The 72,089-nt window shown below is 33.7% G+C and overlaps 5 protein-coding genes and 1 long non-coding RNA gene across 7 annotated transcripts; 1 reads left to right on the top strand and 5 right to left on the bottom strand.

Moving 5' to 3' along the window:
* Positions 1 to 8,500: 8,500 nt before the first annotated feature.
* LOC147407927 (zinc finger protein CO3-like) lies at positions 8,501 to 13,209 on the bottom strand. Of its 2 annotated transcripts, none has more exons than XM_086436722.1 (4): positions 12,958 to 13,209; positions 10,192 to 10,692; positions 8,918 to 9,070; positions 8,501 to 8,828 (listed from the first exon to the last, which is right to left on the bottom strand). In XM_086436722.1, the coding sequence occupies exons 1-4, from the start codon at positions 13,060 to 13,062 to the stop codon at positions 8,739 to 8,741; spliced, it is 849 nt and encodes a 282-aa protein (XP_086292848.1). In that variant the 5' UTR covers positions 13,063 to 13,209; the 3' UTR covers positions 8,501 to 8,738. The 2 variants fall into 2 exon arrangements, with proteins under 2 accessions (XP_086292848.1, XP_086292849.1); XM_086436723.1 differs by lacking the exon at positions 12,958 to 13,209 and adding an exon at positions 12,283 to 12,877.
* Positions 10,717 to 12,276, bottom strand: LOC147407928 (uncharacterized). The gene is made up of 2 exons (XR_015176931.1): positions 11,774 to 12,276; positions 10,717 to 11,667 (listed from the first exon to the last, which is right to left on the bottom strand). It is a non-coding gene; the product is annotated as an uncharacterized LOC147407928 (long non-coding RNA).
* Positions 13,210 to 39,851: 26,642 nt separating the features above from the next.
* Positions 39,852 to 40,732, bottom strand: LOC147407926 (protein DMP9-like). The gene has a single exon (XM_086432866.1). It carries the CDS (start codon positions 40,659 to 40,661, stop codon positions 40,017 to 40,019), a length of 645 nt encoding a protein of 214 aa, XP_086288992.1. The 5' UTR covers positions 40,662 to 40,732; the 3' UTR covers positions 39,852 to 40,016.
* Positions 40,733 to 47,676: 6,944 nt separating this feature from the next.
* LOC147407925 (cytochrome b561 and DOMON domain-containing protein At3g61750-like) lies at positions 47,677 to 55,077 on the bottom strand. The gene is made up of 5 exons (XM_086436720.1): positions 54,633 to 55,077; positions 51,785 to 52,181; positions 50,336 to 50,622; positions 49,277 to 49,573; positions 47,677 to 48,027 (listed from the first exon to the last, which is right to left on the bottom strand). Exons 1-4 carry the CDS (start codon positions 54,882 to 54,884, stop codon positions 49,298 to 49,300), a joined length of 1,212 nt encoding a protein of 403 aa, XP_086292846.1. The 5' UTR covers positions 54,885 to 55,077; the 3' UTR covers positions 47,677 to 48,027; positions 49,277 to 49,297.
* Positions 55,078 to 57,159: 2,082 nt separating this feature from the next.
* Positions 57,160 to 62,254, bottom strand: BOB1 (HSP20-like chaperones superfamily protein). The gene is made up of 6 exons (XM_086436719.1): positions 61,702 to 62,254; positions 58,406 to 58,578; positions 58,232 to 58,280; positions 57,783 to 57,949; positions 57,478 to 57,561; positions 57,160 to 57,401 (listed from the first exon to the last, which is right to left on the bottom strand). The coding sequence occupies exons 1-6, from the start codon at positions 62,150 to 62,152 to the stop codon at positions 57,363 to 57,365; spliced, it is 963 nt and encodes a 320-aa protein (XP_086292845.1). The 5' UTR covers positions 62,153 to 62,254; the 3' UTR covers positions 57,160 to 57,362.
* A 2,972-nt stretch (positions 62,255 to 65,226) lies between these two features.
* On the top strand, positions 65,227 to 70,371 carry LOC147407923 (UDP-glucose 4-epimerase GEPI48). The gene is made up of 9 exons (XM_086436718.1): positions 65,227 to 65,572; positions 65,994 to 66,043; positions 66,568 to 66,703; positions 66,874 to 66,975; positions 67,114 to 67,341; positions 68,005 to 68,083; positions 69,313 to 69,395; positions 69,644 to 69,735; positions 70,088 to 70,371. The coding sequence occupies exons 1-9, from the start codon at positions 65,390 to 65,392 to the stop codon at positions 70,179 to 70,181; spliced, it is 1,047 nt and encodes a 348-aa protein (XP_086292844.1). The 5' UTR covers positions 65,227 to 65,389; the 3' UTR covers positions 70,182 to 70,371.
* Positions 70,372 to 72,089: the final 1,718 nt, after the last annotated feature.

Genomic DNA, 72,089 nt, shown 5'->3' with positions numbered 1-72,089 from the left:
AACACTTTTGTCAAAATAGCGTGTTTGTTTATTCTATATTTTCAACGTTTATTGCTCAAAATAAGTGAAAATAATTCAGCACTATTTTGATGCTGAAAAAAAGTGCTGAAACGATAAGCATTTCCCTTTTTTCAACACGGACAAGTATGCCCTTTGTTTTTTTGAGCATGGACAAGTATGTCATTATTCTTAAAAGGATATTCCATGGATAAGTATATAAACACCCCACAAATTAATAAACCCACACCATAGCTAAATTATTTTGTCTTATAATTGGAATGAGTTGATTTTGGTGAGGATGATCTCTACAATGAGGAGATCATCCTTACAAAAAATCAACACATCTTGAAACTTCTAACCCTATCAAAACAAGTTCAAGAACCGTAAATTGTCCCCTTTTTTTTTTTTGAAAACTATTTTTGACGAGTTAGAAATTTTAAAATAAACTAATTTTTTGTGAGGATGATCTCTAGATCATATAGACCATCCTCACTAAAAATTTGCTTATTCCAAAAATTTTAACCCATATAAAACAAAACAAAACAAAAAATGACTATAGTGTGGGTTGCCCTTATTAATTCATAGGGTGCTTTTATAATTACACATCCTTCATTTTCATCGAAATTATTCATCCAAAATTAAGTTCTTTTAAAGTTGATTTGTGATGACTTGTATGACATTATTATTTTTAATTTGAAATTTGTGGACTTTTATAAATAGAAATTATTATTTATAAATTAAAGATTTGAATATTATTTATTATTTAAAAATAAATTGTATTTTAATTTTATCAGAAATAATATATTTTATTGTGTTTGATAATAAATAAACATTTGAAACATGCAAACAATGTATAATATGATTGTAAGGATAACAAAGATAATTTATCAGTTTCAACAATGTGTAACAAACATGATTCAGCATCTAAACAAACTTTTTCAACTTTTAAATTTAGCGCTTATTAGTTTCAACACTTATTTTTTTCAGTTTAACAAAAGACCAATTCCAACCCAAATATGCATACTGGCTAGGCATTTTATTATAGAGAGTCATTTGCCTGTTCAAGAGCTTTGCAGTCCAACCATACTCGTCAAAGTGACCCTCCACAATTTCAGCTAAGTAAAATATTCCACATCTGCCATTGTTTTTTACCGCGAACAAGGGGAGAGAGAGAGAGAGAGAGAGAGAGAGAGAGAATCTGAGTAGGCGTTTGGATAGAGCTTCTTCACGGCTTTTGCTCTTGCAGGGAAGTAGAAGTTGCCCAGCCGCAGTTTGGACAAAACGTCTCCGCCCAAATTTACTCAAGAGCAAAAATTGCCCCGTGATGAGAAGCTCGAATAAATGCTCCTTGCGAATCTCTGTTGCGCGAAGTGATTTTCGACTTTAAAACATCGAGTGAATTTCTAAATTGCCCCTCACTAGTTACATATTTCATGAGGATATCCCACATATCGTTGAACCCTAAACCCAATCGAACCTTTCTCTGCGAAAAATATTTGGGAAGAAAACTCTAGGTGTCTCTGTCGATTTTGGGAAGAAAACCCTCAGATCTCACGCGATTTTGGGAAGAAACCCATCACATCCGCAGACTTTGAGAGTTACAAACATAGAAATTGCTGTAAACATCGGACCCATGAATAATTGAACGTGAAGGTAAAGAAGAAAAGAAGAAATAGAGAAGATGCCAGATGGAGAACCCTTAATTATAAATTAGTGTTCAAAATCTGTCTTCTTCTCTGTTTTCTTGGAAGAATTTAGAACGTAGGTTATGGGTTTTAAAGAGGAAGAAAAGCTGAGTAAGGGCTGAAAGACATAGTTTGCAGATAGGTCTTTAAGAAAAGAGTACAACTAGCATTAGTAAGGATTTCACCCTACCATGGGTCCTTAGGCCCAATCTGTGGCCAACAAAAACATGATCCGATGCTTTAGAGTTGTAGAGGAAAAAATTCTATGAACTTGCAAGAATAAAAAAATATCATTTTTCATCATTAAATTTTCCTTTTCATTGTGGGAGTTAAGTGGTGGTTCGATAGCCGACTCTTTTTAAAACCTTGGATTAAGTCCCAAAGAATATATGTTTGTTTATATATATAAGGTAACGTTTAAGGGCAAACTTTTTGGCAAAATATTTTTCAAAACATGGGTTAGAGGTTTTGGAATGGGCTGATTTTTGGTGAGAATGATCTCTACGGCGAGGAGATCATTCTCACAAAAAATCAGCCCATTCCAAAACTTCTAACCCTTGTTTACAAGTTGAAAAATCGTGGACTATCCATTTTTTGTAAATTATTTTTGATGGGGTTAGAAGTTTTGGAATGGGCTGATTTTTGGTGAGGATGATCTCCTCACCATGGAGATCATCCTCACCAAAAATCAGCCCATTCCAAAACCTCTAACTCATGTTTTGAAAAATGTTTTGCCAAAAAGTTGGCCATTGAACGCCCCCCATATATATATATATATATATATAGGGTTGCGTTATTACGACCCCCATTACGACCCCCTTTGCGACACACCTTTTTGTCTTATATGGGCAAAAATGTTTGGAATGGGCTGATTTTTTGTGAGGATGACCTCTATGGTGAGGAGATCATCCTGGCAAAAAATCATCCCATTCCAAAACTTCTAGACTGTCCGATTTTTGTTGAAAAATTATAGACCGTCCAATTTTTGTAAATCAATTTTGATGGGGTTAGAAGTTTTGGAATGGGATGATTTTTTGCTAGGATGATCCCCTCATCACAGAGATCATCCTCACAAAAAATCAGCCCATTCCAAACATTTTTGCCCATATAAGACAAAAAGGTGTGTCGCAAAGGGGGTCGTAATGGGGGTCATAATAACGCGACCCATATATATATATATATATATATATAGGGTCCCGTTCAACAACAAACATTTTGGCAAAACATGGGTTAGAGGTTTTGGAATGGGCTGATTTTTGGTGAGGATGATCTCTACGGTGAGGAGATCATCCTCACCAAAAATCAGCCCATTCCAAAACTTCTAGCCCTAGTTTACAAGTTGAAAAATCGTGGATCGTCCATTTTTTATAGACTATTTTTGATGGGGTTAGAAGTTTTGGAATGAGCTGATTTTTGGTGATAATGATCTCCTCACCGTAGAGATCATCCTCACAAAAAATCAGCCCATTCCAAAACCTCTAACCCATGTTTTGAAAAATGTTTGTCAAAATGTTTGTTGCTGAACATTTCCCATATATATATATGGGGGTCGTTCGCTGGCTAATTTTTTGGCGAACGGATTGGCAAACATCTTCAGGCTGTTGGATAAGACGCCAACGGACGTCGTAGATTGAAGGAGAGCCGAATGTGCGCTTAAGTTATAAAGTAATGCATATGTTACAGCGTCATCCTTAAATAAATTGATATTTATTATTACCTCCCTAACTAATTAAAATCCCAAAAGAACATTACAGAGACGTGTTTCTCTGTCTTCTTCACCTTCGAACAAATCGACCCTCTCTCTTTCTCTCGTCTTCTTCTCTCATTTGCTCTCGCTCGTCTGCAACTACCTCTTGACCCTCTCTCTCACTCTCTCTCGCTCGCGACTGCAACTCTCGTTCGCGTGTGCTGCAACGCCCTCTTGACGAAGACAGGTACACTTGATTTGAAGTGAAAAAACATATGTAAAAACTTTCGTTTTTAATAAAATTTTAAAATATGGGTTAGAAATTTTGGATTGAGCTGATTTTTTGTGAGGATGATCTCTATGATGGGAAGATCATCAAAAAAAAAAAAAAAATCAGCCCAATCTGAAACTTCTAATCCCATTAAAAGTGATTTAGAATGTGGACCGTCGATTTTTTATCAATTTTTATCACTAATTTGTAAATCACTTTTGATGGATTTAGAAGTTTCTGATTGAGCTGATTTTTTGCGAGGATGATCTTTTCATCATAATGACCATCCTTGCAAAAATGAAAGTTTTTTCATATATTTTCTCATATGGCCCTTGAACCGCCCCCCATATATATATATATATGGGGGGCGTTCAAGGGCCAACTTTTTAGCAAACTTTTTGGCAAAACATTTTTCAAAACATGGGTTAGAGGTTTTGGAATGGGCTGATTTTTGGTGAGGATGATCTTTACGGTGAGGAGATCATCATCACCAAAAATCAGCCCATTCCAAAACTTCTAACCCCATCAAAAATAGTTTATAAAAAATGGACGGTCCACGATTTTTCAACTTGTAAACATGGGTTAGAAGTTTTGGAATGGGCTGATTTTTGGTGAGGATGATCTCCTCACCGTAGAGATCATCCTCACCAAAAATCAGCCCATTCCAAAACCTCTAACCCATGTTTTGAAAAATGTTTTGCCAAAAAGTTTGCTAAAAAGTTGGCCCTTGAACGCCACCCTATATATATATATATGGGAAATGTTCAGTAACAAACATTTTGGCAAAACATTTTTCAAAACATAGGTTAGAGGTTTTGAAATGGGCTGATTTTTGGTGAGGATGATCTCTATGGTGAGGAGATCATCATCACCAAAAATCAGCCCATTCCAAAACTTCTAACCCCATCAAAAATGATTTACAAAAAATGGACGGTTCAAAAGTTTTCAACTTGTAAACTGGGGCTAGAAGTTTTGGAATGGGCTGATTTTTGGTGAGGATGATCTCCTCACCATAGAGATCATCCTCACCAAAAATCAGCCCATTTCAAAACCTCTAACCCATGTTTTGAAAAATGTTTTGCCAAAATGTTTGTTGCTGAACGGGACCCTATATATATATATATATATAAATTTTCCTGTGATCTTGGATTGCTAATATGGTAATCCTTTTCAGCAAAACAAACCTTGGTAATGCTCATAATCTTAGAATGTTAGTAAGGAAAATGTTTTCTAAATGAAAATGTAAAATTATATAACATCATTGGTGCATCTTTCATTTGCAAGGAAAATGCCGAATTTATGATCTCTAGCAATGATTTGATTATGTCTTCTCATAGGTCAAGTCTATGGTAAAAGTCCATTGAATATAAAGGGAACAGATCAAGGGACATATGAAAGAACATATGTAAAAACAATGTAATATTAATAAATTTTCAAAATATGGGTTAGAAGTTTTGGATTGAGCTGATTTTTTGTGAGGATGATCTTTATGATGGGAAAATCATCTGGAAAAAAAAAACCAGTATAATCTAAAACTTCTAACCCCATTAAAAGTGATTTAGAATGTGGATCACCGATTTTTTATCAATAATTTGTAAATCACTTTTGATGGATTTAAAAGTTTCAGATTGAGCTGATTTTTTGTGAGGATGATCTTCTCATCATAGTGACCATCATCGCAAAAAATCAACTCAATCCAAAACCTCTAACCCATATTTTGAAAAACCATTGTTTTTACATATGTCCCATGAACCCCCGAATATAAATCTTCTATGAGACTTCTTTGGATGTGTAGAACCATTAGAGGAACATTCTAGTAGGGATCTCTAGTTCTTTCTCAAGTAATGGAATAAATGTAGGTTATGGGAGGGAAGACTTCACTTGTAAAGGAGGTGTTATCAATTTTATTTATTTATTTATTTTTTAATTTTGAGTATATTATCTCAAAACACTGATTTATATGCATTTTTCCCAGACACTTATCATGGTTTAAGCCTAATTTTACCATTATTAGTGATTATCATGTTTATGTCTCATATCCTTGCATGATTTATTATATTAATTAGGTATAATTGCACGAAATTGTATGTTTGTCGGAAAATTGATGATGTGGATGTTCAAATGTTCCGGGTCAAAGATTAGAAATACAAAATTGAACTCTCAAATCATCAAAACGATTTTGCTTTGCAAATAAGAAAAGAACCCCAACCAAAATCCAAGCATTTCCAGGCTAACTTCATTGCACCACAATGAGCTTTGCTTGCGGCACAGTAAAAATGAAAAAGGTGGCCCTAAAATTGTGCGAAGCATTTATGTATGTATGAAGCAATCAATTCGTGATGGTGTCTCAAAAAGAATCCTTCTAGAACCTGACTTGTTTATATAAATAGGACCCTTGCTTATTGTAGAAAGAGCCCACGCTCTCATGCCTTGAGCCTTGGAGTTCCTTTATCTTCTTCTCCAATTAGAATATGTTTATTTTCTATAGTTTTTGTAATTAGTGAGAGTGAGAGAAGAGGGTGTAACCTTATTTCTACATGAATACAAATGTTTTCTTCTATCTTCTTTTTCATGCTATGACCTTAGGTTAAATTTTCCTCCATTAGAGAGTGAAGAAACTTAGAGAAAGTTTTACTTTGTTGTTATTTAGTTTCATATCCTCTTAATTTATTTAATATTTAAGGAGTTCTCTCCATGGTTTGTCCAACTCCAATGGATTAAGGCTAAAGATGAACCCTTGCACCATTTATGCTAGAATTTGATGAATCAATCTTAAGATAAGTTCTAGTTGTTTCATGCTTGTTTTATATATTGGGCAGTAAGGACTTCATATATTAGTGAGTGGAGGAGCCTTAGCTTTAAGTCCCTAATCCAAGCTCTTTGGATCAAGATAAAAAGATGATAGAAACTAGATTAGGTTAGGTAGATGGCTCTCTATGGGTCCCATTCTCTAATGGCTTTAGTTTCATACATCCTACTTTCTGGATGAGTTACTGTGCCACACACCTGGGATTAAAACTCCACCTTCACACTTAGACCTATATCCTATCCAAAAAATAAAAATATATATAAATCCAACATTTTAAGTGTAAAAACCACTATAGCTTAAAAAGAAAAAAATATAGTGCTACTTTAAGACCAGATACAGAAGTGGAAAACGTCATAAAGAGAAATAAAGAAATAGAAAAAAGAATGGAAGATGAAGGAAAAAAGAGCCATGGATTGCTGAAGTTGCTAATCAACCATGGCTAGTGGAGATTAAGGCTGAAACAGAAGACGTAATACATATGGTTAAGGGTCTTATGTAAATAAAATGTTATAAGAGGGATAAATTAGTTAAAAAAAGAACCAAAAAAAAATAATAAAACAACAAATACAATGCATGCTTGCAAGTCGTAGGGCTTGGTTAAAAGGCATGCACGCCTCCCTTTGAATAATGCATCAGGCTTTGAGGGAAAATGGTCTTTCCCCAACGCCTTTGAGAGCTTCTCCCTGAACACATTTCGAAACATAGGTTCATGCCACCCTCTACTCATGATCATTATCAATGCTTATGGGATTTGTTATGTTCAACAGCAACAACAGGCAAAAGTGGTGCCTAAGCAGAGGCCTCAGACTTTGGATTCCCTCTTAGGGAGCAAAGGAAGAGGGTGCACGACTTGGCAGAGGTGGTGGTACCCAGCAGCAGCTGTTGGGCTGGTTGATTTTAGCCAATCAGAGTCTTGGCTTAATTTTATGTACAAATCATCTAAGTATATTAGGTATTTTTTGTGTGTCATATTGCAGCCTTTCACACCGTGCCATTATGGAATCTTCAGAGAACTCAGAATCTGTTCCTTCAATTTTTCCATCGTAATTTTTACATCCATTTTGATTTCACATAATCTACAAGAGAATTCAGATTATCCAACAATATGCTGAAGTTCAACATTATGAATGTTTTTTTTTATTTTCATGGGACAAAAGAACTTAATTTCAATTATTTTCTTACACCCCGTTCTCATCACAAGAAACTTGATTTGTCTTGCTAATTTCTTATTTTCAAGAGCATATCGGTTATATTTCATCTACCTAGGAACGGGTGCGGTAATTGTAGAACCATAAAACATTAAGACTTACCATCCTGATGAGAGGAAATCATTTTCTTGAGGTTCGGTCATTAAAATGTTTTCATACACCGTCAATTGCATTTTCTCATAAATTATTTTGCCACGCGATAACATACTATGTTTACTTGAATTCTGGGAAGTGGGAACCTGAATCACTAGAAAATGTGACTTTCCTGTGAAATTGTGACAAAAATTATTGATCCATGGGGAGTGACACGTGACAAAATTTGAGATTGAAACATTGACTGTGGCCCAATCAATATAATTTTCCCTTCAGAATTCAATTTTCCATGTGCTACAAAAACACACTAAAGATTTTCCCAGCAAACAAACAGATCCCAATTCCATTAGTGTTATACTGCTTATGCACCATGTTTCAGCCAAATGTAGAAACATAAACAATGGCCAGAGAAATCGAAGATGTGCGATTGACTTATAACAGATAAATAGTCCAACCTCTTAAGAAACAACTGGTTTAAGAGGAATTCAATAGCTGGTGTTGGTCAACTCAGACCAGAATCTCTCATGACCCATTGAAATTGGGTGGCCCTAATGCCAGGCATTCTTACTATACAAAGCGTATGATGCCCATCAGCGTGACAAATCAACAATGAAATAGCTGATTACTTGTTTAGGAGAATTATGATCGAAACAAGAGCAGTTTTTTAATCTTCCTCATCTCTCCCTTAAATGGAGATAAAAGGATAGGGAAGGAATCAAATCTGGATTTGCCGAGGCAAAGAAACCATTTCATGAACATACCTTGCATCAAGCAGAATTATTAAGATAGATCGGAAATCTACAACCTCATTTTACATGTAACGAAGGAACAACTAGCATATCTGAGCTCCCCTTTATTTCAGATGCTTATATACAACATTACTGGATGGACAACGTATATTATTACAGCCAAAGAGATCAACTAGTTCTGCAGAACTTCATTAGAGCTACTTATACCTATCTTCTTACTGAAATTGTAGCATAATCTACTTCTTGGAAACCTCACATTCTTCGGTCTTAGCAAACCTTCCTCGGACCCTTGGTTGATTATCTGCCAAAGCTTTCCTGCAGGCATACTGAAAGAAGCCACCGTTAAATGCATTATGAATCCGACCAATATATCCATGTTTTTATTTTAATGAAAAGCTCTTAAATGGTAATTTACCTTAACTTTCTGGCCAAAGTTCCTCTTAGTCTTCTTTTTCCTGTATCGGGAAAGCTTTTCTTTGCGTTCTTCGATGGTGTAGATGCCAATTGTTAACGGTCTTTCACAGGGAGAAGGAATGAGGTTGGTATTACCATTGCCATTGCTAAGAGTCTGTCAGGAAAACTCAAAATCAATGACCCACCCCCACATCCTGTGGAAATGGCAAGACACATCTAAACACCTCTCAGTATGTATACTGTTGATGCAAACGTATTAAATGCTTAAAGGTCATCATCATCACTAATATAAATTCATTGAAATCAGCAGTGTTACCTTGATAGGAGGCATGAGTCTTAGTGTCAAGGTGCCCAGATAAAACCCCTCTAGAAGTTCTATTTCGGCACAACAGATCTTCATGATGGTACTATTGTAACTTGTGGCACATGAAAGAAACTTGCAGATGGATAGCCACCCAATTTACTATGGTAAAGGAACCACACTCTTAATGTTAATTCATTTGAGAAAAAAAAATAGTGAAAACTGATTCTACCACATGTATGGCTCAGTGTTTAGGTCTCATAAAGTTTCATGTCATGTCGGAAAAGCTAATAAAGCCAAAAAAAAAACTTTAAGTGGCAAGATAAGGTCATATATATATATATATATGCATTTGGGATGGTAAGCTGGTCTTGAACCAAATGAACTCAAAGTTGTATTGCAATATGTCAACCAACTAAGCTAAGCTATGAGTCCAAGTCCTGTGCCAAGAGAACACTGGAAATCATGTCGCATACCACTGAATGTTCAGAAAGGCAGCATTGACTTCTCTTACACTTAAAACCTTGGTTCCTTCAAATGACGATGTCCCCTAATATTACCAGAAAGAGGATGCTCCATTTCCCCAACAAAAATAGGAATGAAGAGACACGTCTACGTAACCTTCACATGGACAAGATGGCCGGTTTACTAGAACATTCAATTGGTCAAACCTAAAGCAAATTTTCAACCCAACTATACAGTTCTGAATATTGATCAGACTTTAAGAAAGAATTACTTTGTCTCCATTAGATCACATGCAGGGGAAGAGTTAGGGCAGTCCTATGCAATGGCTATTTGGTATTTCCTTCATTTCTTTACGTAAGTGATGAGTGCAAGAAAAATAATTCTCTAGTGAAAAAACAGATTTTCTTCATTCTATGATTTTCATTCTATGATTTCCTGGAAAACCAGGGGTCATAGATTGGAAATAAAACAAAAAGAAAATAAGAAGCATGACACTACATAATTCTGACCTGTATGTCACTGTCACTGAATGCTCTCCGCAGCCCATTAGCATCTTCAAAGTCCACACCCTGAAAATCAAGAAAGTTTGGTCTTGCTGCACCCCCATGTATCCACTCCATTGAGCTCAAGCACTCAGAACTAACACTTTTCTGGATTGAACCCTCAAAAATCAACCCATCTTTCTCTGCAATTGTGTTCTCCATATATAAATCAGGAACCTTGACATCTTGGATCTCAGAAAATAGTTCTTCTATGGCAGAGTCTTCTAAGAGATCCTTCTCACATTCATAGAAGACCTCTCTAAGCAGTTGCCCATTTTGAATCGAGTCGATGTCAGCAACCTTCATTGTTTGGGGTGATATGACATCTTCTCCACAAGAAATCATAGAAATGGCGGCTGCCAAGGGATCAAGGCCCATCATTGGTTCTTCAATGATGGGCTCTGGAGCGTTGAATAGATCTCCTCCCATGTCGTACTCGGATATGGTGAAGGTCTGAACAAAGTTGCTCTAGATAGGAAGAAAACCAATATCTTCAAATAAGATCTATGGTATCAAAACAGAAGATATTTCTCATGCACACGCACACGCACATACACGTGATAGCAACACAAAATGCATAATTCGTGAAAAGAAACAAGATACAACTTGTTACCAAATAGAAATGAACCCATCAGTGAACTGGAAAGATAGATACAGTTATCAAAGCTTGTGTTGCTGAACATATAATAAACTATATAACCCTATTCTTCCATTCAACTTGAGCTCAAAGACCTTAAAGGGGTGTGACTCTAAGTCTCTAACTGGACACATGTCACCATCTATATTAATGGTACAAAACAAAGTTATAAGAGGAAGTAAAAGGCCTAGGTGCAGATTGTTAGGGATGCGGATGCCATAGACTTGGCCATTGACCATGAAGTGGGAACTGCTAGATGGATTGGAGAGATCTGGAGAAATGCAATATTTGGAATGCCTAACCACCTGATCAAGACCCTTCTTCTGACAGCCAAAAAGGATATGGGCAGCAATCTGAAATTGGAGTGATGAAAACAAATTGATTTGATTTTGGAACTTAGAATCATGAAATTAAGGTGGCAAAATCACCTGATTGTGCTCGATATGAGGGCTGAGCTAACATTCAGATGGTCCAGGTTGGGATCACATGGGCAAACATGTAAGTATAACACATCTTCATCAATAAATATACCCCATCATTTGATGACAAAATTTCCTCTATCATAAGATAAGGAAATACATTCTAGACAAACGGAAATATAAGAAAATATAAATAAATGGCATACAAGTAACAGGAGCAACCTAGGGAAAAGGTGATATTAAGTTTTCTTAATAATTTTATCTTTGAGTAGCAAACATGTGGACTTGGCTTAGGACTGAGTGAAATGGAGGAACAAGATTCGTTTAGCTGACCCCAAATCTTTGGAATAAGGTTTTGTTGTTTGCTATACGTGCCCTTGGAGGTTCCTTGTTCCATAAGACAAAAGATTTATCATTAGTAAGCACTGAGAAATAACAAAGTCAATCATAATCAGGCAACAACAATTTCATTGAGTTCAGGTTAATAATTTACCTGTTTAACATTCAAGCTCAAGTAATCAAGGACTGAACTCAGGAGATTGAACCCATAACTGGTTAGTTCGATGCACACAATTTAAAAATTACAAATCACAAAATTCTTAATTGAACCCATCTTTGAGAATTAGGCATAAGTAAATCAAGGAGAAAAATGGGAGTTGAATGGCAGAAAGCATTAACTAACAAGTTGCATGAAGAATACATCAACTTTACTATAACTACTGAGTAAAAAATAAGGATAGAAATCTTCAATTTCGGGTTTGATAATTCTTTGAACATATAGCATTTAGCTTCTTATTTGGAACGAAATAACAATGAAGAAAAATAAAATATGAAAGCTGCAAAATTCTGAAAACTACTTGGGTTTATTTATTTATTTTTCATTTAACATCAAAGGCATCCCCACAGAAAAAAAAAAAAAAAAAACCCATCATCTTGCAATTTACAAAGATCTCCCAAGCTAGACAATACTACTAAATTATTCCAATTTTGTTCAAAATATACCTAAATTCCAGTAATGGAAGAAACGTGTCTCTTGTGAAGGTCAATCAATACTCATGACTTTTGCAAGCAAAGACCGACAGATTTCCTCTTTCACCGCAGCTTAGGGTTTTTTTCTTTCTTTCCCAAAATGAGCTCTCAGATCGAACAAAGGATAAAAAATAAATAAATAAAAAGTTTAAAAAAGGAACTTTTTTTTATTCTTTGATCTCTTTAAGTGCGGAGAAAAACGAATCATCGAAGACGAGTTCACATCAGAAATTCGACGCTAATTTTTCTGTCAATTAAGCCTTTCTGGATCCCGTTAAAGAAAACGGAGGAGAAACAAAATATCCGTTAATCCTTCTCTTTTTCGGGATTTTTTTTTATAATTTAGATCCAGTAATTAAAACTTAAAAAAGCTTGAATTAAAGGAGATTCCCATCTACAGGCTGTAAATTCGAATTAAGCCACAACATATAATTGGATTTTTTTTTTTTTGAAAGACCGGGATTTGCATCTGAGACACGGCAGAAAAACAGAGGAAGCAGCATCAGTGAAGGAAAAAATAAAATTAAAACAGAAACCCTAACACTAATGCGCAAAAAGAAAAAACTGAAAAAGAGTCAAATTGAGATAACATTTGAAATGCAGATCAATCGAAGAAACATAAAAGAGAGAGAGAGATAAAGAATTTACATTCGAAACATTGGTTTTCTGGTATCGAGAAAACTCCTCAATTTGTTGAAACTCTTGTGAGAAACTCTGAAAATAAGGGAACAGAAGACCTGTCTCTGCATACATTTCTCTATCCCTCTCCGCGTCTCTCTCCCTCTCACACACACACAACAGAGTTTAAATAGAGATTTAATGGAGGTCACTCTCTCTCTCTCTCTCTTTTGCTGTCGTTATTATACACACAGGAGAGCAGAGAAAACGAAGTAGCAGAGCATCTCTCATCAGTTTGGTTGGTTTGTTTTTCTCTCAGTCTCTGTACCCGTCGCTGTTGGTTTCTAGAAAAAGAGTTTATATTAAAGCTAATAAAGCTTTTGTGTATTTCTAAAGTCTTAGTAAGGACAAAAGTAACAATCATGGTTCCTGATATGTGTGTGGATGTCCTCATGTCTACTGGTCTCGTATCTCTTCCATCTTTTCGTACTTTTTTTTCATATTTTAATTTTATAATTTATAGATACATTCGTTCGTATGAGATACTCAATCACTATACACCCATGTATGTAATGAGCATATTTTAAGTCATTTTCAATCTCGCATCTTATCTTGTTCACGAACAATACCAAAATGACTTGTATGTGAGATTAAAAGAATCTTACTTTTCAACTGATCCATAAACCAGAAAGAAATAAGAAGAAGAGACGATATTGATGATTATGTTAACGATGTTTCATAAGTGATAAAAGGATGACTAAGGTGGGTCATCTTAATTGAAGACAATTTTTTCAAATTATGATACCCAAGCCTCTCAATTGTATATAATTTTTTTTTTAAATGTTGAAATAACATTAAAATTAATATCATTTCACACATTATTGATGTGGATGCATGTACGGAATCATAAATACTTTTCATCAAGATATGCATGAGAAGCCTCTATGATCTTATGCATACCAATGCATGAGACAATGTCAATTTCAATGTTACTCTAACATGATATTTTTCAAATCATTATATTTTATAAATGAAACCTATCTCATTGAAAAAGTTAAAGCACATTGTAAGTGAAGTGATCTTACCATAATTTTAAAACTTTCAAAGGTAATCAAGTGAAGGAGTTCAAGTAAATTGTACATCACATTATCCTATTTGGATTTGAGATAACTCACAAGATATTTTGATACAAAATAACTAATTTTTAATAATTTAAATATTATATTTAATATAGAATAAAATTTTGTGATTGAATATCTATTGGTCCACTTACAACAGTTAAAGAAAGTAATTATCTCAGTGGGTATAGATAAAAGACAATAAATTCATTTTGAAAACCATGGTTTTTGTCCACATTGATAAAGATTGTCTGCCATATATCTAAGACTTATGATAAATCGACGCGGTAAATAAAACGTGACTGACATGGTAATGATAAGGAGCTGAAAATCTTTTTTCCTTATGCATCCCCAAGAAAAAAGATCTATGGTTCCGTGCTCTTGCCATGTCGGCCGCATACTGATCACGTATTATTTATTGTGTCGATTTATCATGTCTCTATATCTAAACATACACATTTTCAATATAAGTCAGAATAGAAATGATTCGACACCAAAATTTAAGTGGCAACCCCAAGATTGCCTTGCAACATGTCAAACCAACCGAGCTATACGTATTTCTCTCTCTCTCTCTCTCTCTATATATATATATATATGATAAGGAGTGAGTGACAAAAGTCTCTGAATGGATTAATATGTTGTATGTGAGGTGAGATAAGAAAGGTTGGACTCAATTTTTTTTTTTTTTTTTTTGTTTGGGCAAATATTGCAATCCATCGATAAAGCAACAAAATTGTGTATGCATTTACATTAATTAGTTGGTTGGCAGTCCTTAATACTTCAGATGCTGATGAGATGGTACATATTGTGGTATAATAGCCATGAAATGTAATTTTTATAATTTAACATAGAAAGATGTTTTAATAGTAATTAGTAATACAAGAAAAACGTGTCAAGGTGTGGTTCGGCGGTAAGACGTAGTGACAACAGTTTGCTCCCCTTGGTCATGGGTTCGAAACTGAACATAGCCTTTGGATTAAATTACAACACAGGATTACGGGTTCAACATGGGCCTCTAGGGAGACTTAGTCTCACCAATGTCGGGATACTCATTATCATCCACAAGGCCAACAATTTGGTGTCGGCTAAACAATATTTTTCCTGTGATCCTTTCAGTCCAGTGACACGTCGTTTATTATTGAATGTCTGTTCAAACTCTTTTTCACTATATCAGATCTTTCTATCACTCCTAGTTTTGTGATTGCATGGGACATATTTTTCAATTTAGATCCCCAATCAAGGGAATTGGGACAAAATTTTAATTTTATACTCAATTATATATGTGTCACCTTAGGATAAGTAAATTTATAATATAGAAACCACTTGTTGTAGTTGGGATAATTTTTTAAAATCTTAAGTTGCAAATATAGAAATACATGAAAGAAACCCTGTTAAGCACATATGGACAATGGACAATGGACAATGGGCCCATTTATTGAATATTGGCTTGATGGAATGATATTTAATCTTTCTCACTTGCCATAGTTTTCTTGACTATATGAGGTAGACACCTGGAAATAGCAAATAATTATAATTTTATAGGTAGAGATATGTAGCAATCAACAATTGTAGAATTAATTGTGCTAAGGAGGTATAAACAAAATTAAATATTAACATTGTTAAAGATAATGATGGATGTGGAAAGCTAATGCAATAGCTCAACCGTACACTACGGTGACTCTAAAAGTCACATTTTCCTCGATCATATTTGCATGAAGCTATCTATCTTACGTTAATTAGTAGGTCATCGATATCATCTATGCCTTACCTCAAGCATTGGAGTCAGCAACATAAATGATTTTTTATTTTATTTTATGGTAAGGGCACGTATGGAAAAAAAGTTGATTACCAAGTCCGATTTTCTCATGTTCAAAAATGCAATCCACTTTGTCACCTTAGCCTTGTCGAGAAAAAAAAATTTGAAATTGAAAAATCTGAATTGTTCATCAAAATTTTATCTAAATAAGCTTTGTTATATAGTAGTATGGATTGATTTGATTATAATGACTAACATGTTGAGTATGCTTTTTTACATTGTAGGTGGTTGGTCTAATATTATACCAATAAGGAGTAAGTATAGACCACATCTTTAATCATTGTTGCTAATTAGTTTTGGTAGACGATCATAACTAGTTAATTGAACTACTTATATTGATATCTAGATGGTTTATAAGCGCAAATGATCATCCAACAATATTTGCCCATATTTTATAGAGTGGCTATTGGCACTCCAACTTTCACTTATTACATTCCAATTAAAAATAACTTTTTGAGGGCTCGATTCAAAGTTTTGAAATTGGATGGCTATTAACTCCTAAAATTTAAATTTAACCGGTGAAAAGTAACATTTTTATTTTAAGTTCATAGAATTTTAACTTTTACATCCCTATCTCATCTAATCATGTGTTTAGATGTTACAAGATGATCTCAACAAAATTAGTGAGATTTAAAATCTTACTAAATTACTAAGCCTAGACAACTAGACTTATACTTGGGTTCTTATGAGAAAATAAAATCACTCAGAAAACTACCTCTTTCCTTCTCCCTGTTTTTTAGGAATTAGTTATAATGAGGTAGAATGATAACACGGTTAACTCTCATAATTTATCTTGTTAACCTCAAGTTAATTAAAACCATGTGTCATGTTTTCATTCATTCGGTCCAGGCCTTACTAGGCCTTTTGGATTATGCAATTTTTTTCATATATATATGATAGCGTTTCGTATACAATATACTAGACAATATTTTGTCTTATATGACAAAAAAGTTTCGAAATGGGTTGTTTTTTTTGTGATGATGATCTCTATGATGAGAAGATCATCCTCACAAAAAATCAGTCGATTATAAAACTTCTAACCCTATCAAAAGTGATTACAAACTAACAATAAAAATGAAAGATTCACGATTATTCAATTAGTAAATTGGGCCTATAACTACTCCCTATTCTGCTCTGTGATTATACACCCACATTCTACCATAGATGAAACAAAATCTATGATTTGAGTAATAGATGACGTGGCATGCTAAAATTGCTATTTTTTTAAAGTTCACTTGAAGCTTTTGAGAAATATTTTTTGTTCTTCACCATTAATAAAAGGACCACACAAAAAGGAAATAATATTAAGTTGGTGGGGATGACAATAGTGTAATAATTTAGTTTGGTTTGGCTCGACTTGAACCAAGCCTACTCAAAATAACTATGATAGCATGACATCTTCTTTGAAAAATGATTCCTATGTTTTTTTGGGTAAAAAAATAAATAAATAAGGATTTATTGTTAATTGATAGTTTCAAATCTCGTTGATGGATGCGACCGAGTTACCATGGACAAAATAAATCATTTAACTAGGTTGACAATTATTTATTAAAATGTATTTAATATAAATAATTATCAAGTTTTATTATTATAAAATAAGGTAAATTATATGATCATAAGTCATAGGATCATTTTTATTTAAATAGTAAATATTTATCATAAAAATTATAATTTTAATAATATATATATATAATCCTAATGGATTTCATCAAGATTTTTAAAATATCGTCCGAATCATCTCGTTTGCTCGTGAGATGGTGTGAAACCTATGACGCAGTGTGAATCCATTCCGTTATTGTCTAATTGCATTTCTTAAATGTCACCTATAAAAAATTATTTACAAATATATCATCAAATAATGATCACAAAAAAATTATTAATATTATTATTTTTATTACAAGACAAAACATGAAATTGATAATTGTGGGTGATACTGATGTCCCTGACATAAATAAAAAATGATTATTAATTCAAGTTGAATTGTAGAATACTTCCTTGGTGACCAAGGAAGTATTCGACTTTAACTTGTGTCTTAAGCGCACACGTTAAGAGGATGACGACAATTAACTAAAGTAACCACTTGTGTTTATTAATTATAATTTTTAACAAAACAAATATATAAAATCGTAACACAATATTGAGTCCTGATAATATGATGGCCCCATCCCAGAAACATTCCCATCACATGATCGTAGATCATTTACCTCGAGATACATAAGAACAAGATTTATAGTTATGTGCGAGACAAATGATCAACAGTCCTATGATGGGGGCATGTGATAGAGGGGTGAGTTATGACATCATTACGCTACAATAATTGTGATTTTCTGATGGGTCCAAAAAAAAAAAAAGGCATATGGATCCTTATTTCATTACATAGACAAAAGCACTAATAATAAAGTAATTAAATTTTAAAAAAGAATTATTAAAAAAATATTAATCACACATTAATTTTGACATACAGATAAATAACAACACACACACACATGTGTATAACATGATTTGTCCTACATGGATTAAAAGTTTCAGAATGGACTGATTTTTGAAACTTCTAATCCTATTAAAAGTGAGTTACAAAAATAGACAGTCCACGATTCTTCAACTCATAAATGTGGAGTTAGAAGTTTCGAAATGGGCTGATTTTTAGTGAGGATGATCAACTCACCATAGAAGTCATCTTCATAAAAAATATCAGTCCAGTCTAAAACTTCTAATATGTAGGACAAAATGTGTTGGTCAAAACATTGGCAAAATAGTTGGCACACTGTATATATTTAAATATGAATTGTGAATGTGCAAGAAATAAAGATAAAAGAAAATAATTTTAAATTATAATTGTATTAGGTTCAGGTTCGGACAAATTGGATTGCCTTAAGCTTATGCCTGAATTCAACTCAATTTGGTTATTTTTCTCTAAACTTGAGACCAAATCGAAGCTAGCTATGTTAGACCTGACCCAAGATCAGGGTTCAACTTAGTGGGTTAGTGGGTTTGCGTTTGAGCCGCCAAGATTACCAAAACATGGAAGAATATATCCAAATCAACCTGAAATATTAAAAGCACATTTTTTTAAGAACTGCCATTGGCACCCCAACTTTTACTTACTACACCTCAATTTCTTAAATCATTTATTACTCCCCAACTAAATATTAAAACACACTCTTCAAACATTAGAAAGATTTGGCTCAAATTATAATTTCAACATTACCAGATATTATAACACTCATTCAAATAATTTTAATTGTTGTTTACTACAAAGATTAGGTTCATAAAGTCCTCAACCCAAAAATTATAAATCTAGTAAAAAAACAAAAACAAAAACAAAAGAGAGCTTCATGGAAATACCAAATAATTATAATTTTATAGGTAGAGATATGTAGCAATCAACAATCGTAGAATTAATCGTGCTAAGGAGGTATAAACAAAATTAAATACTAACATTGTTAATGATACTGATGGATGTGGATAGCAAATGGAATAGCTCAACCGTACAATACGGTGACTCTAAAAGTCACATTTTTCTTGATCATATTCGCATGAAGCTATGTATCTGACATTAATTAGTAGGTCATCGATATCATCTATGGCTTACCTCAAGCATTGAAGTTGCAACATAGATGATTTTTTATTTTATTTTATGGTAAGGGCACGTATGAAAGAAAAAAAAAAGTTGATTATTGAGTCCAATTTTCTCACGTTTAGACAATGCACTTAATAGGTTACACAATTTAAGAATACACTTATTTCCTATTTTCAAAAATTCAATCCACTTTGTCATCTTTGCCTTGTTGAAAAAGAAAAAAAATAATGAAATTGAAAAATCTGAATTGTTCATCAAAATTTTATTTAAATAAGCTTTGTTATATAGTAGTATGGATTGATTTGATTATAATGACTAACATGTTAATATTATACCAATAAGGAGTAAGTATAGACCACATCTATAATCATTGTTGCTAATTAGTTATGGTACACGATCATATCTAGTTAATTGAACTACTTATATTGATATCTAAATCGTTTATAAGCACAAATGATCATCCAACAATATTTGCCCTTATTTTAGAGAGTGGGTATTGGCACCCCAACTTTCACTTATTACACTCCAATTAAAAATAATTTTGAAGGCTCGATTCAAAGTTTTTACATTAGATAACTACTAACTCCTAAAATTTAAATTTAAACTGTGAAAAGTAACTTTTTTATTTTTAGTTCATAGAATTTTAACTTCTACATCCTTATTGCATCTGATCATGTTTTTAGATGTTACAAAGTGATCTTAATGGAATTAGTAAGATTTAAAATCTTACTAAATTAGTAAGTCTAGCCAACTAGACTTATATGACAACGTTTCGTAACCAATATTCTAGACAATGTTTTGTTCTACATGGCAAACAAGTTTTGGAATGAGCTAATTTTTTGTGATGATGATCTTTATGGGAGGAGATAATCCTCACAAAAAATCAGCTGATTTTAAAACTTCTAATCCTATGAAGAGTGATTATAACCTAACAATAAAAATAAACGATTCACAATTCTTCAACTTGTAAATTAGGGTTATAATTACTTCCTATCGTACTCCCTAATTATACACCCACATTCCACCATTGATGAAATAAAATCTACGATTTAAGTAAATCGATGATGTGGCATGTTAGAATTGCTATTTTTTATTTCACATGGAGCTTTTGAGAAATATTTTTTGTTCTTCACCATTAATGACATAGAGAAGAAGGACCACACAAAAAAGAAATAAAAATAAGTTTGTTGGGATGACAGTGGTGTAATAATTTAGTTTGGTTTGGCTCGACTTGAACCAAACCTACCGAAAATAACTATAATAACATGACATCATCTTTAAAATATGATTCCTATTTTATCTTGGTAAAAAAATAAATAAATAAGGATTTATTGTTAATTCATGGTTTCAAATCTCGTTCATGGATGAGACCAAGTTATCGTGGACGAAATAAATCATTTAACTCAGTTGACAATTATTTATTAAAATGTATATAATATAAATAATTATCAAGTTTTTTATATTATAAAATAAGGTAAATTATATGATCAGTAGTCATAAGATCATTTTTATTTAAATAGTAAATATTTAAATCATGAAAATCATAATTTTAATTTTAAAAAAAATACAAAATCCAAGTGGACTCACCGAGATTTTTAAAATATCGTCTAAATTATCTCGTTTGCTAGTGAGATGGTAAGGTGTGAATCCATTCCGTTAGTGAACAAGGCTAAGATGACTCAATGAGATTTGAAATCATGATTTTTATTGTCTAATTGCATTTCTTAAATGTCACCTATAAAAATATATTTACAAATATATCATCAAAATAATGATCACAAAAAAAATTATTAATATTATTATTTTTATTACAAGACAAAACATGAAACTGATAATTGTGGGTGATACCATGAAATGAAAAAATTGATTATTAATTCGAGTTGAATTGTAGAATACTTCCTTGGTGATCAACGAAGGATCAACTTTAAGAGGGTTGGTGGTAATTTGTGTCCTAAGCGCACGTGTTAAGAAGATGACGACAATTAACTAAAGTAACCACTTGTGTTTATTAATTGTAATTTTTAACAAAACAAATATATAAAGTTGTAATACAATATTGAGTCCGGATAATATGACGCCCCCATCTCACAAACATCTCCATCACATAATCGTAGATCATTTGCTTTGGGATACACAAGAAAAAGATTTATGGTTATGCCCAAGGCAAATGATCTACAGTCCTGTGATGGGGCATGTGTCAAAGGGGTGCGTTAAGACATCATTATGCTACAATAATTGTGTTACAATATAAAAGGCTCGTGATTTTTTGATCCCCCTCCCCTCTGACATATGCTACTAGATGTGATATGGGCTAGAACCATATATTTTTTCTCGAGATATATAACCGAACATCCCCATAAATATGTGTAGGAGTGTATTTCAAAGAAAAAGATCTATGGTTCTTACCCATGCCAAGTCAAGGGGGTATGCCAGAACGGGCGTAAGAAAATCATTATTCAATATAAAATTACATAGAATATGGATTCAGTCAGGTGTCCCCTTCCTAACCAAGGTTAGGTGGAATCCCATTTTATGCCACATGACATTTTTTTTGGACCCACTGATCGTTTGGATATCTGGTACATCCCTTGGTGAGGCTACACACAAAAGATCAGTTTGGTGATGTGATTCCATTGATTATAGCATTGTCTTAAGAATGAATCCTAATCATTGGATTTAAATTCTTTTTCAAGAGATTAGATCTAGCGGATACAAGTTTTAAAAAAACACTATGAATTTGGGCATGAAGATTCACATAGGGATGTATCATATATCCACACGGTTAGTGGGTCAAAAAAAAAGGCATATGGATCCTTATTTAATTACATAAACAAAAGCACTAATAATAAAGCAATTAAATTTTAAAAATTATTATTAAAAAATATTAATCACACATTAATTTTGACATGTAGATAAATAAAAAAACACACACACACATATATATATATAACACGTTTTGTTCTACATGGATTAAAAGTTTCAGAATGGGCTGACTTTTGAAACTTCTAATCCTATTAAAAATGATTTACAAAAAATAGACAATCTACAATTCTTCAACTTATAAATTTGGAGTTAGAAATTTCGAAATGGGCTGATTTGTAGTGAGGATGATCTACTTCTAATATGTAGGACAAAATAAGTGATCAAAACGTTGGCAAAATAGTTGGCACCCTGTATATATTTAAATATGAATTGTGAATGTGCCAAAAATAAAGATAAAAGAAAATAATATTAAATTATAATTGTATTAGGTTCGGGTTTGGACAAATTGGATTGCCTTAAGATTATGCCTAAATTTAACCCAATTTGAGTTGGTCATTTTTCTCTAAACTTGAGATCAAATCAAAGCTAACTATGCTAGACCTGACCCAAGATCAGGGTTCAATCTAGTGGGTTAGGGTTTGAGCCGCCAAGATTATCAAAACATGGAAGAATATATCTAAATCAACTTGAAATATTAAAAACATTTTTTTAGAACTGTCCTTGGCACCCCTATTTTTACTTACTACACCTCAATTTCTTAAATTATTTATTACACCCCGACTAAAGATTAAAACAAACTCTTCAAACATTATAAAGGTTTGACTCAAATTATGACTTCAACATTACCAAATGTTATAGCACTCTTTCAAACAATTTTAATAGTTGTTTACAACAGAGATTAGGTTCATAAGATCCTCAACCCAAAAATTATAAATCTAGTAAAATAAATAAATAAATAAAAGAGAGCTTCTATTGGCACCGTAACTTCTACTTATTCCTGATCAAATTCAAAAGAAAAAAAAAATAGATCTAAGTTTTTAGACGAAATCTTTCACTAAACTTTCTTCTTCCCAATCTCAAAGGTTCCTTTGACAAGTCCTTTTCAATGAAAAAAAAAAAGAAAAAGAAAAAGAAAAAGAAAAAAGAACTACCTGAAGCACAGATCCAACATTATGTAGTTAAGAATAAAAGTACTCCTTAAAAGCACATTAACATCACTCAAAAAGAGTGATGTGCTATCTATGTTAGAAAATGGTGAACTTCAATCAATGTCACATGTCATAAATGGAAGAAAAGCAACTGTCGAAAGTGAGATCCACTTGTAGATTTCTTTCTGTTTGTGTTTTTAGTTACATTGAGGTCAAAGAGCCTTCAAAGTTTCAAAGGAAAATTAATGGGAGACAGAAGATTTGATGGGTCCTAAAGCAAGTGAAGGTTAAAAGAATTTTAACTATGCCTAATGTATAATAAGCGTATTTCCTTCTTATTGAGTAAACAACTTGATGATGCTTGCATTAATTGATGTAACATAGAAATATAATTTTAAATAAAATAACAATAAAAGTTTATCAAAAAGATTTGAGCTCGACTCAATGAATTTTTGTCCATCTATTCACTTTGTTTAAAGTCAAAATTTCTATTATTAAAGGTGAATCTGTTTCTTTAGAACATTCTCGTCTATGAGAGAGATCAAAACCATTTAGAAGAGTAGGAAATTTTGGGTGAATGGTAGTGTATCCCAAACATGTGACTCAAGGCAAAAGTTGAGAATTAAAAAATTATGATATTATGTGGATGAGATGAGAATCTAAAAGGCTGAATAGTATTTATGAATTTTAATCAAATTACCATCTTATGACCTACATTTGTAAACAACATTAAATGCTTTGGTTTGTTAATATTATGTGATAGATATATTTAACTTAAAAGAGACAATTATTAGATGGATTAAACAAGGAAATCACTACGTGTTTCTTTGCATGAGCAAAACACCTTAGTGGTAATGTTGTGCGATTGGCATTTGATACAAACAAATGAATTATCATGATATTGGAATCACATGTTCTACAATTGGCAAACATATATAAGTGTAAATAGAATTCATTTACTTATTTTATGGATTTTTAACTTCAGTATTTATTGCTTAAGATTACTATTGACTTAAGTACGAGCCCATTGCTATTGTGCATGCAAATTGATGAGTTGTTACAACTTTTTTATTTGAGCTGTAAAGTCCTAGATTTGGTATTATAGACATCTTAAAATTGCACACGTATCTTTTCAAGTATAAATGTCGTAGCATTTCGACAACAAAGATAAATTCCAAGAAGTCCCAAGACAGAGCTTCTGCAAAAATCTCAAACCCCAACCATTAACCATTATTTCTGGAAGCCCCAAAAAACTTCTTGAACCTTTCCTAAGCCTTCCTGAGCTCTTAAATCACTTCCTACAAAACTTTGCTCCAATTCTCCAACTTACAGTAAATCGCGGGAATTTTCTAAACTTTCCTAAACCCTCTCGAAACCTTTTCAAAACCCCCTAAACCCAAAATAGTTAAAAAGTCCAAGCCTAAGCCCAATCTAAATCCCAAACATCATTCCCATAAACTCCCCTAGCCAAATCAATCAGATTTGACTAGACTGCCAAAACTGATGTAAGGCTAGTCTGGTCAGTCCTGATTAACAAGCCAACTTCCCCCACTCTTTGCACCCTCTTACATTCACTCTTCAACTTCAAGACATGGCCAGACAAGCCTCCAAGTTTGATCTAGCCAGCATTATAAAAAAGGAGGCCCCCTCATCATCCCACACTTTCAAACATTGAGTTCTCATATCCCAAGCTCCAACCTATTCCCATTCTCTTTGTCTAGAAGTTCGACATTCTCTAGACCTCCCGAAAAACTATTCGACCTTCTTGAAGTATTACCTATTTTCCCTCGAACTATCCAATATTGACCTTACAAGTTTCCCAACTTTTCGTACAATAGTTAGCTTTCCCACCATCCTTGTACATAAAAAAAATCATGTTTAAACTCTAACCCATACATAACCCATAAATCATATAAAGTAGTTTGAACCACTTACCCCGAATCTCTAATCTATCAGACCAAGTGAGAATCATTCCAATCTAACGGTAATTGTTCACACCCTTGAACCTGAATAATAGGGATTCTTTCAAGCTTATAGTCAAGCACTACCCCAACCCTAATCCCCTTTGATTTCTCAAAAGATAGAGAAAATGAAAGGGGGTAAGACCCCTCAGAGTGAGGTCCATTACGATGCAGGTATCTAAGACTTTATGGGATCATCCGCGGATTAAAATTCTTATTAGAAGGTCGCAAAGTATTTAGACCAGCCATCGACCTAACCTTGATTCCTTTATTGGGGCTTGAGACAGACAATGCATAGTATAAAAAAAATGCTACATAAATGGAGTTATGGTATTATTTTGATAGAAAAATATCCTCGTATTATCTAAGATGTCACGTGTAAATTTTATTTCTTTATTATTTTATGATGTAAATCTTGCAAATATGTAAAGAGACTAACCATCACGTAAACAAAAGTTCTAGGTAAACATAATATACTACTTAAGACTCCCACACAGATAATATGACTTTTGAGTCTAACTAGCTAGCCTAACTTAGTTTAATTTCAAATCTTACCAAGTGTCATTGGGCCCACATAGATTATCAAATTAGCAATCCAAAACTGTAGTCCTATAGATTTCATCTAAGAACACATATTCAAATTAAAATTTTTAAATTTGGACTCAATCCAGGGTGTTGAAAATGGACAGCCATTGAACTCTACATGTGCCATTGGATCATGTTTTTGGATGCCACAAAGTTTTGGAGTCATGAAATTTCCTAATTAACTTAAGTAAGGAAAGTGGTTTTCTATAACTTGTAGAATTTATGTTAAAATAAAATTCATATTGGTGACCTCAAATATGATAAGGAAATAGGAAGAAGATCATGATGATAATGGAGACCTACCAACAATATCGATAAAAATGATTGTGATTATATGATTAGTCTGATTTTGGGGGTTTGGCCTTTTTTCTGAGTGGTGGCCAACCGACTGAATTGGTTTTCAGTTTACTAATTTCACGATGTATTTAATGTTGGGAGGAAGCTAAGAGCCTAAGATTGAATATTCGATTATTAGATACTTGAAGAAATGGTAGTTATTGTAAACTATACTATTATTTAATTTGAACCTAGACAATGACACAAGTCTTGTCATATTTTGTTTGGTACTGCAAATATCTCTTTATTGAAATTGGAGAGATTTATCGGGTAGACTATTATTGCTAAAACTCCCTTACTTTATTTTATTGGTGAGTTAGACTATTGTGACTATTTTAATAATATTTTAAATCTTACTAAGGGTCATTGAGTCTATATGGATTATCAAAAATTGAAAATCTAAAGTCACAATATTCTCGATTTCATGTTAAAAATTAGATCCAAAGAAAAAAAATTCAAAAAATAATTATGTTTCGAACTTGACCGAGGATTTGAAATTAAATGATTTCCATACTCCCAAATTTAAAATTAATATTCAACAGTAAAAATTAAATTATTTTTTGATTTTTTTTTCCTGAGTCCTTGGAATTTTGTCCTCTATAACCATTTGGCATTAGATCATACTTTTGGTTGTCACAAATCGATACGATTAAGATTCACTCCAATCTATGTTAAGTAACAAATTAAATCCATAAATTTTAAATTTTAGTCCACATCACCAATAGAAGGGTTTGCTGGGTAACGAACTCAATAAAATAAGGTTGATGGGTAAGATACATTACAAAGTACGGTTTCCTTATAATTATCAAAAGAAGTTTTTTAAATAAAAATGCAACAATTAGGTTTTTCCGGTAAATCTCTGTTGAAAGTATTTAGTTGATAGTCAAATCTATTACCATCAACCCGTAAAAATAAAAATATTATTATTTAGATTTTAGAACATGGTAATAATTTATTGAGAGAAAAATTTCTCTATTGAAAGCAACATATTATTTAATTACCAAATCCTTGTATTATCAATCATTAAAATAATATATAAAACATGTTAATAATTTATTGGGGTAAAAATATCTCTAGAATGTGACATATTACTTAATTGATTGCTCATTACTATCAACCCATGAAAATATTATTATTTAATTGATGATGATAATAATTTATTGGACAACCTTTAAGATAAGAGTCATGATCAATTGTATGCGGTAAATCATACTCAGTTTGTAAGCGATTGACGTGGTAAGAGCACAAATCCCTAGATCTTTTTTTTTTTTTTTTTGATATATAAGGAAAAAGATTTATGATTTTGTGCCTTTGCCACATCAACCGTGTAAGAACCACGCATGATCTATTGCGTGTATTAGAGAAAGCCTAGCTCACTAATGATAATATAGTCAGGCTCCCATCACTAAGGCATCTTAGACACGCTGTGTCGAGGGAAAATTGATTACAATTGGGTATCCTATTTGGAATAATCGTCTGTAACTAATTTTTCCTTCATATGACAAAATTAGAAGAAGAGTACGAATTTGCTGTTAAGAAATTAATGTGTTAAGTTGATGAACTAATGGCATGACATCAAGTATATTGGAAAAAGCAAGAATGATTGGTTAGTGGAGGGAAAATTTCTAAGATTAGGACTTCGGATTTTAAGTGCTTTTTAATACACGTAACAACATCTTATTGATTCATCAACTTAGCACAAAAATTTCTTTATAGCAAATTCCTACTCCTTAATAAGGCTTTGAACCCAATTGATATTGTCAAAATAGAGTCTTTCGAACCTTTATTACTACCATTTTTATTCAAAAAACTTTATTAAAGAGTTAATCTATATTTACTGATTGCTCTTACTCCTACTCGTAGACTAAATCATATTAATATCATGTAACCGGATAGCCCTTATCTTTGAAAACACCATCATAAAACCATAGTTTTAAATTCAAAGGAGTCGACTCGTTGTGGTTGGATTTCAAGGTGAATGCCCACCAAAACTCAGTGTAACCAACTTATCAAGTCGACTCATCAAATTGATTGAGTTAGATTGAAAATTTACTTGTTAGGTCAGAAACTCCATTGAGTTGTTTGGCTACATATAATCTCTGTGGGTAAAATAATAAACAAGTTTATTTATTTTAAAATATTAAAACTTTAAATAGTTATAAGTTTGTATATTTAATTTGTTTTGTCTGACATGCGAGTTTTCAACTTGACTCAGCTGGCTGGATATGCAAGTGGAGTTTTGAGTTTTAAACCTATGATATGACTTAACCCATTCATCATTTCAACCACTATTTTAGATAAAAAATAATAATATCATAATGGATTGTTTTATTTATTTATTTTAACAATGATCTTCTTATTGAATATGAACTAATTACTATGCGATTTGAATAGCCATTATATTATTCATATGGCCCCCACAGGCACGAATACGAACTACAACAACCAAATAAATAAGGAGTGGCAGTGATAATAGAGGGAGCGGATCCTTCATAATTAATTTTTCCTAATTATTTTGAACGGTTGAGAGATTGCCACGTCAACAAAACATTTTGATCCAAACCATTTAAGTTAAAGAGCTCAGTTATTATTGGTTTTAAAAATTATTGATCATGATTTTGAAAAAGTCTTTGTTTGAATTTTCTATTCTAAATCTGTTCTATGCTTTGAAAATTAGAAGATTTTAATGTTATTGATTTTAAAAAATAATCGAATCAAGAGTGTAGAAAAAACACTATTGGGAATTGCAAGAAAAATTAACCACAGAGGATCCTCTCCCAATTATAGATCATATATATTTATAAAATATTCTCATTTACTTAATTGCAATCAATGATAGACTCATTAATTTTTGTTCAAAACTCAGTAGATATGACTCAGTCACCTACTAGTAACTAGCCATGTCAAACTGAGTTTTCAACCGAGTTGACTCGCACGGTTACATACCACCTTTCTCTTTCTGCTTCGAAAATTGAGATGGAGTGAGGAAGAAGATCAAGAGATGTAGACATCAGGTGTCCTTGTAAACAAATAGTTAAAGAGATTAGGTATGGTGCATGCATGGGCCCTCTTTTGCACTTGCGGTCCAAAAACACTAGTTTATCATTTTATTTGAAAAAAAAGAGAGTGAGAGACAATTAAATAAGATACTGTCATATTGAATGATGGGGACTAAAGTTGGTAAATTTGAGTTGGGCCAAAACTTATACCTTGGATATATATGCATGATTTCTTAGAAGATGTTTTTCAAGAGAAAAAAAAAAAAAAATGAAAAATGAGAAAATGGTTCTTGGCATTTTATTGCACTTAAGAAAACACAAAAAATATAATTGGTTTTTAGTCTTGAGGGTGGGGTTAATCGTGAGAGAATAATTGAATCCCCTTTGGAGCATGTCAGTTTGTTCGACTTTGATCCAAAAAGTGCTTGAAATCGATGAAGATGTGTACAAAAAAAATAATTAATTCTTGGGGTCATGGGTCCATCCAGAGTGGGACGACAAAATTCATGAGGTTGGTGGATCAAAAAGAGAGACGCACATGGCACATTATACCCCAGGAGTCACGACAACGTTGTTTTCTTTCTAAACCTCAATAAAGTATTGTAGTGGCCCTATGGCATCTTAAGTATAATAAGTAAGAAGCTGAAAATGTTACATATGCATCCTTGTTATTTCCCATCTTCAATTATGAAGTGCAAGGCGTGCCAATTGTCTTGATGATGGCCATAATTCTCGTCGTATTATGACAAGTTGGATGTTTGTGTCAATCAGTCAGAGTTTTGGATTGAACCCATCTTCTAAATTTTTCTTTAAAACATGTTTCAGAAAAGCAAGAGTTGCACCAGTTTTAAATGCAAAATTGGTATAATTGAGAACCAAAATGGCCAAGCAAGAACAAAAATCAACCTTGATTGGCTCTGATTTTCAAATTTCTCAACCAATTTTATAGGATCCTAGATCTTATAGACAATCTCGATCCACTTCAAAGGGGGTCTTCCTCCAAATTAATTAATTTATTTTATTGATTACTTCAAAAGCATATTACATCCTCCAATATATATAAAGGAAGGATTTTGACTCTAACGTATAAATATTAGACTCCTAATTTAATAAAACTTCCTAAATTAGTAAAATAGAAAGAATCCTAAAATAATAAAATACTAATTAGAAGCTAGACTCCTAAACTACTAAATAACAAAGTGGTATAACGTATCATAACATCCACCCCCCTTCAAAATGATTTGTCCTCGACTTGAAAAAATTTCAATAGCAACCATGGTTTTTAAACTCGGTATTCCGTATCGTCTCGTTCACCTCTGATACCGAGTTGACTCGGACGATACGTCTCGTCTCGTTCGACATTGAAACAATGGTTTTTAACCATTCAAAAAATCTGTAAAAATTTGAAAAATTCAGGAAAAATTCAAACTTGATTCCTATTAAAAAATGAACCCCAAAAAATATATAAAATTAAAAAAAAAATCATAATATACATATCAAAATAAATAAATTAAATATTTACATTGTTTCGTTGTTTCATTTTCATTGCATAAGTGCACTAAACTTGTTTTCCAAACACAATATTTAAAGAGTACCAAACTTACCATCAAAAATATCAATTAAAACACTAATTTCAATTCGATAAAAATCGGTATTATAAAAATTGGATCGACCCTTATTGGAATTGGTTTTTATTCGATCTCAATATGATCCAAATATGTTTCAATTGATTTTCATCATATTATAAGTATGATTTGACATATAAAATACAAAGAAGCAACATTCCAAAAAATAAAATACAAAGAAACTTCACAATTATGTAACACAATTGACCTACTTTCTCACATTTTATCGAATAGGGACACGATTGATCCATATTCCATTAGATAGGTTACTGCATCAAATTCTTATCGGATCTAATTTTTATTGGAACCCAAATCTTTAATCCATGTATGAAGTTATCTAATAGGCACAAATTGGATTTTGCATCCATTGACAGCCAAACTATTTTCAGAACCCAAATCTTCAATCGAGATCTGAAATTATCGAATTTGAATGGATCGGATTTTGGATCCATTGATTGCCTTACTATTGAGGGGATCATAGTAATTTATGATCCTAAGTATCCGATTACATCAGTAATTAGCAATTGAGAAGCATCCTATATTTGCGATTTAGGAAAATGGCCCACAATTTAACGGTGTTGATTCAATGTGCATCATTGGTCCATCACTAATTTCAAAAATATTCGGTAAAATTCGGACGAGATTTTCAAAATCTCGTCCGATACAATTTGTTTGTCTCGTGAGTTAACGTAAAATCTATAATGTCTCGTATATCTCGTTCGTATCGTTCGAGTTTTGTGAAAATATCGTCCGAGACAACTCGCATATCTCACGATACGCGGTCGTCTCATGACTCATTGTGAGTTGGTCTCGTTAGACTGCGATACCGAGTTAACTCGGGCGATACGTCTCGGTCTCAGACGAGTTTAAAAACCATGATAGCAACTTCATCCTTCAGCATTTCCACATTGGCCTCCAAAAGGAGTAGTTGAGGTTTCTTGCAATGATATATCAGTTTGAAAAGTTCCTTGCAATTGAAATAAGAACCTTTTGATCGTCGCTTCACTTACTCTGCTTAAAAAAATTGATTAATAGGAGGAAGTCTAAGAGGTGTCTTTGGCTCAAGAGGTATTACATGACACAATGAAAAATCTTGAGTTATTTTAATCGCTTCTTCTTGGCAAATAAGCAAGTCAAATGCTTTGATTAGTGAACCAGGCCTAAATAACTAATCTCCAACATGTATGTCGTCACATAAGCCTGAGACAAAACGACTAATTAAAAATAATTTTGATAAATCAACAATCCGATTCGCAAGCTTTTCAAATAGACCTTGAAATTCATGAACCGTATCGATTTGTTTGAGTTTAGATAACGCTGCATCCAGATTCGCGAACTCCTGAGAGTCAAAGAGAGAGCATAGGGTCTTAGACAATTTCGATTCACTTCAAGGGGGATCTTTCTCCAAATGAATTAATTTATTTTTATTGATTGCTTTAAAAAACGTATTACATTCTCCAATATATATAAAGGAAGGATTTTGACTCCAACGTGCAAATATTAGTCTCCTAATTTAATAAAATTTCATAAATTAGTAAAATAGAAAGAATTCTAAAATAATAAAATACTAATTAGTAATTAGATTCCTAATTAAACTATTAAATAATATAACCGTATATCCTAATACAATTTGAGCAAAATTAGTAGAATTGAAAGTCAAAATCTTCAGCCAAGAAGCAAAAAATGAACCTTGATTTCAAAACAGATCTTAAAATTGAACTTTTAAACAGGCCAATGATTTGAACAAGATGGAGATTTGCATATGGTGGGACTTACCAAATCTGCAACAAAATCACTTGATTACTTATCTTGACGGTCTAGGATAGCATACCGACACAGGTTAAGTAGGACCCACTGCGGACATTAGAAAAATGCCCAAATCATTACATCCACAAATGATGAACCCTTGATATTTTGGTGGAATTCAAAAGGCTAGTAATGATATGTGATTCATTGTACACTTATTGCTTAGTAAAATGCAATTGTGAGTTGTTAATCTCATCAAAGAATTCTTTTTTTTTTTTTTACTTTAATTTTCAAATATTTATTGTCCAGTCTAAGAAACTTTTAATTAGTTAGATTCTTTAATAAATTAGTGTTACAAATATGATCTTTATTATCAAAAAGTACAATTATACAAATTATCCTTAAGGAAGTGTTTTTCAGCAATTACTCAAGTTAGAAAAGTAACTCCTAATGAACTCATATTAAGTTTTGAAGCCATTAACGTCCATGCAATGGTTTCTCGAGTTTAAAACTTAAGTAATATTTGATTAGAAATAACTTTTAATATTAGATTGTGCTTTAGTGACCATGATGAGAGATATGTGTAAATAGCAAAGAGAGAGTGGACATATTTTGGTGAATAAGTATAATCAATTGCGACATTTTCCTCTTAATAAGTTCAATTTTTTTTTTTTTGTCTTTCAGAATTATCCCCTAAAATCTGTAAAAACTAAATATTCATATAACTTCAACTTCGACTCCACTTTTAAATATTTATCTTTATAGGAATTTAAAAACCTTGTGACTCACTTACTCTATAATCAAATGTGACAATCATCATCGCCATAAGTCAATCCACTAAAATAGTTATCAACTAAATGAAAAATTACGATTTTTACATCCCCAATAATATGTCTTTGAATTGTGAAAATCCCACTTTTATGTTGTTTGGTTTTTTGTTTTTTCATTTTAACTTTTGAAAGTTTACCAATCAATTCCACTCTAAGGGTCAAATCAAATATAGAATTCAAAAGTATAATAAAAGCAAAGATGGAAGCCAACTCCCTCTACCTATTTAACACTCAGTGAGGGTAAATTGTGATATTTTGTCTGGTCTCCCAAAAAACCACCACCACAAAAATACGCCAGGAGTGGTGGGATCTTGATTACGACCTCAAGCTTTTTATCGAAAACTCCCGAAAATTCTATAAGAAAGCGATTCACTTACCAATTAGTGAAGGCCATACGAAATTCTGACGTCTCTCTTCATGTGGTCAGATGATGCATACTTGATGTGGAGGACTTCTGACGCCCTGATTATTGGATGACACATATTTTTTTCCCCTTAGAGTTGGTATCCTCACTGTTTCGGGTGAGACTAATCTCACGATAAGACAAATCGTCTCGTCTGAAAGTCCTATGTACAATTAGTTGAGTCAAGTGTACATTAGACCCTGGACAGTGGTCTCAAAGAACTCATTACTTCGAGCGATTTCGATCACTTGACCTACCCTTCTTGAGGAGCGCTCGATTTGTCACTAGGCCATCCTAAGTTCAACTAATTCTCTAATCTATGCCCCTAGTATTCCTTAGATTTGAATTTTGTGAATTGTGGAAACAATTAGATAAGGAGTATGCGTTAAACATCTTATTAGAGTACGTCATAAAAAACCCACTACCCATAAAAAACCTTGGTGGCCACGTATTGTTGCACGTGTGTAGATTAACACGTGATGGGCAAAGCCTGGGTGCGGGGCATAAGGATTAGTCTGGTACGCGTAAGCTGGCCCGGATACCCTTCGTTATCAAAAAAAAAAAAACGTACGTCCTCTCATGTCTAGGGGTATCAATGAGTATCCATTTAATCAGAATCGAAAATCCTAATTTTGATAACTTTTTTTATTGGAACAACTGATTAGAGTCAAGTCTAAAATGGAACTAAATCGAAAGGAATCGAAATCGTTCGGTTCAATCCAATGGGTACCTAGAACTAATTTATTTTTTCATTTCTTTTCAACTATTGATGATTTAAGGTATTTTTTTTTATTTTAAAATAAATACATGTTATATAGAATTCTTTAATTTTTCATATAAATTATCGATTGGAGTTTTAAAAATTCTCTTCTAAAAATTTATTACTTTCAACTAAGATAAAATTTTATTTTTGAAAAAAAAATCATTAATTTATATCTCTAGTGTAACAAATTATAACAAAAATTAATAATTTTGTTAATAGTATGTTAATTTTTTGAAAGGAAAAAAATATTTATAATGGTTTAAATACTTTTTTTCTCTTTCGATTCTTAAGAATCAGAACTTATGGGTACCCGTGATTTTTGACAATTTTGATTTTGATTATATTTATTTTGGAATCGGAACTAACAAAAATCAAAATCGAATAAATATAATGATTATGATTCTAAGTTCCTCGGGAACCAACCCATTGAGACCCCAACTCATGTCATGACAAAGTGCCACATTTTCCAGTTCTGTTTAGGGCTATCAATGGGCCAGGTTTTGGTCTGATCCAGCCTGGTCCGACATGGACTGGGTTTAGATATAGTAATTTAGTCTATTTAGTTATCAGGTAGGGCTAAGCCCATTTTATTATAGAGCTGTGTTTGGATTTAGATGAAGGCCCGTTGGGCGTCCTAGCTCGCTATACTATATCAAAATATATTACATAATAACTTTTTTATAAATTAATAATGGTGCCCATAAAATATTAATGTATAAAATACAATTAGTTTTGTCAAACATAATAATAAATATTATTTTGATAAATTTATTGTTATTTGCTATATTTTGTATACAATAAAAAATAATTAAAAACATGTTTGGCATCGCCTGCAAATGATCCGAATATAGGTGGCTTGGACTAAGATTTTATGTCTTAAGCCCGACCCTGCTCGATATTTAGATGGGTTGGATTCAGGACAAGTTTTTAGTCTTAAAAGCCTGGACCATTTAAAGCCCAGCCCGAACCCGGTCCATTGAGTACTCTAGTTCTAATTCTGATCGAGAAAAACTAACGGTTTCTCAGACATGTCACGACAAAATGGCAAATTTAGTAATTTTATGTGCTTTTAGTCGGACGGACTGGCCCACTAACCCAACCCATCCACCCCAGAAGAGCATGGGCTAGGACCATAAAATCCGGATCAGAGTAAGTGCTTAATCAAACCACAGGATCAATTTTGTTTCTAAAACACAATATTTTTATTTGTAATTGTAGGGTCTATATAGTATATACATATCATGTTAGATGATCTAACTATTTATTGGATTTTTCATTCCTTGGAGACCATCATCATAAAAATTCTATCCATTCTATAGTTTATGCATGATAAAAGCATTGGGTTGATCCACATTTCCCTCGAAACATTTTAAGAGAGTTAATTGTTCACAAGACACACCAACTCTTGCTAACACCACACCAACTGTATTCAATTCTTTGGTGATTTACATGGGAATTGGTGTGGCATTAGCAAAAAATTGGTGTCAATAGCAGCCCTATTTGTAGGATTGCACGAGAAAGTTCTCAATTATTATACTGACCAGAACATTCTCCACTTCTGATCTCTCTCTCTCTCTCTCTTTATAGATTATGATTCAGAATATACATTTATCAATTCGTTTAATATTTTTTTGAAAATGTAGGAAAATGGGAAAAGTGCGATACAAGACTGGTCGAAGTATAATACTTTAGAACACTTTCAAAAATTGATTTGTATACAAATCATATATATATATATATATACTTTATTCATATCTAATAAATTTGAGGGTACAACTCAAAACCAATTAATAATGAGTAGAGAGGCCCAGCATTTCATTAGGAGAGAGACAAGGCAGTGAGTGTCGAATGTAGGACTAAAGTCAACTATACCCACATATTTCGGTTGAATTACAAGGTCATTACACTTATCTTATATCTCATTTTTCAAAATCACCACCATTCACCTTCTTCATCCTTTTATAGTCGAATGGATAGAAAAATAAAAGAATGGCTTAGATTATTCAAGATTCGATGAATACTAAAAAAAATTCTTTAATTAACAACTCTCAAGCACAACTAAACAAAATTACAAGATCGAAATTGCTTAAAACTGGTTTACGATTTAGAATAGACTTCTCCATGTAACATGGATATTATTTGATAATTCCATCCTCCTAGTTGAAGATGCTTGAATCATGACCCACTTTGCAGAAATCTGATACTTCACCCTCAAAATAATTATCAGTAAAGTAGATGCAATTTGCTTTACATCCAGAAAAGTCCCCTACAGATGGAGAAAATAATGAAGAGTTGCAACACGTAATCACCTAATTAAGTTTTCACTTCAACCCACTTTTGACCATTATTATGATTTAACTTAAAAACTGAGAAAAATAATGTTCTTTAAAAATCATCACCCTTAACAATTTCATAGTTTAACAAGTGTTCTTCTGTGTGCTTAAAAACCAACAAGAGATGATTTAATTTCCCTTCTCCTATTGATTGTGCTTTCCCGTCTCATCTATGATCAGTCCATGTGACATGCACGTAGACCCATATATAAATTCATTAAAAAGTATTTAAAAAAAAAAATAACAGATCTTCGGCACTAGATTTGAACATAAAGAGAGAGAAAAATATACATCTACACCTCAAAAAAAAGAAAATCCACCAGAACAAAATAAAAAATACGGAAATGTAGAATCTATTTCAGAAAGATCTCACAGTTCTAAATCAGATCTAAGAACATCAGAAAAAAATTCTAACAATCGAGCTAATGTACACCTCAAAAATAAAATAATAACTAAGAATTTACCAGAAAAAAAGCTTCAATTCTCAGCTTAAGCAACGCGAAAACTCACAGATCGAACTAATAAAAATCGAATAAAGAGATCTATGAATCGAGGTTTGAATCTCAACAACAAATGAAGAAAAGATCAGATTAAGAAAAAAAGCATTAGATTTGCGAGTAAAATTAGTAAAATTACCTGAATTTAAGAGTACTTCTTAGTGTGTGTTTTTTTCCCTCTCTCCGTCCTTTTGGTTTGATCCTTTATATACCGCCAAAGAATCTGCATATTCTCTATCAAATGATTCTTAAGTCTCAGTCTATCTGGATTGTTGATTGACTTTACTCTCACGAACGGCTCTGATTACATTTTCAAAGTTGGACTTCACTTTTGTCAACATTACAGATTTGGCACGTTTACATTTTGTCGACAGACAGAAGTGAGCGAGTTTGGTGAGAATCCCGATGAACATTAGAGATTAAAGTTTAAGAATAATTTACCAAAACGGTAGAGTTTTTGAAATTAATTACCAAAACGGTACACTATTCAAAACATTTCCGAAAACGGTAATTTTACCATTTTCGGAATTAATTTTTTTTACCAAAATGGTAAAAACAGTAAAATGTATTTTTTTATACCAAAAATACCCTTTTTTTGTTTTACATATGTATTTATAATTTTAACCTTAAAAAAATGAAAATCCAACCTAAAAAGATTCACTCTCTTTCGGTAATCCAACAATCATATTTATTTACAATTTTTTTTTACCGAAATCAATTTTATTTTTGTAATTTTAGTCAAAAAATAAAAAAGGGTATTTTCGGTAAAAAAAAATACATTTTACTGTTTTTACCGTTTTGGTAAAAAAAAATTAATTCTGAAAACGGTAAAATTACTGTTTTCGAAAATATTTTGAATAGTGTACCGTTTTGGTAAATAAACGAAAAGTTGTGCATGTTTTGGTAAATCTGCCAAAGTTTAAAGTCGGCGATTGTGAGTCAAGTGGGAACCTCTTTGACCAGGCCAAAAATCGATTCAGATTAGATTTGTTGATAAGTTTGTGGTTTATTACCATAATAGAATTTGCCTGTCCCACCGAGATGGACATCCTCTTTGTGGTTAAAAGGGTAGAAGAGGGGAGAAGATAAAAGGCAATTAGAGGCGGCAATTCTAACACTACTCGAAATGGGTTTGGGTCAGTCTAATCATGTTGATTCATCCAATCCATTTATTTAACGGATTGGATTTGAGTTTTAACACATTTAGTGTGACTAATGTTTCGTGTTGACCCTTTTTCAACCTGACCCATATAATCCATCTAATGGTTATGATTTTTTTTTTGTCGATAGAACTTTATTTTTGTTTTGTGATAATTAATTTATGTTAATAATAACTTGGTAGATACAGGTTAGAACCATGTCTAGTCCACAATCATGTTTATTTTTTTATTCGGCTCACAATTGTGTTTGTGTTCAAGTTGTAATCATGTTGCATTCACAGGTTATACGTATCGACTTGAATATGACCCAAACCACCATGTTTATTAAATGGGTTGCAAGGGTCATTCCATGTTGCTCATTTAATAAACGGGTTGGGATTGAGTTTAAGGTTTTGACAAGATTGTTAAATAGGATAGGTTTGGCTTTGGTAAATTTTCAAAATCCTTTTATCGCAACATGACCCAGCCTATAGTCTTAGGATAAATCTCACATTAATCCAACCGTTAGAAGTTTCAGAATGGACTGATTTTTTATGATTAAGAGATTATCCTCACCAAAAATCAATTCATTGCAAAACTTTTATCTCCATCAAAAGTGATTTACAAAAGATGGATAATCCATGATTCTTCAACTTATAAACATGGGGTTGGAAGTTTAGTTGGCACTTGAACGGGACCCAAGAAATAACTCTTCTATCAAATCAAATCAATCAACAAATTTTAACAGCATACATTAATTTTAGTTTTAAATCTCGTCCAAGACAGAGATGACTCATCCGAGTTGTCTCGGTATATTCCACCAACTAGACGAGTTGACAAATCGTCTCAAACACATTTAATTCTAAGGTAATTTTTAAAATCTCATCCAAGACATCTCAAATAAATTGGATATTTTGTCTAAGACGACTCGGTCTCTTTCATGGACAAGACAAGATGTCAAGACGAGTTTTAAAACCATGGCATTAATTGAACATGGTCAATTAAGTATACACAACTAACCTTAAAAGACCAAAATTTTCAAACATTTTCATCACAAACATTTACACTCAATTAATCAATTATGCACCAGTTTGTAGCCCTGTATTTGAACGTATTCTTCCTTAAATCGACCCAATCTAACAAGGATAACCATCCAATTTATGGCGTACGTAAGATCTACCATTTGATTCAATAGTACCATTTGATCTAGGGATGTTCTCTAGATGGAAGAATAATCGTCTACAACCGAGTTTGCCTTCGAATTTCAAGCAAAGAAAGGACATCATAAGGTAAAGATTACTATTTTATTATAAATTGAAGATAATTCAAACAGACCCAAGTCTCAATCCGAGATATCAATGAAAATAACATAATTAAATCTGCCCTACTCCCAAACACTACCCTACGCCTTACGCCTGGTGGAGTTGAAAAATTAAGAACACATTATTCAGGCAGCCATGCACCCTATACCATAACGAGTATTGGGAAAGACAAGAAACAGACCACTACAAATGATACCCACCATCAATGGAAAACTCTCCATCACTTCATCCATCTCCTTCACATGTCCAGGGAACAAACAATCTGTAACCCGGTGATCCGAGAATGCAATCGCTACAAACACCATGACAGACATGAGTGCATGAACAAAATCCGTGAACCCAAGTTTGAACCGCTCATCTTTAGGTATTTCCACCCCAAGACCCGACTTGAAGACCGCTAACCCTTTTGGTGTCACGAACCCGTAGTAAAGCTTTCCATCTGGTCCTCGGAAACCGTCGGTGAAGTGGAAGAAGAAACAAGAGAGCATGCAGAGACCCATAAGGACTTGGATCATTGTAGTGCTGACGGGAGAGCACTGACCATTGCCCGAAACCGAAGGGAGGAGCATCTCGAAGGTGAGAAGTGTTCCTGTGGGAAGGAAATTTACGAGCATTGAGGTTTTGGATAGGGTCTTCTGAACTCCCTTTGCCACTGCACGTCTTTTTCGGCCAGTTTCCAGAGTAGACGGAGGAGATGAGGGGTACGGAGATGGCATGTCTGGAGGGGCGGCATTGTAAATTTTTATTCCAATTCCGTCACTTGGGTCCATTTTTTTTTTTTTCCTGATATTCAAGGAAGACCAGGAAAAGGGACGAATTGGAGAGGGACTGAAAGAGAAGAGTAGGTTGGGTTGGGTGTTAGTTTTATACAGAGTTAGTTACTGATTTGAATTTGAATTTTTTTAATGTTAACTGTTAGTAACTAACTGCAAACCGTTTACAGGCAAAAAGAACTTCTCTTCTTTCGTTTACAGGCAAAAAGAACTTCTCACTGAAAGTGAGAAAGGATTTCTCTGCACAGACAGTGAAGGGAAGAAGTTTCCACAGTCCGTTTCCGTGCATGTGGCGATCACTAATGGTAGCACCCACCAAGAAGAAAAAAAATGACATGTGGCAATCCTCAAGGCTTACTTCCCTTGCTGTGTCTATTACACTGAAAAATCAGCCTTATTGATGATTTGTTGCTGTTGGATTTAAGCGGCTTTTTTTCATCATGGGCTTCTGAAACACCATGGTCAAGGCATATATCCAGTGGCTTAGCATGAAAAATGCTAAGGTGACTTTTTACAACACTCGAGGGTGTGCTTTAGAAGCATAGATGCTTTTCCTTGAGATACGAGTGAAAAGCTTCCGAGCATACCACGACATCAGTTCAGTGTCGCAGTGAACTGTGCAGTTGCCCTAAAAGAATGAAGTAAGGGTCAAATAAGAAAGAAGGATACTTTTTCTATTGGACCAATTAATCTTGGAATACAAATAGAAACGGGAATCCCGTTATTATCCTTAACAATAGCTATTGGGTCCTAATTTTGAAAACTCGGTCACATGACTCGAAGAGTTTAGACAGCTTGATCGACATTTTGTGATACAACTTTGGGATTGTGGATTCAAGTCCGGTTTACCCACACAACAAAAAAGCAAAACAACCAAAGTTTTCAGACAGCTACCCTGTGGCATGAAGTCATATATATATATATATATTTTGATAAATAATATTGTATTCTAATAACAAATCCAAATCGATCGAGATAACCAACTTGGAAAGGCCTTACAAAATAGCACTACTCACGAATAGAACAACATATCATATCCCACTTATACATGAAATCCTCAAAAAATAGACCCCTAAGCTCTTTATACACTTTGGACCAATAAAAAATAAGACTCAAAATAGACATAATTATTTCTGGACAATCCTTTAGTTTTCCCTCGAAAATGCGTCTATTCCTTTCAAACCACACCCCAACAAATTGCGAAGGACGTAATATTCCACAACAACCTTTTTTTCCCATCAAACAGGTGATCGATTGATGACCAACCCATGAAGATGTCCTTAACCGACCTCGGTAAGCAAGTTGATACCCCGTATAACTTTAAAAAGTGACCCCAAATACCATGTGAGAACTTGCAATGGATTAGAAGGTGATTCAATGATTTTCCATTATTCATACATAACACACAACAACTCGTCTCACACCAACCACGCCGCATCAACAAGTCCGTAGTTTGTATTTTTCCTAAAAGCACCGTCCAAGTGAAGAAGACGACTTTGCTTGGTACTTTTGATCCCCAAATTGAAGCGTGAGGAAATAAAGAATCCCCATTATTACACAAGGATTGGTGGAATGAGTGTACCGTAAATTTTTCGTCCTTGCTTTCCGACAATATTCTCTCTTCTTCCCTTCCCGTATGTAGCTCGATACTAAAAGCGCCTCCTACTAATCTTCCAACTTCTTGAAGTTCTAACTCATTAATGTCCCTTTGAAAGCCAAAATCCCATGTGCATTCTCCTCCCATAACTAGCTGGACGGATGTGGTTGCTTGCCCTTTCTTTGAGGATACGGAATACAAGATTGGGAAGGCCTCCATTAGCAGTCGAGTGCCATACCATGTGTCCTCCCAAAACCTTACTCGGTTGCCTTTGCCCACCCTGAACTTTATTCTCATTTTGAATAATGAGATGATCTTCATGATACCCTTCCACAACCCGCACCCATATGATTGTCTTGGTAATCCACTTTCCCCTACCGTGTGACAATCTCAACTAGTGTGTGGCATGAAGCCATGTTGGGAAATGTGCATACATTTTGATAATTTATGAAAATGCAAAATTATGTAAAAAACATATTTTGTGTGGGAAAGACTTTTAAAAGCGTGTTTTAGGAAAATGGTTAAATATTTTGCAAAAATTATTGAAATCTCCCATTTTTTTTTAAATATTTACAAAAACAGTCCATCTTTCTAATTATTTATTTTTACCCGAACCCAAATGATATTAAGTCACATTTCCTATTCACTTATTTACCTTCCAGTGAACCTGCATTCCACTAAAAGGCACAAAAGCTAAATTTATCAAACTATCCAACCCTACTTCAAATAACTATTTCTAAAAATAAAAAAATAAGTAAATAAAATACAAGATCTAATATATGACCTTTAGGGCTGTTAATAGGTCCGATCAGACTCGAAACTCAATCCATTCCAATTCGACAACTTTGGGTCTAGATCAAGGATTTTGTATTTTGATAAGGTTTCAATTCGATATCTTGTCAGATTGGATGTAGATCAACCTTTCATGATTCAATGAATGTAAGGAAGTATATAAATTATATTATATACTTTGTTAATGTAAACGCGTGATTTCGTCATTATGATGACTACATCTACAATGATTTGGAGTCGCCACCATTCAAGTTGGAAGTGGGTGTGAATGGTCACCCGGGGTACATTTTCCAAAAGATGAGATTTTTGGCATTTTAGTGACTCACAATGGATAAGGGGTAGTCAAACCTCGAGATTTGGGTAAGCGGCTCGGTTGAAGAAAAGGGAAGGTGTTAGGCACCCTTTCCTCCCCGCCACGTGGCGGTAACCTCAACTAACTCGATCATTTTTTATTTTTTAAAAGAAGGTGAAAAAAATGTGCCACGTGGGTGCATATGTTCCCTAAGTAGGGATTCATTTTCGGCTTGATCATAGGGTCATTTCATTAATGGAAATGACCCTTATGAACCTTAGCCTTGGGGCCCAATCATCAAAAGGGGTAAAATAAAATAGAAGAAGGGGGTGTTAGAAGAGGGAAAGAGTAGAAGGTTAGAGAAAGAGAGGGGGTGTGCTTCAAACCCACCTTGTATCTTGTTTCTTCTTTTCTTCTTCTTGCTTGAGTCTTCTTGAGTCCTTAGTATAATATGAGAGTATGAGAATGGGAAGAAGTGATTAGAGAGAGTAGGGATTTCTTTTGTTTTAGTGAGACTTGTAGAGGATTTGTGTGAAAGAGTTGGTAAACTTGGTGAGAATTGATGATGGTTGTTAGTAGAGAGAGTGTTGGGGAGAAGTTTTGTAATGAGAAGTTGGAGGCCATTTTTGGGAAGAGGATGAGAGTATTTATAGATGTTTAGGAGTTATTTTAGGAATATAATGGGGTGAAGTGAAGAAAAATGGTAGAATGGTTATGAATTTGAGAGAGAAGTGGGTGTAATTTAGAGGAGATTGGAGGGTATTTAGGTAAGGAGGGTTAAATGGGTGAGTTTTGACCCAAATGGTTTGGATCCTACCCAACCCATTTGGGTGGAGTGTTTGGTGAGGTAAATTTAAGATGGTGGTTGTGATTTGATTTAAGAGCATGGAGGATTTAAAGAGGTGGTTGATGATATTTTGGGAGGGTGAGGGAGATGATGCCATCTGTTAAGGTGGGTGGAAATGAAGGGTTGAGATAAGTTGATGGGAGAGGTTGAGTGTTTGACTTGAGAGGATGGTGTAGGTTTAGGTTGTAGATATAGGTTTTGTAGGGAATGATGAGGGTAGATTAGGGGAGGTATAGGTTAGGGGTGTGGGTAGATGTGTTTGATTTGAGAGAAAAGGTGATGGGTTGATGTGTGGGTAGATGGGATTTAAAGCAAATTAATGGGGTAGGTAGTTGGGTGAGGGAGGTGAGATGGGGTGATGACATGTGTCATCTTTTGATGATAAAAGAGTGATTGGTTGATGTGGGTTGTGGTTTATGGGTTAGGGTTGTGGGTTGGATAATGAATTGGATATGGTTAATGATTTGTGGGCTTTGTAGTGTTGGGCTTGGGTTTTAGAAATGGTTTTTACGAATACGGAGGCGGAGCGGTGATAGTAGAAGAGGGGTAGGCATCTCAAGTCTCACCTTTTTAATTTTTAATTAATTTTTTTAGATTTTTTACAATCATTAATTTGATCAAAAATGCCACGTGTTGGCGAATCGGGCTTTTTAGGCCCGTTGGTGAAATTTATCGAAAATTTGACGTTTTTTATTTTGGAAGCGGAGCGGTGAATATTGGGAAAGCGTAAGGTAGGCCGAGTCCCTTTTGGTGGCCTCCTAAACCATTGAGAGGTCTTAGGGGCCTCGGTTTGGTCAAAATGTTATTTTTCAACGACTTGGGCCCTTAAGGCCCGTTGACACATTTATTTGGAAAATCTGTATTTTTGGGCCTTTTCGAGAAGTGGCCCGTTCAAATTGAGGTGTCTACAGTTAATATATGAAGCCCATTTAGATTTGGTACAACAAATCGGATGGATTTAATATGATTGTTTTTGGATTGGGTTTGGATCTTAATATTGAGATTTTACAAAAGCCCATTCCAATAAAAATCTGATCTGATGCTTATTTTGTCAATCGGATGATCTCAACCATCAATTTGTTTTACTGTGTCAACATTCTAGAAATTATAATATAGAATCCAAGGGAAGCCACCATCTTTACAAAGTACAATAAATATCCACACAAAAAAAAAAAAAAAAAAATCTGTACCAAGATAATAAACATCAATATTTCTATATTTAATGCTTCTAAAACTTATGTCCCATACCATAATATCTCATTATGGGTCCAATCAATCCTAGCTAATCGGATTGGTACCAAATGACCTAATCCGAACACTACCCGATCCATTGACAGCCGTAGCTTAGATCCATTGCTCAGTTGGTATGTCACATTGTAGAGGATCTCTGAACTCTGAAGTAGGAGGTTTTTACCCATAAAAAATAAAATAAAACAAAAGTAATCAAGGGGTGTGTTAGCAGTTTAAAAAACTAGGGACATCTCAACTATTCACCAAAAATGAAGGACGTGTCTTGAAAATTTAGGAGACCCCGTGTAGATTTTTCCAAGAGATGGGGAATCAATGCGTGGGCCAATCAGTTAGGGATTCAGTGGGCCCATTAGTGATCCATGTAACTTTTTTTTTTTTTTTTAAATGAAAATTACCTAATAGGCCCTGTGGTAGGGGCGAGTTTCTAGATGGAGTTTTTTTAGGTATCTTAACAACCAATTATTAAAAATCTTTCTTTCTTAATACCTATCACATCCCCATAGTTGTGATTGATATTCAAATTGTCAATCTCGACAATTCATATTCAATCTTCAGGATTGGTGACTAATAATTAGTGATCTAGAAGGTTGTAAAATACCATTCTCTACTATTGGAGCAAAGATTTATCTCAATGCTGTTCATCTCAACAAATTGAGTCATCAATCTCATAGATTTAAAGGGGGTGAAAGAGGATTACGGAGGGAAAAGCTTACTAACTCGACTATCAAGATATCACCCTAAAAGAGAGTTTCTATTGTCACACTAACTTTTACTAATGCCACCCTAAATGTGTATTTAGTGATTTACATATAAATTGAGGTGGCATTAGCAAAAGTTGATCTAGCAATAGGATCTCTCCCCAAAGTTAAGAAATCCCTTTGTCCTCCCCTTTTGTGACATGTGGTCTTCGATATTGGCCATACCCTTTTGTTTTCAAATTTATGACAGCCCTCACTACCTCCATCTTCGTGTTTCATTCAAGATGATTTCAAAATCTTTAGCCGTGGTAGTGAAGGGTAGCATATTATCCGTTTAGAAACAATATGAAGGTATTATTTAGAAAAGAGTCGTGATAAACTGACCTGTTTTTTCATACGCGGTCTCTACGTGGTTGACATGGCAAGTGCAAGAATCATATATCTTTTTCTTCGAGATACACAAGGAAAGAGATCTATGATTATATGCATTTGCCACGTAAATCACATATAAGCCGTTCATGAAAAAATGAGTCATTTAATTATTAGTCTTCAAGAAATGGTCAGGTTGCATGACTCATGAGAAAACACATGATCTCAATCTTTTAGACACAAAATCCAAAAGTTAAGATTTATGCGTATCTTGATAACACATATCACAAAGATAATTATCCCGATAATAAATCTCAACCATTGAGTTTTTTATTTAAACGGTTAAGATCATGTGTTTTTTTCACGAGTCAAGAAAAGTTGGACCATGACAAAGAGTAATGTATAGGATGTCTATTAATTTTGAAAAGATAAAGGGTCATGTGTTATAGGGTTCCTCGCAAATCATAACTGGGAATCCCACTCAAAATGGTACATGCAAATGCTTCATTTTGACACCCCAACTTCTTAAATTATTTATCACACCTCTTCAAATATTACTAAGGTATGATTCGAATTATAAATCTCAAACGTTTGCAAAACATCATAGCACTCGATCAAACAATTTCAGCAGTTGCTTACAATGATGATTAGGCTCATAAAATCCTAAACCTTAAAAATATAGAAATTTAGCAACCAAAAAAAAAAAGAAGAAGAAGAGAGAGCTTTTGTTTACTTGTTCTAAACTACGCACTTATTTTCTTTATTTTTAATTGGTCTGTAATAAGTAAAAGTTGGGGTGCCAATAGTGGCTCTCTTAATTTTTTAATTGATCGAAAAAAATTTCTTAGTAAAAGTTTCATAAGTTCAGCAAATGCTTTCGAGATATATTTTTGAAAGTTGACTTGGATCTTCAAAAGAGAAACTTTTTCTTTAAGCTCCTCTTTTTTTTTTTAGGGGGATTGGACTCATATCTAGGCTTTATCTAATTCATAGACAATGGTCTTGTCCAAGGACTAGTCCCGGGGCACATGCAACTCCTGCACATTACATACATCAAGTAAGTGAGGGTGTGCCCTCGCGGGTGGCCCTTGAGGAATTTAATGCTCATACTAGATTTTGAACTCATGACCTACGGGCATTAACCGCTTATCTGTCCAAAATTGCCATTGAGCCAACCCCTCTGGGTTTTTTTTTACACTTTCTTCCTTTACAGAGATCGAATCTTATGATTTATAATTGGTTAATACCAAAAATGATACAATTAGAAAAATCTCCTCTAATTTTTTCAGTTGGATCAACCTTGATATTGAGGTAAAGGATCGAGCATAGTAAAACCAAGGGAATTCAGGATGTCTGATTGAATGAATATATAATTAATTGGATGATCCAGATTGATGAGTTCTTCTACCATGTTTATAGCATTGTTGAAATCATGATCAGTCCAAGCGTTGGTGCTTCTTGTGAACGTAGTCTCAGGCTCAGGCGATGAGCGTAACTTCCCTGGTTCAGCAATTTACCTGAAAATACATATAGTTAAGAAAAGATAATGACATGTATATATGGAGTTAGTATATACTTACTCCTATACGTTCTTCCTCTTTTGGGGCCATGTGGGAAACATTTTGACTGATCCTAGAAAATTAAGTCATTCTCAACATGATGAGGCATGGGCACATCACTTTAAGGTTGGGTCGTCCGACATGATATTAATATGATCCTCACACACAGGACTGAATAGGAGCTCGCATCAAAACTTGTATTAGTAGAGAGAGAGAGAGAGAGAGAGAGATTGTCATGGATTGTAATAAATGCATTAAATGCCTAACAACAATATCATGTTGGATGATCCAACCATATAGTGAGCCATCCTTCAGTGACAATTGACATTCTTAAAAATCAATTCATTCCAACATCACTAACCAGATAAAAAGTTAATACAAATTAATGGTCTAATATAATAGTCTTTTTTTCATTCCAAGCTAACTTTTCACGAGTCTAGGAATGCAAGAATAAAGTGTTTTTTAAAGAATGGTATCCAGGATAAGAAGCCTATATATGATTCGATGTTCAAAATGATATAATATGGGCCCTCCAAATCGGAGTGCAAAAAGCAAATGATATCCGGTAGTATATATAACAAAGAACTCATTTTATGGTTGGATCATTCAAAATGATATGAGCCCCCAAGTCAAAGTACAAATAGGGAGTGATATTAGGTAGGGTTGTGGAGATTGCCAACGTCCCCATGAAGTTTTGGATGTTAGCATTCCCTATATATGTATACTTCTCACGTTTCAATAACTAAAGACGTGACTCTCATGACTTGTTTAGTTGACCCCAAAATTTTGAGTTAAGATTTTAATTATGATTTGTAAACTTTTCTTTTTTTTATCGATAAGCCTGTTTTTAATGAGTTCATTAAGTCGGTGTTAGCGGGATTTGAAACCAGGTCTTTGGTATCATCACCCGAAGACTTTAACAACTAAGCTAGGTGGTACTTACTATGATTTGTGCTCTCTTTCTTGTGAGCTCATGTGGGCAACATTTTGGATGATCCAAAACTGCATAGTTTTTGGAGTAAGGCTTTATTGATGATCATGATGAATGTTAGAATGGATTGAAATTTTGAGAGGAGGATCTCCAAGAAATGGACGATTCACCGAACAATTAAATTCTATAACATGATGCCATGGCCCCACAAGTAATAGTACAAACAGAGAGTAGGCATAGATTAATTTGTATATATAGGGAAGAAAATATTCAGACCTTTATAGTACTTGAACAACACTATTGAACTGGATTCGTCACGAAGGCTGGTGGAAGTGTTCTCTTAGGCCCTCTGATCCGCAATGATGCTTCTAAAACAATAACAGTGACAAGAATGCAAGCAAGAATAAAACCGTAAGTAATCTTCCAAGCAATCGCTCCGCCTCCTACTCGAATCCCAATTACAATATTCATAGCTCCCAAGAAGAGAATGAGCCTCCCAAGCCAGTGGTGGTACATGTTCCAGTACTTGCGGTTCTTGGATTCCCTGTCAGGTTTTAGAAGCAATGCCAACATCTGAAATACATTTATAACGTATTCGAATTAGAGATCTTACAAAGTTTGTTCTCTAGTTCTTAGGTATATACTTCATATGCAAAAGCTGAAGAGCACATTGTATCTATTTAATGAATTTAACATTCAAGTTTCAGCTGAGATAGTAAAAGCATGTATGAATTCACTTTCAATAACAAACGACATGGCTCTTGTTGGTTTATGGGCCTAACTTGAATTTTTTTTTGAGGTATCTTATAGTCAGGAGGCTTAGAATTGACTTTTTTTGGGCATCCGTACAACTTCTAGGGGCATTTTCTTAACTAAAAATGCGTGTTTTTCCCTAGGATTCCATATATTCCGAAGTTCAAAAACAATAAAAGTTGTATTACATTTTCGTAGTTTTCATTAATAAAGAATTATCATTGCCGCCTGTAGACATAAGCAATTTTGCCAAACCATGTAAATCTCTTGTGTTCTTTGTTTTCTCTGTTTTTTATCTTCGTAGTTTATCAATCTTGATCAGTTGAAGGGAACTTTTCCACAACAGCTCTGTACAAAGTGGAATGGTGGGACAATATTCTTTTAGCCAACCCCAAATCTTTGAGATAAGGCTCTGTTGTTGTTGTTGTTGTTGTTGTTGTTGTTAGTTGGCACAAGTTTGTAGATAGAGATTCAGTCATTTAGGCAAATGTATGCTGGGCTACTAATAAATTTCTAAATAAAAGAGCAACAAAATATTTGAAAGAACAATTAAGTTCAGGCCAGGGAAGAGAACTCATGAACCTGAAGAAAAGTGAGCACAAGAAGAGAGATTCCGATGCCTCTATGTATTGGTATATGAGCGTGCAGACTACTATAGAGTCTTAGCCCAGCCAATACAGTAGCAAATCCAATGAACAATCCCATAAACTGAACAATAGAATGAAGATAATACCACAGCGGATCCCAATGCTTAAAATATCTTGGTATAATTGCCCCAACTGGAAGAGTCAAACCCAATCCAGTTATACCCAATATTCCATGCCTCCTCTTAACTAGACCAATGTCTTCGATACTACGGATCATAGATCCTGCAGAAAGAGAACTAGTGAAAAAATAATTTAATATTGGTAACTTATTTTGCATGAAAAAAAAAGGTTCCATGAAGCCATTAGTCGTCAAATTTCTGTAAACTATTGCGGATAATTGAGCATTTGTAGGTGCTTGGTTGATGTTTTTTATTTAAAAGTCTGCAATTTTTGTGGATGTTTGGCTGCCCAACAACCCACAAAAGTTTGCATGCCTTGCAAAATGCCTTAAGAAAATGGCATAAAATTTTGCAGGGCCTTTATGTCAGTAAATTTTTATCCCACAAACTTTTGAGGGGCAACCTATATTGATGCAAACTTCTTGTAATTTTGCGACAGTTTGCTTGCATACCAAGCAGGTCTAATTCTATGTTTTAAAATTCAACTAGACTCGGATGTCCAACAAGTCGAGTGAACTTGGAGACTCGCGAGTCAACTTTGGTAAGTCAAATAAACATATGTTAAATTTATGAAATATCCAAAAATATTTTAATATCCTAAAAAGTGCATTTAATCTAACACAAACACGGCTGATCAATTGGCCAAGTTTTTAAGTCACCTCGAAGAGTTGGTTAAAATAAGTTTGTACCAAGTCAACTCAATTCGAGTCAACTTGTTCCTTCAATTCTGTATGAAGTTATATTTTTTGTTAATTCATTGGTGTTCATATTTACTCTCACTACCTCAGTCCACTTTATTTTTGGTCTTCCTCTCGCTCTTTTTGAACTTTCAATTTACACATTCCTTGATTAAGACTAGTAGACAGTGTACCCTCCCTTTTTCTTTTTTTTTTTAGAAATTTCCTATTGTGTTCTTCATCTTTCAGTCTTCTTCAGGCATCAACATGGTATCATAGCAAGGTTCTAACGAGACCATTTAGATTCAAAAGGATATAAACAGAGAGGGATGAGTGTTCAAATAAGTTGATCTTTTTCTTCAATTTTCTGCAAAATGTCTCCACCCTCCAATCTATTTTACTTATGTTTGATGAAATAGAAACATCCGGCTATATATCTTAATCTATGTAACAATACCAACACTTCAAATGACAACCGATGTAATCTCTTATCTTCTTGTTACTTTGGCATCCCACCACATTTAATGTTCTTTATAAGTTTAGAAACAAATATATAATTGAGATAAGGGAAGATGATATAAATTAGACCTGCGGAGAAGTCGAAGATATTAGTTGTTTTATCATCATGTTCTGATAGCTGGTTGTGGATAGGGGTTTTTGTTCCAAAAGCCAATAAAACTTGTTGAAGATTTTTTAAAGCAGGAAGCTTCAACTGAAATACCAAGTAAATGGTGCCTTTCTGAAGAATTATAGCGGGTGGAACTTTAGTGAGTTGCAATTCACCCTTGTCTACTATGACGTCCGATGTAGTGAAACCCTGCAAATAATATTGTTTGATTACTCCTTTACCTTCTCCGTTGATCCAACCTACCATTGCACTGGAACCAATCATCAACCCATGTTCTGAAAATCCCACCCCAACCCATCCGGTTGTATACTTAACAGATAGTACAATTGTCGTCACATTTTGTGCATCTTTGATGAACTGCAACCAGATAACATTGATACATCAGGAAAATTATAAATAAATAAAAAAACAGAACCACTTTATAAACAAAAGTGCCGAGGTTTAGGGGCTGTGGTAGAAGAAAAAAACCTGTTTCATTCACACATTTTTATAGTGGATGTGTGGAAAGATTAAGAGAGAGAAATTAGAAATGAATGCACTTTTGAGTATGTAGGAGGAGTGGCATCAAGTCTCTTCTTTTAGGTACCAGAGGTGTTAGCGGAAGGGACGAACTAGGGGAAGCATGGTTTTAAGTCTCGTCTGAGACAGATTTGCATGGCATCTCAGACTTCACACTATATATCTCGAGAGACAAACGAGATGACTTTGGACAATATTTTAAAAATCTCAGTCGAGTCAATTGGGATTTTGTAAATTTTTATTAAAATAATTAATTTATTTTAGAAATTCAATATTTTATATAAATATAACAAGAATTTAGAGTAAACATCTTCAAATCTGTTGATATATGTGGCTCATATTGAGTGAAACATGTATATAAAGAATATAGGCAGATGTCGGCGTGAAGCCGAAGTGGAGAGGAGAGTTTTGCATTCCGAGAAGAAAAAATTTTCTAATACATATTGTACGAGTAGGGTTTATTATAAATTCTTATGATGTAACCCTTATTTGACATATAGTGAAAATTTAGTTTCTAATTTTTGTGGATGTAGGCACATCGCTAAATCATGTTAAAATCTGCGTGTTTGTTTCTATTTCTTTCTAGTTTCTCTTTCGTATTATTCATCATTATTGCCGCACGTAGCACAACAAAATCTACCATATTTATAATATATATATATATATGGTCCCGTTCAGCAACAAACATTTTGGCAAAACATTTTTCAAAACATGGGTTAGAGGTTTTGGAATGGGCTGATTTTTGGTGAGGATGATCTCCATGGTGAGGAGATCATCCTCATCAAAAATCAGCCCATTCCAAAACTTCTAGCCCCAATTTACAAGTTGAAAAATCGTGGACCGTCCATTTTTTGTAAACCATTTTTGATGGGGTTAGAAGTTTTGAAATGGGCTGATTTTTTGTAAACCGTTCCCCACCCTAAACTTTACCCTACACTTTAACAAACGTGTTTTGTCCTAGAAAATTTCTAACCCCATCAAAAATCAGCTCATTCCAAAACTTCTAATCCCATCAAAAATGGTTTACAAAAAATAGACGGTCCACGATTTTTCAACTTGTAAATATGGGACTAAAAATTTCGGAATGGGCTGATTTTTAGTGAGGATGATCTTCTAATCATAGAGATCATCCTCACCAAAAATCAGCCCATTCCAAAACTTCTAACCCATGTAGGACAAAACACGTTTGTTAAAGCGTAGGGTAAAGCTTAGGGTGTTGAACATTTCCCATATATATATAGGGTCGGGTTCTGTAGACACATAAAGCTACTCACATTGCGACACAGTGTTTTGTCTTATATGAGCAAGAATGTTTGGAATGGGCTGATTTTTTGTGAGGATGATCTCTATGGTGAGGAGATCATCCTTACCAAAAATCAGCTCATTATGAAACTTCTAGCCCCATGTTTACAAGTTAAAAAATTTTAGACCGTCCAATTTTTGTAAATCAATTTTGATGGGGTTAGAAGTTTTGGAATGCGATGATTTTTTGCAAGGATGATCCCCTCATCACAGAGATCATCCTCACAAAAAATCAGCCCATTCCAAACCTTTTTGCCCATATAAGATAATAACGGTATCGCAATGTGAGTCGCTATATGGGTCATGGGAATGTCACCCACATATATATATATATATATGGGTCACGTTCAAGGGCCAACTTTTTGGCAAAACATTTTTTAAAACATGAGTTAGAAGTCTTGGAATGGGCTGATTTTTGGTGAGGATGATCTCTACGGTGAGGAGATCATCCTCACCAAAAATCAGCTCATTCCAAAACTTCTAACCCATGTTTACAAGTTGAAAAATCGTGGACCGTCCATTTTTTGTAAACTATTTTTGATGGGGTTAGAAGTTTGTAGAGATCATCCTCACCAAAAATCAGCCCATTCCAAAACTTCTAACTCATGTTTTGAAAAATGTTTTGCCAAAAAGTTGGCCCTTGAACGCATATATATATATATATATATTATAACTATTTTCATATAAATAAATAAATCGTTCTCAACAGAGTTAAATGATTTATCTCATCATGACAAATTGGCTCTTCAAAGTTGCAAGACGGGACGTCAAAACGAGTTTTGAAGCATAAATGAAATGCAATCTCATTAAGAACAAGAAGAACAGCATTAAAAACGAGACAATAGTTCAAATTATTTTATTTTCACCAAAAAACCTAATTCTAACAAATGAATCAACAAAAACTAGAGAAAAACTCGAATTCTTGAAGTAATCAAGATCAAAAACCACAATTCAAACCAAAAAACAGGAAGATCGTATCAGACTTACTCTCAATATGAAACTGTTCCAAACAGTCTCACAACTCAGATGAGATAAATTGTTGTACGGTGCAGGGAGAAATTTATAGAAATTGACATCTTCATTGCAGGGATCCAACCCTAAAGTGTCAACCTCGGCCGCGACGAAGGAGAAGATCTGCGACTTCAAGAGAAGAATTACAGAGACAAATACGCAGAAAAACCTCAGAAACGAAACCTTAGGGTTTGAATCCGCCATTGTTGATCGAAGAAGAATAAGCATTTGTACAAGATCTAGGGTTCCATGAGCAATACGGAGAAAATTCAGGGTTTCGAATCGATAGAGAGGTTTTTCAGTCTCTTCTTGAATTCTGATCTTCTACATTTGACGACGATGGTAGGGTTTGGAGGTTATTGCTAATGGCGGGTAATCATACTTCATGGCTTCCCGCCAATTTCTGTTAAATGCTAAATCTCATATTTAAGACATAATCCGGTATGTAACGGATATCGGCCGATATAGAAACTCCACGTGGGAGGCCAGAACATGCAGTAACTAGATGGAACGAGTCAACCGGTTCGTTTACAGTTCACGGTTGTCACCACTTAACGAAATTACGAACCGGGCAAAATAGAGTATGGTTTTTAAACTTGGTATTTCGTCTCGTCTCGTTTAATTCCGATATCGAGTCATCTCAGATGAGTTTTCCGATACATTTGAGACGTCTCATGAGATAAATCAGTAAATTGAACTGTGACTCGTAAATCTCAATCAAAAAATGACTTTGTAAGTTGGTCTCGTTCAGCTTTGATACCGAGTTAACTTGGACGATATGTCTCGGACTCAGACGAGTTTAAAAACCATGAAATAGAGTGCTGATAACATAACGGACTTTTGATGGGCGGATTTGATGCAAGCTGACGTGAAAGTAGATAATTTATTATAAATAAATAAATAAGAGAAAAAAAGAATTACTCTCGCCTACCCCTATTATTAAAAAAATAACTTTTTGATCACTTTGTGACATTTAAAATCATGATCGGATGATATAGAATTGTAAGGTATAAAATTATATGAAATTTAAAAACAAAATAATTATTTTTCACTGTTGAATTTTATTTTTAAATGTGGGTGCTCGGTAGCCATCCGTTTTATATACCAAGGATCAAGCCTGAAAAATAATTTTTTTTTTTTAATATGAGTATTTTCATGAAATCTAGATGTGTGATGTTGATTTTTCAATGCGATTAATGATAAACTCACCCCCACCCCCACCCTCACGCTCTGACATACTCTCTTGACGTGGCATGTATATAGAATCATAGAATATATTTTTTCCTCATGATAATTGCACATCCCCATAAATATAGATAATTGTGCATCCCAATGAAAATCTTTGGTTCTATACATATGCCATGTCAAGAGAGGAAAGGGGGAGTAAGAAAATCACGACTCTAACAAAAAGGAGGGGAAGTTGAATGACGACTCCAAGAATAAAAAGAAACTTCGGTCTTATAAGCTTTCAATTAAGTAATTATCATAAAAAGATGTGAAGTTGAAAAATGACTCCCAAGAATAAAAAGAAACTTTGGTCTCATATTAAGTGATTATCGTTCGGCATCGGCTCTTAGCACTGCCCAATTCTCCTTTTCAATACAATCTAATTGATTATCACAAGGGTATCATATTGGAGGAGCCTTAACTATGTGATTGAATAAATTCTGTTTTGTATAATGTAGAATAAATTCAATTTGTCAATTAAGCCCACTAACCTGGCTTGGCACCCCTGAAATTAGAGCTAAGGCCTTGATCTTTAAAGCGCAAAGATAGGGTAGGGTTCAATATATGGCTAAATGTATGATTATCTAACCGAAATATCTTATTATATGCATTCGAGCCAATTATTATTAGTTAAAATTTAGATCTAAATGTGAGATCTTATAAGGATGTGGTTGACTGTTTCCGGTCTACCTCTTATTGTATAAATTTGGACAAATTAACACACCCAGTCTGTAATCAATCCATTTGACAATTTCCCAGTCTGTAAAACATTTTATAAACATATTTCTTAATTGATGAAATTTTCTATCTATCACCACACCAACTTTATCTTAGGACATTCACAAAAAAATTAAAATTATATATGAAACAGAGTCAAGATAAACACACATCAAATATATTTATCTTAAAAGTGCTTTTTTTTTAAAACCTACGAAGACAAAGAAAAGTATAAGAGGGGGGAAGGAAACAGGACCACCACTAGATTCTATGTTAAAGGTAGAGTACGATAGGGCAGATTATCTCAATTCCAAAGCCATTTTTTTCATCTTACTCGGTAATGTTTTTATATCAAAAAAGAGATTCCTAACATAAGGTGCACAACCAGGATATTTATTGATTCCAGTCCCAAATCCAACAAGAATCCGTGCATTTGGAACACTGGGTTGTAAGTTGTAGGGCAAAGCAGGCTTTGTAATTGTAACCTAGTAACAACTCAAATAGTGCTAGAGGAAATATTAAGACACAAATTCAATAAGACATTACTGAGTGAGTAGAATTCAAGAAAAGAGACTCATAATCCAATCAATAAAGATAGATAAGGTTAACCCATATAAACAAAAGGTCTAGACATCCCAAGAAAACTCTAAACAACGCTGCCAAACCTTGATTAACTTCCCATGAGTCAACTACATGAAGAAACTGAAAACAAAGACAAAAAACCAAAAAACGATAAAAAGAAAAAGAACCACACGAAAAATTTTATCCTAGTTTCGCTCCTGAGAAGTCCATTTCAGGGTGCTGCATAAACAAAAATCAAAACAAATGATCAGATAATTTTTTGAGTATGAGAGAGAGAGAGAGCAAGAGAGAGTACCTCAGCCATGAATTTCTTAAGAATTTCTTGCTTCTGGATCTCATCGCTAGTAGGGAGACCCATGGATTTCTGTCGCTGATCAAACTGCACAGCAGGATAAGAAGCTTAATAATCACGTAAAACAATTGAAGAATAGAAGTACAAAACAAATGCCTCAATAGAGTGCATGAATCACAAAGGGCTTCTAAAACTCATAAGGTAGTTCAGAAAACTTGGAAGATTAAACAGAGCTTCCTAAACTCAACTACTATTTACAATTCAACTAAGAAGTCCAATGTAAAAGAATAAAGGCATCAGTATATTACCATCATCTTTTCCACAGTTTGTCGAGTTTCAGGATCTAAGTCAGAGAGCTTACTGTTCTCAGGTTCTACTTTTTGAGTATCAACTTCAGGATCACCTTTGACCAAACATTTCCACCATTCCATCTGATTTTGCTTTGTTAAAAGAACAGAGATGAACTTTCCGTCCTCTGCAGGAATTTAGGTTTACGATGAAGACAGATCAGTAAAATTGCTGATCAATCAAGAACAGAGATCTTGAACAAGTACACCGAAAAACACAGACAATTTTTCAAAATATAGCTAATCCTACTCCAAAATCATGGTTTTTGCAGAGAATTGAATCTAACCATAACAAATCCAAAACTTTTGAATAATTAGAAGAAAGTTGCCCATAATATTATTAATGACCATTAAAAGGAATAGTAGAACTTATCAGATGGTTATGATTTTTTAAGTATAAAGTTACGTACCAATGCTCCAAAAGCAATCATCAACCTTGACAGATTGAAAAAGCTCCCCCTGAAAGTATTTGAATATGCATGGCAGAGATGAAAAATCAGAAAATGGTTTAGATTAATTTTGAAATGAAAGGTAAATAGGAAACAAGCATATAATATAAATAAAGAAGTATTTAGTACACTTACATCTATGATAGGAGGCTGACCCTTGAGTCCAACTTTAAGGTGGTTCTTCTTTATCTCACAGACAACAAACCTTGATTTGGTTCCATTAGGAACTGGAACATTAACAGTGGCCTCCTGTAGTGTTTGTGTCCAGGAATATTTCTCGAGATCCAGACCATTGCCCTTATTTGGAACTGTTCAAATGTTTTCAAGAAGGAAAATAAGATTGACTGAACCTAGATGCAATATCAAGAGATGAAACTAATAGCATTTGTCTCGGACAAGAGAGCATAGGGAAGGAGAGAAGGCCAACCTACATGGCCATGCAACACATACTACACATGTATAGGAGTTAAGACTATCACAGTTGATGGATGATGGACTGATGTGTTTCACATAGAAGATATCCTAAGCTAAAAATCAACACAATGGAATGATAATATGTCTAACCAATGCTATCAAAGGTATGTGAGGCATTTGCCTCGAGACACGCATCAGGCAAGGCTCACTAAAAACTCCCCGAGGCACAATTAAAAAATGTTTTCAGAGGCATGTGAAGCTTATGCCTCGAGACACGCTTCGTGATGGGGCTCATTAGAAATGTCCTAACACATAAGGTTGAAACATAACAGCAATTAAGGCTCGCAAAAGGCATACACCTCACATGGAGACGGTACACCTTTCAATCAAGGCTTACGCCTCGTGTTAATTTTTTTAATTTTCTTTTTCTTTTCTTTCTTCTTTATTTTACTAATTACACACAAAAAAATTCTTTATTTTTATTTATTTGTTGTTGCTAGCATCCGACATAATTGGAATACTTAGATTAAATTCTATTACAAAATAGTTTTATATGCAAAGAAAAAGGTTGATTTGATTTTAAAATAATCGGGGCAGTATTTAGTACAATAATGTGAGAGATATTAAAAATATTTAATAATATTTATTTAATAAAATAGTTATTTATTATAGAAATTTCAGCTATTGAAATATATTTTTTTGTTACACATAAATAATAATATTTATATTAATGTTTATTGTAATGGATTAAAATTTTGAATACTTCTTATAATAAACATCGGTATGGCCACATCCTTGAGGCGTTCCCTCCTGGTGGTATCCTACCACTCCCATTTGGTTAGGGTTCCAAACATAAATTTGAAATTTCGGAATGTGTGATAGCTATCCTAATTTTTTTAAATTTTTTAGTATTAATTATTTTATATATTATATAATCCATCAGCATCTAAAAACATTGAAATAAAGAATGTAAAAACAACTGAAACATACGCCTCATACAAATGCTCCAGCAAACATGTTAAGAATCCTACAAAGAATTCTTTGTAGTATGTAGGAAAGTTGTTGAAAAACAATATTTTATTATATTTTGTAATAAACATAAAATGTTTCTTTCTTTCTTGGAGAAATATAAAATAGTAATATTTTATGTTACTACTTATTACAGGAGACTAAAACTTGGAATTTAGTTATGTGGACTTGATACTTGAAATTTGAAAATATTTTGTCGTTACCCTAATTTTTTATTGTTAAAATAATTATTAATATGATATATTATTTGCTTAAAATTCCATACACGTGAGGTTTATCCAAGTCAGGCACCTCGCCTTACACCTTAAGCATTTGAAAACCTTGTTCCTAACAATCAACTAATTGTGGGAGAACAGGGACCATATGGTTGATAGTCTACAGTATAGCAATAGACAAGATAATCTAAATCATCCAATAAGACATAGGAGACCTCTAATGTGGGAACCAATTAAGGAAGGTAGACACCCAAGCCTCAAGATATTTCAAATGAGATCCTTAACAATACAGAACAGGAGGACGCTCCTTGAATGAGTAGTTCACAATTTCTTTTATATTTGTTCATTTGATAGATATTCCCTGGTTATAATAATACTGACCAAAATAAACAAATTGCAACTCATATAGAAGGACACAAAAGAAACATAAAGTAAGACAAGCAGAAAATATATCTAGCTGAAATGTAGTTACTTAGATTGTAGCAAGCCTTGAAATAAAAGATAAGGCACTACTAGCAGTCTATCACAAAATTATATTATTGCTGTAATCCATTAGTGCACTATGACAATAATAGAGTAGTGTTCCTTGTTTAAAGTTCAAATTAAATAAATAATGAACAAGCAGGAGAGAACCCAAGCAGACCACATCGGGCACAAGAGAAGGGTCTGAAACTCTTAAAAAGTTTATAAATTAGCACAAACAAGGGGTTTGAAGGTTTCACTCTTAAGATTGACACAAAAATCATATTTACTACGTTAAATTGGCTGTTTCTTTAGTAAGTATTGAAACTTGACGGACTATAAGAAAATTATTTGAAATAATTTTGATTGACTACATGTCATATGTATAAAAAGCAATGTTTAAAATCTCGTCTCCAGGCAATGTTTCAATCAAAAGAAAAATCCATATCGTCTTGATCGAAACATTCAATGGGTTACATGCCTATTATAGATTAGGTCAGAAAAAATAATAAAAAGAGAAAGAAGATTCAGGAATATCTCATTCGAGGGAGATCAGACCTCCAAAATTAACCAATTCGAGATCACAAGGATTCTTAATGTTAAATTTCTCTTGATAATTTCATTGAGCACAAAAAAAATTAAATACAAGATAAAAACTACCCTAACTACACACTTCGCTAAACTACCCACTATCCTACCCATTCAACGAATTACCCCATAACCCATGTATCCCCGCAACAAGGAAGCTATGATCCCATGCACCTAACCTATTTTAACTATTCTACCCCTATAAGAAATTGATTCCATACCCTGTACTTATTCTAAACTACCCTACGCCCATACCTATACATATCACAATGTTTCAGGGTCAATGTTTCGTATCGGTCTTGGACGATCCCAACACATATTGGCTAATACCTTCCGATATTTTGAACCATGATTACAGGTATTGTAAATTGATTTATGCCAGCATCTCTCAAACAGTAAGTAGTACCTACTAATACTTCAACTTTTGGTTCTATGTTTTTCCATCAGCAACTCTAAGTAATTCAATAATCCTAATTTCCAAACTAACTAAAAGAAGCCAAAAAAAAAAAAGTTTAGACTCCTAAGTAGAAAACCTATATCATTAGCTCCTTCAAATAAACTCCACCCTAATCAATTTGCATCTTAACACCAACAAAAATAAGTTTAAAAGACAAATGGAACACTCAACCTAGGGATCCAATTATCTAAAATAAGAAAAATAGGAAATTAAAGAAGTAAAAAAATAAATTATTTATAAAACTAGGGCAAAGTGAAGAATGAAACCTCGCACGTTCTCCTTCCCATTCGCCTTCCCTTCTTCCTTCGCCCGAGCCGCCGCAACCTTCTTTGGCGCCTCCTCCTTTACTTCCCTCTTCTCTGATGTAGCCGCCGCCGCAGGAACCACTGCCGGAGACGCCTCTTTCAGGCGCTTCTCGGCCTTTTTAGCATCCTCAGCCTTCTTCTTCATCTTCTCCTCCGCAACCGTCTGCTTTGCCGCAGAAACCAAACCAGAGATCTTCTTCTCCACCGCACTATCCTCAAAAAGATCGGATTTTCTTCGAAGGAAATCGATCACAGTTTCAATAACAGCGAGAGGACTTTGGTGATCAAGGATCTGTTTCAGAACTTCGTCGCACGATCCAACAGAACTTCGTGATGATTCTGGAAGGGAAGAAGACGAAGATTTCTGCTGTTCTTGTTGTTCTTCTTCTTGAAAATCGGAAATAATCGCCATGACTGTGAGAGAGTGGAAGAGCTTGGAAGCTTCGAGGTCTTGTTTTTGAGGGTTTGGGGGTTTTGCTTTTAGACTGCAGAGCAGAACTTGGTACTTAAGTAACATCAACCTCGTAAAAATATAAATACTTTAATAGAGATGCAACTCGTCCGGGTTGAATCAGATTTGCTTCGTGTCACAGACTCCTTGTCAAAGACGAACTCGAACAGGAAATCACTCAATCCGCATCGTTCCATAACTCTTCTTCATATTTCACCATGATTTCCGATACAGAGATTCTATTTTCACACCAACTTTTGCTAAGAGTACCCTAAGTCGTACGAAATCATCCACGAATTACGCACAGATATTGAGGTGGTATTAATAGATTAATTATGATTGAGATCATTCCTAATATAGTTTTCTTTCTAAATATCCAATTTTTTTGTGGTAGCTTAACAATTTAGTGAGTAAATTTTTTCTTTTAAATGCCCGTAACCTAAAGACAAATTTTGAAAAAATCCAAAATATCTTTCTTCACTCTTAATTTCTTCCAAGATTTTTCAATGGAGATTGTGATCCATTCTGATGATTGATGACTACAAATGACGCGAGAATGACATAGTCATAATTTTAAAATTTTAGACCTAATTTTTGAGCTATTTTGACAATTTGAGAGAAGTGATGAATGAAAAACAACATACCTATAATTTTGAAGATTTAAACATAAATTTTGATCAAAGTGTTTGTTTCACTATTATTATATATGTACTTTCGTGTATTTGTGAAGATTTATCCAGTGGTGAGTTCCTCGCTTTAAAAATCAATAATGCAACGAGCCTGGCACTTTATAACAATAGACTTGTTGCTTTGCTGATTTTTTTAAAATAACGAGCTCGTCAATATATAATTCTTCATAAAATGCATTTATAATAATATCAAACCAATTATTTGAATCAAAAGTTGTGCTCTAATCCAACTCCAATCTTAATCATAATGTAACTTTTAATATGCAAAGTAAAGATCTTGTCACATTTAAGGGAATAGTTCATTGCTTTGCTAATTTTTAAACCAACAATCTCACCATTTGATAAATCTTCTTGAAATACCTAGAATGCATAAATAACAGTGAAATATGCACTTAGATTGAATGCAACTTAAGCAAGTTGGAGGATAAATCCAAGCTCAACCCAAGTGTAAGAGCCCTCAACTCGATCATTGAATTTAACTCATTAACCTTAGCTAAGCTCAAGTTAGGTGGTTTTAGGCAAGTTGGGCTCATTGAACAAATCTAATTTTATTTTGATATTTATGGTGAAGAAATCATTCTCACAAAAAGTCGATTCATTCTGAAGTTTCCTATCCTAGTTTATAAGTTGAAGAATTATAGATCATTAGTTTCTAACCACTTTTTATGGGGTTAGAATTTTCAAAATAGACTGAATTTTTGTGATGATGATCTCCTCACCATAGAGATTATCCTCATAAAAAATCAACCCATTCCAAAAAAATTAGTCGTATAAGACAAATCTCTGTCTAAAACATTGTCTACAATTTTGTCTAACAAACAATCTCTCTCTCTCTTTACAATAGATATATATTATTTTATATATTTCGATTCGAATTGAATTGGGTTGACAAAACCCTCAACGCATGTTCTACATGACTTGGCCCTAATTCACCCATGAATTAGGTTGAGTTTGGGTCAGTTTGCCAAAATTAAAACCCTACTTAGATTGAAAGTTATACTCCAATTAAGTTTAGTGTTAGCTCAAAGCATAATATTTAATCTAGGTGTCACGATTGTGTCAGTGTGTTACTGGTTGGACATGAAACAAGTTTCGGAGATTGTGTGAGGTCAAAGTGGAGTCGTCACATTACGAGGTGGAATTATAGGAAGGGGTGCAATTAGTCTCACATCAGTAGGAAAATGTTTAGAACCAAGGTATAAGGATAAATCATACCCTAAAGTCGAGTAGGCTTCAACTCAAAGAGGATAATATCTGGGTTTGGGGTGTTATACTGGGTATCCACTTCACTAGCATCAATATGCATTTCAATGGCTAACTCGTCACCTAAATAAACAACAAGCTCATTGTTTCGTTGCATTTTAAAGCAATGAGCTACCCACTTGATAGATCTTCACAAAATTCCTTAAATGCATATATAATAATAGTAAAATTGATAAGCAAATCAAAAGTCACATCTAAATCTTCAAAATTATTAGTATGTCATTCTTCATTCATCGTCACAAATAGTTAGATTGGCTCGAAAGTTTCACTAAATATTAGAAGAAGAAAAAAAAGTGTATTTTCCCAATCAAATGTTCAAGCAGATCTTTTTTTGTTGGGTATTAAACTATTAGCATCTCTCCTATTGAGTATTACCACATCCAACTAGCCAGTAACTAAAATATTAGCAATATTTAGTAAATGTGCATAATTAGAGAACATCGATTATTTTTGCCAATCAAATCAATTGGTCAATTTGTACGATGGTAGCAAGATCCATAGTAACCAAGTTTGGATTCAATAATTATTTGGTCTGAGCCTTGTAAGGGATTCCAAAATTTAAAATTCAAATCCAACAATACAAAATTATCCTCTTTTATTTTTCTCTTTAAAATTATTAAAATTGTGAAAAGAAGCACACAAGGGTGCGGTCATAGGACAAGATTCTATCTACTTCAACCTTCAAACCTCAATAACTTTTTTTACAAGGGATCAAGGCAAGATGGAAAGATGGGTTGAAGTTAAAGATAAAGTAGAATAAAATTAATTTACCACTAGAAGTTGTAGATCTTTGAAGATGACTTGTTTTGAGGGGAAAAAAAAAAGATTCTTGATTTGGGCTCCATTTGGGATGGAATTTGTGTTTGGACTGGGCTAACCTTCCCAGTCCAAGCCCAACTTGATTCGGAAAGGCCATGGGTTGACGTCTTGACGATACAGAATCACGAATTCCAAGATACCCTAGAATGAACCGACCGAATTACCGAAAGATTTCTCAACAACACGTGTCGATTAATCTGCCAAATTTAAAATATAGAAAAATATTTGTGCCTTTTTTTTAATTTTATTTTTAAATTGTCTTATTTTCTCGGTGGTATTGGTAGTTTGGTACACTGATTGTGGATTTTTGTTACCCGATCATTTCTCCTATAAATACTTCTAAATCTATATAGTTTTTAGGATCTCAATCTTCAGACTTGCTGTCTAAAATCTCTCTTTCTCTCTCTCTCTCTCTTCTGTTTCGGCCATGGCGAAGAACATATTAGTCACTGGTGGGGCTGGATACATCGGAACCCATACGGTTCTTCAGCTCCTCTTGGGAGGATTCAAGGTTGTCGTTGTCGATAATCTTGATAATTCTTCTGAAATCGCCATTAAAAGAGTTACAGAGCTTGCTGGCGAATTTGGGAAGAATCTTGTCTTTCATCAGGTTCGGAACAGAGATTCTTTTAGGTTTTATTAAATGTTATATAATGAAAAAATAATGAAGATTTATTGTTGTTCATCTTGTAGTTTAGGACAGATTGATTTGAAGTATAAATCTTAATTCGTTATTTGATTTTGAAAGTTTGAGCTTTTAATTATTTTTTTATTTTTTAGGTTTTTGATCAAAATTCATTTACAGTGAGAGATTTGTTGGAAAAACCTCGGCATACTTTGTTCTGTGTGTCCAAATAAAAAATATACGCCAACTGAAATTTATAGGATATTTAAATTAATGGATTTGATCTATATATGTACTATTATCATTTACCACGCAAACTTTACCACCTTCGATTCATTTGTTGATTATGAATTTGATATGTAAATCTTAATTGATGATCCACATTACTGAAAACTTTCTATTGCAGATCGATCTTCGGGACAAACCAGCATTGGAGAAACTTTTTTCTTCAACAAAGTAAGTTTTTTTTTTCTTTTTTTGAGACAACAGTTGTTAGATACCAGTCACTAATTTCGTAACCTTTATGAAACAAGAATCTTGACTGCGTAATTTTCTTTAGTGCATCTTGTCTCCCTTGATGCCACATAATTTCGCTTTTATGATTCTTGCATTTTGAATGACCATGAAGAGTGTATAAGAACTTGATTATAATAGAGATAAGGTGTATGCAGTATAATAATGTGCATGAGACACACTATATCAATGCTATGGTGTATCTCATCACATATCTTGATGATATTAGATTTGCATCTCTAATATACCTAATTGATACTAATTGATTGATGCAAATCTACCACATATCTTGAAGATATTAGATTTGCATACACCTTATCTCTATTAGATTATTGTCTGTTTCAATAAAATTTTGGATTGCTGAGTACAGTTATATTGTTGGATCTTAGGAGTTATCTTTTTGGAAGGTGGATTTCTTAGGAATTTTGTTTACGGTGTATGCTCTAACCTTACCATTTGCACTTCAGATTTGATGCTGTAATTCACTTTGCTGGATTGAAAGCGGTTGGGGAAAGCGTTCAGAAACCATTGCTTTACTATAACAACAACCTTATTGGCACAATATCTCTCTTGGAAGTCATGGGTGCTCACGGGTGCAAAAAGGTATGTTAATCTCATCTCATATTTGCTTCATCTAGGAAATCAAATATGTAGATCCTAGATCTTTAAAGATCTATAATTTCATATTTCAAAATCAAATGACAATATAGTCTTTTTTTATTTAATTGTGCTTCAAATCATTGTCTGATCTGTTACCGTTCAAAATATTTCAGCTTGTGTTTTCATCATCAGCTACTGTTTATGGATGGCCAAAGGAGGTTCCCTGCACAGAAGAGTTCCCCCTCTGTGCGACGAATCCATATGGACGAACCAAGGTGTATTTTGCACTACAACTTTGTAATCTTAGTGTTCTATCCATGCTTACTACATTAAAGTTCAAAAGCATTTTGTTCTCAATGCTCCATTATACATTTATCTCTACCAATAATATCTGATGATGTTGATCCTCACAGCTTTTCATTGAAGAGATATGTCGTGATATCTACCGTTCAGACTCTGAATGGAAGATTATTCTGCTAAGATATTTCAATCCAGTTGGAGCTCATCCAAGTGGCTATATAGGTGAAGACCCTCGGGGAATCCCAAACAATCTTATGCCCTTTGTACAACAAGTTGCTGTTGGCAGGCGACCCGCACTTACGGTATTTGGTAATGACTATTTGACGACGGATGGCACTGGGGTATGATTATCATCTTAAGCATTCAAACTTGTTCTGGAGTTTTATTTGGGCGACCCTCTAAATTAGCTAGAACTATAAGGTTTCTTTAAATGAAGAAACAAAAGCATGTTAAAATCTCGTCTCAAAGAAATGCTTCCATTGAAACATTTTGAAATATCCGGAAACAATGTAAAATATTCAATGTTTCGGGGTCAATTTTGTTTTTTTCCTTCTGTACTAAATATATACAAAAGATCAAGTTCTTTGCATTTATGTTTCAACTTCATTGCGTTCATACGGTTTTTCACTGTTACTTCTATCATTTACTTGATATCTGAAATTTTAAGTTTCCATTCCTGCTTGGAACTTCTATCAATGCCCAGTTTATAGTTGTTTCTCAGCTCTTCTTCCATTGACCTGGATCTTTTAATGCTCTAATTTATGGATTTACTGATGTTTTTGTTCATTTAAATGTATTCTAAATTTCTAACTTCCTCATTATAGAATTTACTTTGTAATCGTTTAAGTTATATTTTCATCGACACATCCACCTGTTGAATACATGCTGGAAAACCTTGGATCTTAGTGCGCAATTGAATACATATTATGATTTTTTTTTGTTTGTAGGAAGTTTTCTATTTCCTTAACGAGGGTGTTATCTTGATACTCATTATTTCCTTTCAGGTGCGTGATTACATTCATGTTGTTGACTTATCAGATGGACACATTGCTGCATTGCGCAAGCTATTTGATGCTAATATAGGTGCGAGCATTGAAAATAGTCTCTCTTTTTTTCCTGAATCAATTTCTTTTGAAAGACTTAGTTGCTATATTCATACAAAAAGTTATATAAATGATCGCTTTCCTCCAAGATTTCTATTCATATAAACATTTAACCTGATTGTCAAAACATTTCAGAATAATGACTAAGTTCCTAAAATGGAACATAATCCAAGAATCAATAGGTAGAATAAATTGAGGGCCCTTCCAAAGTGAGGATCAAGAATCTAGGCCCTGCAAAAGAGGTCAGGGGAAAAAGAACAGCTATTTGAAATAACATGCATTCCTATAACACCCAAAACTCCTGCAAAAACCTCAGTAGAGCATCATATGGGCTTTGAAAAAATGCTTCCAATATTATAGATAACATGTTTTTCGAAATTATGAACTTTTTGGTAGTGATACCAAGCTATGTTGCTTTGTGGGAATATCTTGCTTGAATTGGAGAGAAGTGTTAATTTTTATTGTAAGTCGTACTTTTAAGAACGTTAGGGTAGGGGAAGGCTGAAAGTGATGTGGATTAAGGTAGTGCTGAAGACACAGAGTTGATTGAAAGTGTTTGGGATAAGTTGAGATGGTAATAATAGTTCTATCATATTATCACTGTTTAAATGGCTATCTTGCATGCATTTTAGTATAATAAACCTGCTTTCATTCACATTGAAACCTTAAACCAAATATTTCGGGTAGGCTAAGAAGTATTATTGTTATTATTATTATTATTTTATAATATAAAAAAAAGAGCTTCTAATCTAGTTTAAAAAATGGTAGATTCCAAAATACATTTTGCCGTTCTTATCTTTTAGAAACATTTTGAATCTCCATGTACACTCGCTCACATGATTCTTTAAACATTGGAAATTCTAGTTGGAATACTGCAAATTTTAGTTTTCATTTCATCAGCCTTCAACTTATTTTGGTTATAACAAAGTTGTAAGAATGAAGTCTTAGGCTTCATGCTTGCTTTTAGTGAACTTATAGTTAACTTAAATTGCTTTTAGTCGGGTTATTACTATTATTATTATTTGGCAAATGAGTCAAGTTTGTACAAAAGATAGGAATTATTCCTTTCCTTCATTTGTGTGTTAAGAAGTTCACCCAAACACATCTTTCTCACCAAATACCGAAAAACAAATTGATTCCCCTGGGCTCTCCATTGAATGGTAGGATTCAAATGAAATTTGTTCTGAAGAAGCTGATTATATTTCTCAGGTTGTGAAGTGTATAACTTAGGAACTGGAAAGGGAACCTCAGTATTGGAGATGGTTTCTGCCTTTGAGAAGGCCTCTGAAAAGGTACTCTTCTCCTAAACATCTACTTTCTACTAAAGGCATCTCATTCTTTGAAGTTATTAAGTTCCCCGGAATTATAATTTTTCAAGGGGTATGAGTTTCCCATTTTCTTGGAAATTTAACTCATACGGTCATACCTCCAACACTTATCTTGCAATGAAATTTGACTAAAAATCTCTGCAGAGATTCATGTCTTTATTTTTCCCCTTCCCAATGAAATTGTTCCTGAAACATTTTGCTTGTTGTCCCAGAAAATCCCTCTGGTTATGGCTGGGCGTCGACCCGGTGATGCCGAGGTTGTTTACGCATCAACAGACAAAGCAGAGCTTGAACTGAATTGGAAGTAAGTGTGAACCTTTTTTTTTTTTAAAGATACATACTATGATCTAGGGCTGTTTACTGCTCCAAAAATCGGGGGCACTCAAGGTCATTTTTTGTTCTGAACTTTTAAAACCTTGTTAGGCAACCCTAGGATTTTAGACCGCACTTACTAGATTTTTGGCTGTAATCCTGTTTCAACTCTTAATTTTCTGAATCATGATTTAAAAAAGAACCAATTCAAATACGAGCTAAAAAAATAAAAAACCAGGGAAGGCCTTTCCTTTTGTTAAACAACAAAAGTACAGATATGTTCTATCATTGATATATACATCATTCTGTTCCATTGTTGATATATACTTAAAATGGTGGTGCAGATCGAAATATGGGATTGACGAGATGTGCAGGGATCAGTGGAATTGGGCCAGCAAGAACCCTTGGGGCTATGGATCTCCTGACTCCACTAATTGATCAAAATTTGAGTATTATCTCTTTCTAATCTAATTTTATCATGTTCTCTTTTCCCCTAGTATTTCAGTCTTTGGTACTCTTCCACCTACATTTTGATCCAGACAAGCTGTTGATGTTTTAACAGTATTATTATGAAGATGGCATTTGAAAAATAAAAAAATTGGAGCCGTGTTCGACTACTTCTATACAATAAGAAAATTTTCAGAAACAAAAAATTAGAGCCGTGTTCAACTACCATACGATAAGAATATCAAACTCCACTAATATTGGTATTAAAATTGGCCTACATTTGGTAAATATTGCCTTCTAGTCCTTTGGAGTATGTGCAATGGTCTCCTCAAATACTCCCTTTACCTATTTTTGAGGAGAGAAGGCCAAAACTGTTTCCAATGGCCGCCACAAATCCTTACGTGTGACAATCGCTCCCATTTTCTACCCTAAATTTGAGTTTGGTTGTGCACAAGTCATTTCAACCCCGAAATTCTTTGATATTGTCATCTAGCTACTCCACTTTTTGAAGAATATTTTTTGCAAATGAGGAAGACCACCACGGCCCCACCCACCTTTTCTAATTTTCTATATAATCTTTCTTCCCTATATACAAATATAGGGAAGAGGAGACCGTTGGAGATGCCCTTCTTATTTATTTTGGTAAATATTTTATATTATTTATGAAGCGTCACAGTGAAGAGAGCATTGAGATCATTCTTCATTACGAGGTTGAGAGTTCATGTCATTATTTTGAAAATGTAAAGAGGTATTCCAAATATTCATTATTACACGAATTATAAATTCGGTTAGTTACATATAGTATTGACACCCCTATGAAATTGACAATATTAAATTTGCCTCTTACAAAATATAAGATTAGGTTAACCCCAAAATTTAAATTCCCAAATCAAAATTTCACCATTTACTCATCAACAAAAGGGACCTTGACTTTTGGTCAAGGGGAAAACCTAATATTACATTTTGTTTAGTTTAACTTAGTATCGCCAATTTTGCAGGCGCGTACTACTAAAATTCACTTTATAATACATAGCCGACTCGTTCTAGGATGACTGTATGGATTCTTTAAAAAATATATATATATATATATATTGTGAGTGAGAGATTGTAACCCTAATTTTTCACGAATGTAGTGAGGTACGTAAATTTGTGTTGTATTCTCTCGTTATTTCTGATTTGTGATCTCAATTTGATTGTCGTGGGCTCAATTTCATTTCTCAAGCACAATTTTCTACAATCAATGCATCCAAAATATAATATTTATAATAATATAAATAGTGGTGCTGGAGTGACTTCATATCACACATCTTGATGTGAAAGTAGATGGCAAACATTCATATTTTTTTTTTTTTAAGTTGGATGTTTTCTTTTTCAATGTTCTCAGAATCTGTCCTCTAAACCCTGTGGCATCGTATCATGTCTTTGGATGGCAACACACACGGGGGCAGTGTTTTATAGAAGATTCGGTATGAATATTAAGTTTTGTAAACCCTATGCAATTGCATATACCGATCAGTAGTACTATTCAATGAGAGAAGATTCGGTATTATTAAACTAAATCCACATTAATTAACATTTTAAAATTTCAAAAGTACGATTGCATTCCGTTAAATGACACAAATTATAAAATACACTATTTGTCTTGATAAATTCAATCTCAATTATAATTATAAAGATAAAATAACCTTACTTAAATGCTATGATCATGGTTTAAAATATCAGAATGTATTGGTCGATATGTATCGGTATTGGCCCAGACTGATATGAAACGTTGAATGTTTCAGGAATGTATCGGGCTTGTATCCGCTGATACCTTTTCAGTTTTTTCATTAATTGATACGATATTTTAAACCATGGCTATGATTACGGTATCTGTGGATTGAGCATGTTGGACCGGTA

The sequence above is a fragment of the Akebia trifoliata genome, chromosome 3 (genome assembly GCF_017979445.1).
Source record: "Akebia trifoliata isolate Shusen 1 chromosome 3, ASM1797944v1, whole genome shotgun sequence".
Lineage (NCBI taxonomy): Eukaryota > Viridiplantae > Streptophyta > Magnoliopsida > Ranunculales > Lardizabalaceae > Akebia > Akebia trifoliata.
This window is presented reverse-complemented; position numbering and strand designations above follow the sequence as displayed.

What these genes read in the sequence shown, in the direction of transcription:
- LOC147407927 (XM_086436722.1), bottom strand. Translation starts at nt 13,062, where the DNA reads ATGTATGCAGAGACAGGTCTTCTGTTCCCTTATTTTCAGAGTTTCTCA. An exon ending in AGAAAACCAATGTTTCGAAT is followed by an intron (nt 10,693 to 12,957) that starts GTAAATTCTTTA and finishes CTTCCTATCTAG; the next exon opens with AGCAACTTTGTTCAGACCTT. An exon ending in ACTTTGGCCAGAAAGTTAAG is followed by an intron (nt 8,829 to 8,917) that starts GTAAATTACCAT and finishes GGCTTCTTTCAG; the next exon opens with TATGCCTGCAGGAAAGCTTT.
- LOC147407926 (XM_086432866.1), bottom strand. Translation starts at nt 40,661, where the DNA reads ATGGACCCAAGTGACGGAATTGGAATAAAAATTTACAATGCCGCCCCT.
- LOC147407925 (XM_086436720.1), bottom strand. Translation starts at nt 54,884, where the DNA reads ATGCTTATTCTTCTTCGATCAACAATGGCGGATTCAAACCCTAAGGTT. An exon ending in GGAACAGTTTCATATTGAGA is followed by an intron (nt 52,182 to 54,632) that starts GTAAGTCTGATA and finishes ATCTGGTTGCAG; the next exon opens with TTCATCAAAGATGCACAAAA. An exon ending in TTGTGCTCACTTTTCTTCAG is followed by an intron (nt 49,574 to 50,335) that starts GTTCATGAGTTC and finishes AATGTATTTCAG; the next exon opens with ATGTTGGCATTGCTTCTAAA.
- BOB1 (XM_086436719.1), bottom strand. Translation starts at nt 62,152, where the DNA reads ATGGCGATTATTTCCGATTTTCAAGAAGAAGAACAACAAGAACAGCAG. An exon ending in TGGGAAGGAGAACGTGCGAG is followed by an intron (nt 58,579 to 61,701) that starts GTTTCATTCTTC and finishes ACATTTGAACAG; the next exon opens with TTCCAAATAAGGGCAATGGT. An exon ending in AAACTGTGGAAAAGATGATG is followed by an intron (nt 57,562 to 57,782) that starts GTAATATACTGA and finishes CCTGCTGTGCAG; the next exon opens with TTTGATCAGCGACAGAAATC.
- LOC147407923 (XM_086436718.1), top strand. Translation starts at nt 65,390, where the DNA reads ATGGCGAAGAACATATTAGTCACTGGTGGGGCTGGATACATCGGAACC. An exon ending in TGACGACGGATGGCACTGGG is followed by an intron (nt 67,342 to 68,004) that starts GTATGATTATCA and finishes ATTTCCTTTCAG; the next exon opens with GTGCGTGATTACATTCATGT. An exon ending in GCTATTTGATGCTAATATAG is followed by an intron (nt 68,084 to 69,312) that starts GTGCGAGCATTG and finishes TATATTTCTCAG; the next exon opens with GTTGTGAAGTGTATAACTTA.